The sequence below is a fragment of the Eulemur rufifrons genome, chromosome 3, assembly GCF_041146395.1.
Source record: "Eulemur rufifrons isolate Redbay chromosome 3, OSU_ERuf_1, whole genome shotgun sequence".
Lineage (NCBI taxonomy): Eukaryota > Metazoa > Chordata > Mammalia > Primates > Lemuridae > Eulemur > Eulemur rufifrons.
The window spans coordinates 63,870,650-63,942,738 of NC_090985.1; the positions used below are offsets into that span (position 1 = coordinate 63,870,650).

Sequence of the window (72,089 nt, forward strand, 5' to 3'; positions counted from 1 at the left end):
CCTATATCCCAGGAAGCAGTGTCCTGAGCAGGGAAGGCTAGCATTGCCCAAGCCAAATGGGACTTTAAAAGGAAGAAGGGGAGGACAGTGAAGGTAGACCAGCTGTTTTTCACTGTGTTAGAAAAACTTCCACAAAACCCCACAGAACCTTCTAAATGATGGGACGTGCTGAACATGCCAAAGAGAAGGGTCCTGTTGGGGTGGGATTGGAGGCTCTTTTCCCATTTTACTTGTAATGATTCAAACACTGATGGATGTCATACAAAAACGAGGAGATGGGGGGCCAGGGGGAATCCTGATGGAGCTCATGTATGCAACATATGGAACAAGTTATTGAAGAAAGTGGTTCTAGCAGAGTTTGTAAAAGTTGAGGAGAGGCAGTTATGCTTCTTTTGGAGACAGAGAAGATTGAGGGTGTGGTGAAAAAATAGCAAAATGGGATTAGGATAAACCAAAACAGAGGAGAAATATTGGGCCAGATGAACTTTCACCTTCCCTAAAATGATTTATGTATTTATGAAGAGCTAGACTGGACTTGATTTCAGGGGGTAAAGGTTGCTGGTGAACCTGCACGAATCCAGCATTATTGCAGGAATTCCGGGCAAAGCTACGCTTCTACAGGCAGAGCCAACATTGAACATTCATGGTGATGAGGTTTATCATTTAAATGGGACAAACCATTACAAAGTCTTAGACTTGAGCACCTCACTCTGAGTAGCAAAAAAAAGAAAGATGGAACAGAAAAAAGAAAGAGACTCTGAATGTACAGAAATCTGAGGGAAAAACTGGCTCACTTTTTGTAATGCTCTAGTCTTTTATCTTTGTCCTATAAAAGAATAGTTTCTCTGTTTCACTTACAACTTGTGGGTGTCAGAAGTCACAAGAGACTGAACTATGACGAAGGGCCCTGGAGGACTCAACAAGATCTAACCAGTGGATTTCATAATAGCTTAGGCCAGAGAGGGTTGGACAGAATAAAGATTGTCACTCACTGGTGAGCTAAATGTTAGCGTATCTGTGACTGCCGTAGGGGAAAGCAGGAGCCAGGATCCCCAGGAGATGAAATGTAAGACTGAGAAACTTCACTGGGTTGCAGGTGGTGGATAAGGTAATTGAGGAAATGCAGACTGCTAAGTTCAAGGCCTGAAGAGCCTTTGAAGGTTGACCCCAAAAGCCTTACTAAGGCTTGAGATCCATGGAAGGATCATGGAATCAATGCAGTCGATTTTTCTCCAGAATTTTAAAAATAGGATAGGATAGGGTAGGCTAGGTTATGATAGGGTAGGTTAGGATAAGATATAAAATAGACTATACTAGATCACACTAGAAGAGCATACTGTACTCTGTATTGAAGATAAGTATTGTTTAATGAAACTTTCAATTCAGAGGTGTGTGTGTTTGTGCATGAGAATGTGTGTGTGTGTGTGTGTATGTGTGTACTGGGTCATTATATAAAATACACCTCTTACCATGACTCAAAAAAAATTGAAACTACTGATAGGGGAAACTCCAAGAGAAATAGGAAACGAGGAAAGAAAGTGTTATAAAATTCAAGAAAATTAGAGTTCTTAGCAAATGCTTCAACAGGTCTAATGTCCTCCTTGAAGAACAGAAAGCCAAAGAAATGAAATCACGTGCCCAAGGTTCTAGGTTTCATGACAGTGCAGAAACTGGTATCTTCATGCCAGTGAGTGCCTTTTTCCCCTGAAAATGTAAGAGAAAGCAAAGGAGGAGGAGGAAGAAAGGGAGGTACCACAGACAAACCTCTGTTTTGTGAATTGTCGTGGGTTGGTACTATCTCTAAGGTGGGCAACAGATTTGTAATTGGAATTCTCCAGTCTGCCACCCATCTAACTGTGAGACCTTGGTAGTCATTTAGTTGCCATACCCCCCAGGTTTTTCCTCTGTCAATTAGCACCATATACTTGGAGTGGACCCTGTTGAGTGTTCCCAGCATGTTTCCTCCTGCTTTTTTCCTAATAGAGTCCTGACTGTTCATTCATCCACCAGCTCAATGAGACTCTGGAAAAACTGACTCCATCCCAGCTCCATGAGTGGATCCTGACTGCTCTAGGCCATCATAGGACTGTTACCTTTCCTTGCCAGACTTGGTTCAGGATCCCAGCAGGTCACTATAGGTCACCCCCCTGTGAAATGGACACATTACCTAAACTTACTAATCAGAAGAGGAGAAGGACTTCTCTTCCATGGTTGAGTAAGATAGTTTCCTTCTTGTGAGCTAGATGTAAATGATGACATGGGTAGCCCCAGTTGCTGCTGACAGAGCTCTTACTACCATGAGGGAAAGTAGTCTCCGATGGAGTGATGCCCTAGATGACAGAGTAGAAAGACAGAGAAGATTATCTGATTCCTCACCAAGCTGCTGATTAACAACCCTGAGACTCCTACACCTCTGGATTTTAAAGGTAAGACATGTTATAACTTTCCTTATTGTCTAACGCAGTTTGAGTCAGATTTTCTGTTGCTTGCTACTGATTAAATCACAATGCAGCAAGGCCAGGGTGACGATTAAATTAGATAATCTATGTAAAAATATTTTGTAAACTATAGTTTATACAAATGACACCTTTTTTCAAAATCATAAAGTTTCAACTAACCTAGATAGAACAGATTTTTTAGGAAAAATCCTGAACTGCTGTAAGTCTCATTTTCTCTCTGTTGTGCTATACCTGCGCCTTCTCTTGGCCTCTGAGCAGGGACTGTATTCTGTATAACACCTAGTGTATTATCAACAATTAATAAATGCAAAATAATATTTGTGATAACTAACAAATTGCCGCCAGATGTTCTTAAGGCTTTGGAACCTTCAGGTGAAACAGATCACATAAAATAGTAGTTTAATTATTATATCATCCATTTCAGTAATGATGAGCATCTGTCTTAAGGCTGAAACCTCAAATTAGACTGCTGCTGCAGTGTTTAAGATTAAATGATCCATATGCCATCCCTAAAGGCAGATTCAGGGAAGAGTCAACAATCAGTTTCTTTATACATGGCCATCTCGAATTATTGTGTTCAAAGACAAAGCTCAACATCCAAATCAAGATGTCAAAAAAGAAGATGACATAAAAGAAGTTTCTGACTAAAATGAAGTTTAAGAAGAAGACAAGTACTCCCAGCAGTTGCAGAAGCATTATCCATAAGTGGCTAATGAGAAGATAGGATGACAAGCTGTTTAGAAGAGCTAAAAGGAATCACCTCCTCCTCTAAGGGGCACCAGGAAAGGAACTGGATCCTTGCATCTTCAGAAAATGTCCCACCCCTCCCAAGGGTCGCAACCCCAATGTAGATTGGAATCACCTGGAGAGGATTTGGGTATTTGGGGTTTGTTTTTAGTACCCTCTCTCTGGACCCCACTCCAACCAATTAAATCAGAATTCCTGGGGGAGGAACTTAAACTATAGATCCCAGACTAATAGCATTAACATCACCTAGGAACTTGTCAGAAATGCAGAAATTCAACACCCACCAAATCAAGATTTGCATTTTCACAAGATCCCCAGGTGATTCTCATTCCCACCAAAGTTGGAGAAATGCAAGCTTAGAGGATAAAGAAGCTTATTTTTCCACACATAACAGTTCCAGGGTGAACAGTCCAGGGTAGCAGGGAAGCCCAACTCCACGTAATCATTCTATCAAGAATCCTTCCTTTGTGTTGCTTTGTCATGCCCTAGGACATTGCTAGCATCTCCCTGGTCAAAGCTGAATTACTCTGGGGTTCCACCCAGCAGCAGGGGAGGAGAGCATAAGGAGATCCTTCTATTGTCCTGAGGCCTAAGTCCAAAAGTGTCACACAGTGTTTCTGCTCTGAATGTAGTCACAGGGACACATCTAATGCAAAGGAGGCTGGGAAATGGAGTCCAGTCACATGTCTAGGAAGGAGAACAATTTTGGTAGATGAAAGAGAGCAGTCTCCATGCCAGATACATATTAGAGAAAGTGCTCAATAAGTGATAGCTATTAAATTAGCCAGGATGTATGCTTCAACAGTTTATAGTACTGTAAACCAAAAGTAACATCCTAGCCCTCTGCTAACTGAATGGACCTCTCTGGGCCAAGGGGATCCCAGAAACACCTTAAAAATGAGTTCCCGGGCATGACAGGATGGGAGAGATAAAGCCCAACTACATGCATATGATTTCCATTCATAAATACTCATTACTACTCCTATACCTTGTTGAATATGAATATGTGACCACCCCAATCAGTATAAAATCATGTTCCCTTTTGTCTCTTCTTTGAAGCACAGGTGCCTGGCTTCTGGCCAGGCCCTGCTTCCCAACCTGCTAGAATGGCCACCCAACAGGTTGCTACCCTTTATGAGAAATAAAACTCTCCTTTTTCTAAAGTATAAACCTCGTTAACATTTTTTTAGTTAACAGTACAAATAGTGTTTCATTTGTTTTATTATTCTAGTGGATTGCTTGAGGCCCAAAGACCTTATTAGCAGGAAGGCTGGTATTCCTTCCTTGAGTCCTTTCCCAATACTCCATCCTCACGTGGTCCAACATCCTAGGGCCTTTCTCAGTTCCAAAGGGTCAATTATATTAATACTTTCAAATGCCAGGTGAGTGAAATAACCAGGAAGTTCTATGAACCCACCAGCACCATTGCTTTGGTGGTACCTCATGGCATACAAACACTGGTCCCACCAGCCCAATGACTGATCATCCTTGCTATGGAAATGTCCTTGTTGCTCACAAAGCACAGTTGTGCCTCCATTTATACTTTTCGGTCATTGCATTTGCTCAGTTGTCATCCCTAAGCATGAAACTGTGCCCAGCTGGCACTTTGCCTCAGCCATCTTCTAGGAAGGAACGAACTACCCTTTCCCCATGAGACCCTGACTGAGTCCCAGTGCTGAATCCAGATTACCATGCCAGACATTCCCATGGTGAATTCCATTCTAGGCCACCTAGTGTTCTTTCTTTCCAACAAACTTCAGTCCAGTCCATCTCAATACATCAGTGTCTAATGACATTAGCCCTCTAAAGAGACTAATGACATTAACCTTCTAAAAAGAAGTGTCAAGGACTTTATCTCTTTCTTTCCAGGGGGCTCCTTGCTCACTTGGCAAAATTTCCCAACTCCTATTAAGGACCAGTTCTATATACCAAGGGCAACAGTGAGGGGGCCACCTTTGTCAGAACACAAACAAAAATCCCCTAATAACATTCCCCCAGGGATAAGAGGTATCTGCTGGCCTTACATTTTTACAGCTAAGGGATGCACTGAAGTTATTTTTTTTTTTTTCCTACTATAATGAAAATATGCTCTAAGGCTGCTGCTGGATATTAAAGAGACTGGTACCATTTTTTAAAATCTCATCTCACCAGTTCTCAATAACATCCAATATCTCTTTAAGGCAAGTATCATTATCTCTGTTTACCACTCTAAAATGGAGAGTTTAAGAGACTTCCTAGTCTCCGTGACCACAGAGCCAGGATTCAAAACCTAGTCTTTCTAACTCTAATAAATTATACATATATAATTTCTTCATATATTTTCTATTCACTACATACTTTTTAAAAAACTTTTTAAAACAATTTACATACAGAAAAATATACAAATCACAAGTACATAGCTTGGTGAATTTCCACAAACGGAGCACATCCATGTAGTCAGTACCTACAAGAAACAACATTTCTGGAATGCCCCCAGAAACCTCCCTCATACTATTTTCTAGTCATTCTTCCAACTAAGGTCATCGTCATCTATTTTCTAGTTTTGCCTGGTTTTAAACTTTATATAAATGGAATCATACAGTATTTAATCTTTTGTATCTGGCTTCTTTCATTTTACATTTGTTTGTGAGTTTTATCCATGTTGTTGCATGTACATAACGGTTTGTTCATTTTCATAACAGTATAATATTCTACTACATAAATAAACTGCAATTTATTTATCCGTTCTAGTGCTGATGGGCATTTGGGCAGCTTCCAATTTGGGGATTTTACCAATCTTGCTACAATAAACATTCTGGCACTTTTCTTTTGGCAAACATGTACCATATTTGTTGGGTATATACCTGGGGTGGAAAGTCTGGTCATAGTGGATGTATAGTGGTCCACTGATAGGTACCAACCAGGTACTATTTAAGTGCTTTACATGTATAAACTCATTTGATCCTTGTAATAGTCCTAATAATATAGGTACTATCATTAGCCCCCATTTTTACAGATGAGGAAATAAAGGCACAGAGATATTAAATAGATGAAATAGCATGACCCCTTAATAAATGGGTTGAGTTTTAAACTCAGGAGGTCTAGGTCCAGAGCCTGACCCATAACCATCATCCTGTACTCTTTTTTTTTTTTTTTTTTTGAGACAGAGTCTCACTCTGTTGCCCAGGCTAGAGTGAGTGCCGTGGCATCAGCCCAGCTCACAGCAACCTCAAACTCCTGAGCTCAAGGGATCCTCCTGTCTCAGCCTCCCGAGTAGCTGGGACTACAGGCATGCGCCACCATGCCCGGCTAATTTTTTCTATCTATATTTTTAGCTGTCCATATAATTTCTTTCTATTTTTTAGTAGAGATGGGGTCTCGCTCTTGCTCAGGCTGGTCTCGAACTCCTGAGCTCAAACGATCCGCCCACCTCGGCCTCCCAGAGTGCTAGGATTACAGGCGTGAGCCACCACGCCCGGCCCATCATCCTGTACTCTTAAAGCAGGATTCATTTCACAACTATACCACTGTTATTTTGCTAATTCATTTCCCCCTACAATGTATTGATACAAGAATTAGAGTGCACGTACACGCACACATGCACACACATACACATACAAGATAGTTTTGAAAATGACCATCATTAACAGCACTGGTATCACTGATTAAAAAACCAGCCACAAGCTGGTCACTTACATGAGCAGTTTATGTATATGTCAATAGTTTAGATAAACCAAGGATTATTTTCATTTATTTTATTTATGATAAAATTAAAAATATATGAAAAGAGGATTCTGGGAAGGTGGCTGAGTAGGAAGCACCAGGAATCTTTCTTCCCACCTAGACAAAAATTGCACTGGAAGAATCTGTCTGATGTAACTATTTTGGAACTCTGGCATCTCTTGAAGGCTGGCAACATCCAGGGAGAAGTATGGATGGTAAAGCAGGGTTAATTTTGTTCAATATCAGTTCTTAGCACAGTAGTAGCTACCTATACCCTACCCCTAGATTCATGGCAGGCAACTGTGCACATGTTTCTGGAGCAACCTGCACACAGCTTGCTGGAGCCAGGGTGGGCAAAAAGAATCCTATCTTCCAAATATTGAGGATCTGTGCTCTGATTGCTGACTATTACCTGTGGTCACAGAGATGCAGACAAAGAGGCAAGTAGCCATTGTTGTTGTACCTCCCCGCAATTGTTGCAAGTCCCACCCCCTCCATCAGAGCTGACTTCCAGGGGATTTAAGGAGCTGGTGCTCATTTTTTCCCTCCTTTCATCTTTCTTTTTTCCCTTTTTGGAGCCAGACATTAAAGACTAGGACTTTCAAAAACAACTGCATATACAGAGAAAATTAGAAAGCAACTATGCACGCTTAGGGAAAGGTGAAGGCTCAGAAAAGACTTGAGAAGACTATGTTTACAACTCTGGATGATCCTTGGCACAGAAACAGCCTGCAACAATCAAAAAACAAAAACAAATATAATAAACAAAAACTATTTTTAAAAAACAGAAAACTCTGAAGGAAGGAGAGAATCCAAATTCCAGAGTTACCACATTAGATTCAAATGTCTATCTTTCAACAAAAAACCACATGGCATTCAAAGAAATAGGAAAATGTGGCACATTCAGTAGAAAAAATAATAATAAAAATTGTCCCTGGAAAAGACCTGATGGAAGATCTACTAGACAAAGACTTTAAAACAATTGTCTTAAAGATGATCAAAGAACTAAAAGAAAATGTGGAGAAAGTCAAGAAAATGATGTATGAACAAAATGAAGATATCGGTAAAGAGACAGAAAATCTAAAAAGTAATTCTGGAACTGAAAAGTACAATAACTGAAATACAAAAATATCACTAGACGGATTCAAAGGTAGATTTGAGCAGGCAGAAGAAAGAATCAGAAAACTTAAAGATAGAATAATGGAAATTATTGAGTCTGAAAACAGAAAAAAAAAAGACTGAAGAAAAATGGACAGAGCCCCCCCAAAAACACATGGGATACTATAAAGTGGACTAAAATATTCATTATAGAAGTTTCAGAAGAGAGAGAGAATATTTGAAGAAATAATTGCTGAAAACTTCCCATATTTGATAAAAGACATTGACTTAAACATCCAAGAAGCTCAAAAAATTTCCAGTAAGATGAATTCAAAGGGTCCCCACATTGAGACACATATAATCAAACTTTCAAAAGACAAAGACAAGGAACCTTGAAAGCAGCAAGAGAGAAGTGACATATCACATACATGGGATCCTCAATAAGATTATTAGCAGATTTCTCATCAGAAAAATTTGGAGACAAGAGGGCAGTGGGCTAATATATTCAAAACGCTAAAAGAAAAAAAAGTCAACCAAAAATCCTTTATTTAGTAAAACTATCCTTCACTTCAAAAGTGAGAGGAAAACTAAAGTATTCCCAGATAAACAAAAAGTGAGAGAATTCATTAATTCTAGACCTGCCCTATAAGAAATACTCAAGGGAGTCCTGTAAGGTAAATGAAAGGACACTAGACAGTAACTTGAAGATACATGATGAAATAAAGATCTCAATAAAGATAAATACATGGGAAATTATAAAAGCTAGTATTGTCGTAACTTTGGTTTGTAACTCCACTTTTTGTTTTCAACATAATTTAAGAGACTAATACATTTTTAAATTATTAGTCTAAAAGCTTGTGTTACTGTAAATTGGTTTTAACTCCATTATTTTGTTCTATACATAATTTAAGAAACTAATGTACTTAAGAGAATTATTAGTTTATGTTTTGGGGCACACAGTGTATAAGGATGTAATTTTGTGACATCAACAGCCAAAAGAGGTGGAGATGGAGCAGAAAAGGAGCAGAGTATGTTACTGAGTTAAACTGGTATAAATTCAAATTACAATGCTATAACTTTAAGATGTTAAATGCAATCCTCATGGTAAGCCCAGAGGAAATACCTATAAAATATACACAAAAGGAAATGAGAAAGGGATTTAAACATTTCACTACAAAAAAAAAAAAAAACAACTAAACACAAAAGAAGACAGTAATACAGGAAATAAGGAACAAAAAGGCAATAAGGCATATAGAAAACAAATGGCAAAATGACAAAAGTAAGTCCTTCTTTAGCAGTACTTACTTTAAATGTAAATCCATTAAATTCTTCAAAACAAAAGACAAAGATTAACAGAATGGTTAAAAACTCATGATCTTACTATATGCTGCCTACAAGAAACTCAATTTAGATCCAAAGACACAAATAGCTTAAAAGTGAAAGGATGTTAAAAGATATTTGCCACAAATGGTAACCAAAAAACAGTAGGGGTGGCTATACTAATATTACACAAAATAGACTTTGAATCAAAAAATGATTACAAGAGATAAAGAAGGATATTATATGTTAATAAAAATTTCAATACAGCAAGAACATATAATAATTATAAACATTTACACACCTAACAACAACCATCAAAATATGTTAAGCAAAAACTGACAGAATTAAAGAAAAAAATAGTTCTACAACAATAGTTGGACACTTCAATACCCCAGTTTCAATAATGGATAGAACCAGACAGAAGATAAGCAAGGAAATTGAGGACTTAAACAACACAATAAACCAACTAGATCTAACAGCCATATACAAAACACCCTATCCAACGACAGCATATACATTCTTCTCAAATACGTGTAGGATATTTTCTAGGATCTGCCATATGTTAGGCCACAAATTAAGTCTCAATAGATTTTAAGAGACAGATATCATGCAAAGTATCTTCTCCAACCACAATGATATGAAGTTAGAAATCTATAACAGAAGTAAAACTGAAAATTCACAAATTTTTGGAAATTAAACAACACACTCTTCACCAATGGATCAAAGAAGAAATCACAAGGAAAATTAGAAAATACTTAGATACAGATGCAAGTGAAAACACAGCATACCAAAACATGTTACACAGTAAAAGCAGTGCCAAAGGAGAGATTTATAGCTATAAATGCTTACAGTAAAAAACAAGAAAGATCTCAAATCAACAACCTAAGTTTACAACTCAATGAACTAGAAAAAGAAGAACAAAGTAAACCCAAAGCTAGCAGAAGGAAGGAACAATCAAGATTAGAGCAAAGATAAATTAGAGAATAGAAAATCAATAGGGAAAATGAATAAAACCAAAATTTAGTTTTTTGAAAAGATAGACGAAATTGATAAACCTTTAGCTAGATGGACTAAGAAAAAACAAGACTCAAATTACTAAAATCAGAAAGAAAAGTAGGGACATAAATACAGATTTTACAGAAATCAAAAGGATTATAAGAACACTATGAACAATTACATGCCAACAAATTGGATAACCTAGACAAAATGTAAAAATTTCTAGAAACACAAAACCTACCAAGACTAATACATGAAGAAAGAGAAAATCTGGATAGACCTATAAATCATCACCTGTTCTAACATCAGCAGAGATTTCCCAAGACCCCCTTCTGACTTGCCCACCTACTTCGTCCACTATTAGAAGGTTTAACTGCTATCTTAAACCCCTACCCAAGGCTCAAGCAAGTCTTTGGTGTGTGGGTTTGCTTTAAAATAATGAAACAATTAATAACTCCTCTCTGTTTGGTCCAGTAATCTACCTAATGCAAAGCAGCATCCTGGCTTTGGAGAGAACATGTTAGGCAAGTCCAGAGTTGAGGATGATCTTTTCCTCTTGGGCTTATTTTTAGAGGCCACCCTGGCTCTCTCTTAGTAGCTTCCCAATTCTGTTGCCTCTACCTTAGGCTCCCATTCAGCCCTCAGAACATCCCTGCCAAGTAAGTACTGAATTACTTATCCCTGTTTTTTAACAGATGAAGAACTTCACAGTCAGAGAAGATAAACAATGTATTCCAGTACCCCCACCCTGGGCTACTAAATGGAGGAAATGAGATTGAAATACAGCCCCATGTGACTTCTAAAATCATGTGCATTTCCTTTCATTCAATTATGTTTCCTTTAGATTAAGAAAACAATCTTTTTAAAATTTATTTTAGTTTATTATACCATAGAAAAGCTAAGGCATAGTAAGCACATCAAGTATTTACTAGCCACAATTTGCAGATGAAGAAGACTGAAAAACAAGAAGGTTTAATGTCTCATCAAAATTCATAACACACTAAGAGGGCTAGAACTAAAATCAAGGCTAAGAAGGCCAAAGGACTGAATAGCCTTCGGTGCTAAGAGCTTCAGTCTAACTGTACTTAGAATATGATTATTGTTCTGGATTTCAGTCAGAGGCCAGTGTGTAGGTTCAGAGCATGACTTCTTCCTTGAAATACAGACTTTTAAACTTTTTCTGGCTGACTGAACTTGTTGGTATTTTCCTTCACACTCATGTCTTGTCTTCTCTGTATAAACAGGCCGTTACTGAAGAATGTTAAGAGGGTACAAACAGATTCTACATACAGTGGGGAATTATAATAAATGTAGACTAATGCAGACTGCAAGGGTATTATAAACTTATACACATTCGTAGACCCTGAATTGGAAAGATCCCCCACATATAAGAATCTAAGAATTAAGTTGTCTGGTTGAGTAAATTTGTCTGCTAAGTCCTCATAAGTAACTAGAAAATCAAATAAAGCTGATTGCTACCCTCACCTCAGTTTTGTTATATTATTTTAATGAGGAGAGATGATAATAAGATAAATACTAAAAATATGTAAAATATAGTACAGCATGGTAAAATGCACATGAATTTTACAGTCAAACTCAATCGCAAAACCCAGGTGGGTCTGACCTTGGGCAAATAACTTTACCTCTCTGCCCTTATCTCTTCAGCTATAATGATTAAATAAGTTTTATAAGGAGCTCAGAATATAGTAAGTATACAATAAGTCATATTATAAATATGACAGTACTATACCCAACACAGTCATTGCCCAAAGGCGTGCATAGACCTCAATGCCAGGCTACCAAGAAGATGGAAACCATTCCATGGCTCAGGCTAAGAGAACTGATCTGACTTTGGGCTTATTTGTGGAAATGGAGTCCATCAGTCTAAATCATAGTACTTAACGGCAAGCTTGCATCTAGTCCAGTCTGGCACTTATACCTAAGGGGCTGGAACTGGAGGGCCAGCAAGGCAATAACAATGTGTGAGCTGTGGAGATACTCATAGTGAAGTGGGGAACAATTTGATTCCAGACAGACTCATTGATGTTGAAACATAACTTTAGTCAGGACTAAGAGAGACAAAGGGCTGATCCCCCAGGAAGAGGGGCCAGGAAAGACCAGGAATTAGTCAGGGCCCTCAAGATAGGCTGACAAATGGCCTCCAAAAAGATATCCACATAAATTTCTGAAACCTATCAATGTGACCTTATTTGGAAAAAGAGTGTACATGTGACTAAGTTAACGATCTTAAAAATAGGAACTTATCTGGAATAATCTGGGTAGGCCCTAAATGCAACTACTTGAATCCTTACAAAATAAACACACAGAGGAGAAGGTAATGTGAAGATGGAGGCAGAGATTAGAGTGACATGGCTACAAGCCAAAGAACACCAAGGACTTCTAACAGCCACCAAAAAGAAGCTGGAAGAGGCAAGGAGCAGATTCTTTCTTAAAGTCTTTGGTAGGAGTGTTGTCCTGCTCCCACCTTGATTTCAGACTTCTGGCTTCCAGAACTGAGAGAATAAATTTCTGTGGTTTTAAATGATGATTTGTTATGGCAGCCCTAGGAAACTGCTATAGCCCTGGACAAGGCTTTGGGGTTTAGACAAAGTTTCAGTACAAGTGGAATTCAATCTACAAGTAGAAGGGAAGGCCATCCACAGGGGTTCATGGGAAGACAGAAATGTGGCATTTTGCTCCATGGACACCAGACCTAGCCATCCAGTCCAATTCCAGATCTAACCATGATGGGGAAGAGCAAGGAGTCTACAGCTCAGGGCCAGTGGGGTTCATCCTGCAGGTGGAATATTTCAGTAGCTACTGCCAGGCAGGACAAACAGGAACTGACAGAGCCGTCAGTGATGTTTTCGCAATAAATGATAAATGTCTTCTAGAACCCAGACACATATAGTTGGAGATGTCAGTTTCAGAAGAAAAAAACACAAAAGGTCACAAAATATGTTGCTCCTGCTACGGAAGGAATCTGCCCAAGGACCTGGGAACACTAGTTAGCTTCATTCACAGGCCAGCTCTAGGGTATGGGGCTCACCATCCACTTTGGGCCCCTCTGTAGCCCCCATATCCTCTCTGGAACTAAGACCTCATTGTGTGCTCAGGGACACTCCTTCATCCAAGAGCTTCTGTGACTTGAACAGACATTCTGTGCCCATGTTATTTAATAGTAAGAAAGGAGAATTGGGGAAAGGAAGAACTTACTATTGCTACAGGCTTCTGACTCACAAGTCTTAGACTCAGCCTCATTATTAGAATACAGTGGGGATTTCCTGACCCCCCAAAAATAGTACCATAATGGTATTTCAATTTAGATGGTCTCAAAAGCCCCACTTCTCCCTCCCTTCCTAGGTACTATAGAAGAAACAAATATACAGGAGTCATAGTGTCCCTGTCCTTCAGAAGCTTGTGTCCTGATACATAATATGAAGTCTGGATCACTAATCTACAGAGCTGTGGGTGCATTAGAGTGGCACAGGCCAACAGATTTAAACAAGTTCAGAGGATGAGAGGTATTTTTATTAATAATGGCAGTGCAGGCATGAAAGGATTCCAAAATATAGCAATCTGATATTAAGTTCATATCATCAATTTTACAGCCACTAGACATAGTCTTATCCAGAATAAGCAGCATGGTAATAAGATTCTGCAATGAATGGCTGCAATAAAAATCTCTGAATAATCAAAGAATTTCTAAATTATTTCACCTCTCTGGCTTTGATTGCTTCATCTATAAGATAAAATAGTTTCATACATAATCACTAAGGTCCTTTCCAACCCCCAAACTTCCTTGGACAGTTCATTTCAAGGTAGATACCAATAGGTACCTTTTTAAAGCCATAAAGATTGGTTGACCCGTGGAGAGCAAATCAGTTTGCTTCAAACCCTGGGTTCCTCCCTAACAGGCACTATGGCCAATCAGGGAAAATGGAAGTCTGATGGGCACCAAACCTCAGCCCAGGCCTGTGAGACATTTCCAATCACCTCTGTCAATTTGGTTCTTACTTTGCTTTCATTATAATGCCTGACTGAAATTCCTACTCTGCTCCCATATTTCCCCAGATGATCTTTTTTTTCTTTTCTTTTTCTTGAACCAGACTTAACTTTCTGAAGGTTAAAAATTATAAAGCAAAAAAATGATATGAAATAGAGAAGAGGGAGCTATAGTCACAGAACTGTGGAATTGAAAGGAACGTTTTAATGTGAAGTCTCCAAAAGAGGCTGAACTACAGACTCCTCAGAGGGTTGACTGGTTTGAGCCACATACATTAGCACTTGCCTCCTCTGGGTGATCTGTGTGTTGGTTGCTGTGTGGATGGTGATAAAATATCCATTTGGGTGGGGTCAAAATTATATTACACTCTTAGAGCACATCTGCGAATTCTGGCCTTTTGAACAAATGACCATGGTTCACTGGGCCTCTGTGCTGTCAGAAGCTGCTTCCCAAATGCCAACTTTGAACCTAACCCTACCATATGGACACATGGGGTCAATGAAAAATGGTGTCTGAGGGGCCCCAAAGCACGAGAAGGTCTGGTAAAACAGTGACAGGTTTTATCCAGGCTGCTGAAGAGAAATGTACTGAGACTAGAAAGACTAAGGAGGTGCACGCCTTCAGAACGTGTCTGTGGGTCAAAATACACTCTAACAGATTCTTTTGAGAGCCCCTGGCGGCTGTGTTAACCTTGGCATTGTTAACACTAAGAGGCTATGCTCATTTCTGGCACCTAACACTGGACACATTGACAGCAACGGGTTTGATGGAAGAGGACAGAATCTGTTTTGCAGTTAAAAAAAAAAAAGTTCTCAGATTTCTCAAGTCATTTGAAACCACGCCAGAGAAATGCTTGATTTCAGCATTCTTAAGCTCTCTGCAATGATGCCGCAAGTGGCGTCCCCCACATGTGATGATGTATTTCAGAGCCAGAGTTTTCTCAAGATGTTCCAAGCCTGCAGGCTCCTGATCCTTTTTCAAATTACCGAGATGATAGTATCCCGGTGAGAGTTGTGACTAGTCTAAACTCTCCACAGCTGTGAGAGATGAATGTACAAATTCCAATAAAGATTCTGTGTGTTCTGGACTAAATTTACCTACATGACATCGAGGCCTTACTCAGGAACTACTTAAAAGAACTAAAGCTGCCCCAGTGCTATTCCATTTCTTCCACAGTATCCACTGCTTGCGACTGTTCCCGGAGGATGTCTCCCCTCCCGCCAATGTCACTGTCCAGCAGTGGGTATGTATTTAGAAGGCCTGTGATGTGTGGGGAAGAAAGCAGGGCTGGGAATATTAAACCTAAGTACATGGGAATTCAAAGAAGCCTTGCAATTCATTATGTGACTAGCCAGGAGTATTATAAAACACCTTGTAACTAAAGGGGTTGGCCTGGAGCTGTGTGGGACAACAGAACCAGCTGTATCGCCACCTCTAATTCATTTATAATGGTGCTAGCAAGAATGCAGGCTCAGAGCATTCTTCATTTGCTTGGAAAAACCAACAGGGCTCTGATTTCTTAATATAGACATCTTTTCCCTAAAATACTTTTTGGAATACTAAGTGAATGTAATAATACATAGCATGCCCCTTTGCTATGTTTAACAATTGTATCTTCTGAAGGCACTTGCCTATTCACCTTTATGAAACACCTGACATTCAGCATGCTTTCCATGACTAGGAAAGACTTAGGGGACAAGGATTCACAACATTGTCTACACATACTAAAAATTATAGAGATAAGAGAGAAGATTGGAAAACAAAAAGAAAATGCTAAAGGAATATATAACATTGTTTTAAAAAATTACCTTCTAATATGATTTGCATGAATGTAGACTCTTCTAAAGCCTATCTAACTTCATCTTGTATATCCACAATCCATCATGTAGAGCCCACTGAAAGGTACCCTGGTATCTGGAGATTTTAATAGTGCACTATCATTTCACAGTTACCACAGTCATACACATGTGTCACACTTATATGATATGTGGCATCTCTCCTTGTATACTCTGACCTTTTCTCTCCCAGAAGCAAACCAGAAAGAAAACATAACTAAAGTCAGGAGATCCACTGGAGAGCTGAATGAGTCACAAATGAAATTCTCAAAATACCAAACTCTAGATGATCTATACATAGTATTTTATTAAAATAAGGGTGGCAGTGGGGGGAGGAGGGAACAAGCTCCAATTTTTTTCTAATATTCGCACAAACAAAACATACAAAAACCAGAAACATTTCCTTTTATCTTTTCACTGTCTCTCATTGCAAATCTTATACATGAGATTCAACACTGGTACATATCACCTCAGATTTCATCTTTTCTAGAGAAAAATCAAATCATTAATTTAAGCCCGTCAAACTACATGGCGACTATGCATTACCTCCCCTGGTATCATGTTGTAAGGACAGCTTTTTCAAGTGGCTTTTTCCTGTCTTTCTGCTGGAGGTCAGTTCTAGGTACAATCACCTGGCGAGGCAACTTGGAGAAAAAAAAAATTTTTTTAATTAAAGAGTAGGATACAATATACCAGGATTCTAATGGCTGAAATAAAACTGTAGGGAGAATAACCAGAGTGGCCCTACAGGGAAGGTCAGTGTTGCCTTGCTGAAAATATTCTAAGTTGGTCTGATGGTAGCATTAGTGGTGTGCTAATAAATGTTTCACAACAAGCTCCTAGGGAGAAAAAACCCTGCTTTGTCACATTTGCAATTTCCCTAACGTAAATACACCCACTATGGCTGATTTCAAGCGTCCCAAGTGACATCACTGAATGGGAAGTTAAGAAGAGAAAGTATTTCAGATACAATAGATGTAAATAATCTCAACAGCATAAATAATAATAAAATGTAGTGAAATAACTAAAATGTGGTGAATTTTGAGTATTACCTTTGCTTTCAATATAATTTAATTGCAAGTTTACATAATTTAACTTTTAATAATAGTTCCATTTAACAACTGCCTCCCAAAATCCATGAAAATAGAAGGTGGGCTCTAGTGAGCAGGCACCACTGGCTCCAGCACACCAGTTGCTCTTCAAGGACATTAGAGAGATCTTGAACAAACAACAAACCAAATAAATGAAGCTAATACATCATCTGGATCAAACTGTATCTCCAGAGTTTCCAAGGGAAACTCTTTGCTGACCCACTTTAGCACAGGTTGACGATAATCCCTTACACTTGTAGCACACTTTACACTTTTCCAAGTAGTGCTTTTATGGCCTGGTGGGACTGTCTAGTCCTGCATAGGGAATATTAATTCGTGGGGAACAGCATTCTATTGCCTGGTTGGTGAAAACAAAGTCCTGGGAGCTATTTGTCAAAGAGAAAGGCGGAGGAGTGAAAGTGGTGGCCCTGCAAGGAAGCCAGGAAGCTGGTCGGCCCCCTACGGTTCCTAGTTCCCTCCTGGAAATGGCTCCATCACTGTGCAAGCAGGTAGGTGTGCAGTCGTCGATATTCGTTCATTCTCTCTCTCTCTCTCTCTCTCTCTCATACTTGACTCAGTTTTTTCTGAGAATAGAAAGGGTTGCACGGGATATGTTCTGAGTCCTTCAAACAGCTACAATTATTAGAGCCATAACATTCAAATGTGCTCTCATCAGACAGAACAGCATAGCAATTTTTTTCCTCCAGATCCAAACGTATCTGTTCCTGCAGCAACGCTTGTGCAGAGTCTACATAGATTCTCAATGCCAAAATTAACATCAGCAGTAGTCGTGGCCGAGTGGTTAAGGCGATGGACTAGAAATCCATTGGGGTCTCCCCGCGCAGGTTCGAATCCTGCCGACTACGGGAAAGTCACCATTTTTTTGTTGCAACCATTTACTTTTGTTTTGGCGCATTCTCCCCAAATCTTCCACAGATTTAATAAACTTACGACCGGTAGGAACACGGCAGGGACCTAAACAGAGGAATAAATGAGGGAGTGAAAGAGTGTGCTTGTGGTTACAACTGGGGCCCAGGACGAGGAGAGGAAACAAAACACGCCAGACTAGCTGGACGAAGAAAAGCCAAGCGTCACGAGGTCACACAGTAAGGGATATCTCTCACCTCCGGCCCCGCGAGGACCCCGCGCTGCCCCTGCCTCATGGACCCACCACGTCCTCACGCAAGACCTCGCGGGCATCTCGGATACGACAGCACGGCGCGCGCATGCGCGTGAGCGGCCAGGGAGCGCGCGCGCGCGGCGGGCCCTCGCGTTACCCCGGGCAACCATTCGGCGAGGTGCGACCTAAGCCGGGAAAAGGCTTGACGAGTCAAGATGGCGGAGGACCTGGACGAGCTCTTGGATGAAGTCGAGTCTAAGTTTTGCAGACCCGACGCACTGAGAGTGGGCATGGCTGAGCGGCCCAAAGGCTGTGGCGGCGGCACCCACAGCAGCGACCGGAACCGAGCCAAGGCGAAAGGGACTCTCAGGTTAATGGACGGGAGGGGTGGACTTTTCTGGCTACGCCTTGCTCCAGGCCCTAAAGCCACCTTTCAGCCGCTACACCCGAAAGAAACGTGCCCGCGACCTCCAGCTCCTCCCCGCGGTAGGGTTCAGACACTCAGTTCTCCACCCTCGGGACAGCTCTCCCTCGACTCTGGCCAGGAGGATTCTGGCAGTAGGATTCTGCTGATGCCCCGCCCCGGAGAGCAGCGGCCCTCTCCCAGTCTCTCTGTCTGCCAGAGCCAGGGGGTCCCAGTGGCGTGGGCGATGCAGCTCAGGTGTCCCCCTACTTAGCTCCGAGAGGGCCGCACTGCCCTCGCCAGATTTTGCCTCTGTCTGGCCAAGCGACTCTCATTCCCCAGTGGAGTGCCCTGTCAGAGAACCTCATCTCCCTGGTTAGTGCCCCAAATCTCCGGGCCAATCCTGGGGCCAGTTGTTAGGGAGAAAAATGATTTCGTTCTATTCCATCTTAGCTGAATTTTGTTTTAAGCTGAAGGAGTTAGGATGAGATCAGACTCGTGACAAAAGGGTTAATTATTGTGAACATTAACCCAACTACCTTCCTTCTCCCTTTGCCTCCTCCCCCGGTATCCCTCCAATTAAGGGTCCCAGCAGGTCTCAGCATACGTATGGAAATTTGGGGGCGTTTCTTAAGTCTTTTGGTCTTTAATCCAAAAGACAACCTTTCAAATTTGCCTGTCTTTTTTTCTTCTTATAATCATAAATAATAGAATTCCTTCCTTCACTTTATTTCCCTCCTCAACCCCTAAAAAAACCAAAATATTTGCATCAGAGTGAGTGAGTATTGTCCTTCAAAGTGATGACTTGGGGAGGCTCTGCAGTAGCTCTTGCTAGAATCTTTTAGAATTGCTTCTTGCCTAGAATATTTTGGAAACGCTTGTGAAATTACACAGAGGCAGCTTTGGATCAATCCAAGAATGGCATTTTTGTTAGTTTTATAGCTGTATCTTTGGTTTGGTTTGGTTTTTTTGGGGTATGTGTTTGAATTCCCAGAAATATTACCCAACTCTATCACCCAATTCACCAGGCTTACCTCCAATGACATTTATTTATAAAAATTCATTCTCACAAAATAAAAGCATTGAAAAGATTCTAAAGGAGTTCAGAAACAGAATTTCAAAAAATTAGTTGAATACCAAGCAGCATTTTAAAACATAAATGCAGAGCCAACTAAAATGACTACTTTGTGCTAACACTCATTTGACTGAATGTTTGTATGAATATCACTTTCATTCACTTGTATGTTATTGTGTGCTGGAATTCCTCGTGTACCCACTAGCACATTTACCATCCCTGTCCCACAGCAGCGTTACTTTGCAATTCCTTTGTTCTTTTTATTCCTTTGGGGGATGGAGAAAATCTATCAAAGAGCTTTTCAGAGCCTGTTCATCAAGGAGAATTAGCATGCAGAGGGGTAGAATGTCCTGGAGTAGGCTGCTCAAAATGGAAAGTACTACTTAATGTGGATCCTCTCCAAGCATGGGTTCTTTCGTGCCTGTTATTGCACTATTAGAATCCCTTCATAATGCTTCTAGCACTCCATCCCACCTTAAAACATTACATTTTTCAGTACTAAATAATTTATAAAAGCTGTAGTGAACCAATAGTTTGTCATTTGTGTTAAAACTTTTCATCTGGCAATGTCATTGTAAATTATGCAAAAACCAACAACAAAGGCCATAAACCTAATACCAAATATAGTCTCTACCAGGTATAATGTCATATACTAAAATTTTGTCTGGAGCCAAAATTGATATTTAAAAGCTAGGAAGCAATTTATGTTGTGAATTTATTAACAGGAGACTAACTGCCACTTGTAAGCAATATAATCTGTGTGTCTTAAAAGAGTGAAGATACTTAAATTGCCTCTGAAAATGATAGCTTTGCAAATAATATAGTAGATGACCAGCTATATGTGAATACCAGGCATAAAAACCGCTAATTTAAGTGGTCAATGCATGCAACTTGTTGAAGTGTTAAAAATGATATAGAGAAATATGTGATTAGTTAAAAAAAAAAAAAAAGACTGATGTGGGTTGATTAGAACTGCAATGGGAATAAAGTGGTTCAGGATGATACAGATAGGAATTTTTAAAGATGATGGGCCAGGTGCGGTGGCTCACGCCTGTAATCCTGGCACTCTGGGAGGCCGAGGCGGGTGGATCGTTTGAGCTCAGAATTTGAAACCAGCCTGAGCAAGAGCAAGACCCTATCTCTACTAAAAATAGAAAGAAATTAGCCAAACAACTAAAATATGTACAAAAAATTAGCTGGGCATGATGGCACATGCCTGTAGTCCCTGCTACTTGGGAGGCTGAGGCAGAAGGATCACTTGAGCCCAGGAGTTTGAGGTTGCTGTGAGCTAGGCTGATGCCACAGCACTCTAGCCTGGGGAACAGGGTGAGACTCTGTCTCAAAAAAAAAAAAAAAAAAGATGATATAACCTTCTAGATAATAGCTCTAATAATAATATTAGCCAACATTTATTGAGTCCTTTCTGTATGCTAAGTGTTTTATAAGTGTTATTTCATTTAATCTTCACAACTCCATGAGGTGAATAGTATTATCCCTATTTCACTGTCCAAGGCTTAAAAAAGTTATTTGCCCAAAGTCATTTTGCCAAGTCTACCAGGAAATGGTAGATCTAGATTTAAGCTTTCTACATATACCTCTCATATTTAATTGTAGATTTCAAGTGTTTCTATTTCTTTTACTTAGGATATATATTTTTTTTTTCAGCAGAAACTATTTTTTTTTTTTCTTAGAAACTACTTCTTAAAAAGATTAGAATGTAAGAAGCAGAGTCAGGAGGGAACCAATAAAAGCTTGTTAACATTTGATTAAGATTATAATGTCATCAGAAAACATCATACTGTTTTCTAAAATTATGAGTTCTCAATGAAATATTGGCTTTTTGAAAATTATTATTACTATAGCAAAGCATGGGCAAGTATAAGCATCATGAACTTGTGTGATCTAAGAACAGACCAAAATCTACATCAATTGGCAGTTTGGATCTCTAACAGTATTGATTAGGTTGGTAGAGTTTGAATGCATCTGATTCTTAAAATTGTGAAATTGTATGAGAGAGGAGAACCCAGAGAGTATGTCCTGAAAACCAGAGACAGAGAGAATTCAAGAGGACATCTTAGCAACCTGGTGTCATAAAAGAAATTTAAGAAATTGGTACCCAAGAGTGTCAGATGCTTCTGAAAAATTAAAGAGGATTGGAACTGAGAAAGACCATTGAATGTAGTGATTTGGGAAGTGGTGACCTTTGAGAGAAGAGTTGTGCTATAGTTGAGGGATAGAGAGGCCAGAAATAGAATACTACACATAGAAGCAGTTTTAAATTGTCTAGATACCATTTTTACAGGCAAAATATCTGAGGTTCAGAAAGAGTAAATAATTTAAACTGGTCAGTAGCTCTGGAGCAGTGATGATTTTGCCACCCAAGGGGCATTTGGCAATGTCTGGAAACATTTTTGATTATCACTACTGGGGAAGGGTATGCTAATGGCATCTACTGGGTAGAGACCAGGATGTTGTAAAACATCCTACAATACACAACAGCCCTCCTCTCCCACACATATCCCAAAGAATTATTAGGCTCAAAATGTCAGTAGTTCCAAGGTTGAGAAATCCCCGTCTAGATTTTAGGTCTCAACTGGTGCTAAATCTAATCTACTTGCAAGGAAGTAGGAATAATGGATATAAACTATTCTTCAGTAGTGAATAAGAATGGGTGTCAGCTTCAAGAGAGGAGTTTTTTTGGACTGTTTCTTTGAAAAGGAAAGTCTTGAGAATACTGAGTCAAGGGAAGAAGCCAGTCTAAAAAGTGAAAGACATTAATGATAAAAGTTGGAGACAGAACAACTAACTGAAGGAGCTTAGCCTGGAGATAGATGGAATCAGCCCTTAGGTAGTAGGCAGCACTCTGGATTTTTTATATCAGGTTAAATTGTCTTACTCCAAGTAGTAACAAAGAAAGGCTATATTCCTGATGTTAAGAATGATCAGAGTAAATATGTTTCTAAAATTAGAGAGTTTAACTAAAAAATTTGTCTTCTAAAACAGATAATTTAAGGGTCTAATGACGTTACGAAATGAATGTACAGCATCTGCAACATATAAACGCTGAAGAGTTATTCTCATGTAATGTGAGATGCATGGACTGCCCTAGATTCAATTCTAAGCCATTCCTCCTGCTGTTTATATGACCTTGAGCAAGTTTCTAAATCTCTTAGTGCCTTTTTCTCATCTATAAAATTAGACTAAGGAAGATATCCTCATGTAAAGCCGCAAGACAGTGCAGCCCTGGCATTTAGTAAGTATTCAGTAAAGGTCAGCTATTAAATAGAAAGTTCTGTGCAGTAACAGTTTGTATTAATAATCTAGTGATGGCTTTGCCTGCAGAAGGTAAAGAGGTAGTTGAGATATTATATAACAGATATCACTTGGCGGGGAGCGGTCATTTGATTATGTGACCTTTGGCTCCTTTAGTAAAAAGATATGGTTATTTGACTTACAGTGGAATTCTTAGGGAAAAAATTAGAAAGACTGGTTAAAATTGTCTTTATATACAATATCAAATTCTTCTTATAATTATACATTTTTTGTATTCCCTAAAAAAGGGCCTGATGTAATTTAGAAGAGTACTTGCCCAGCTTTCTCTTGAATGTAATGTATAGCTTTGAATGTCTTATTTAAGTATGTAATCGTAACATGCATATATGAATTTGTACCTGATAAACTGTATCTTTGTCTCAGCAAACTTAGGCTATGTCCATAACAAAAGTAATTAATATCACATTTATCCTTCCATCATCAACTCTAATAACGGACTTTAAACAAAATTCTTCTGCTATTGACTTTATTTGCTCTTAAGCTTCAGGTGGGGGGTTTTTGTGTTTTTTCTTTTCAGATCAACGGAAACATTTAAAGAAGAAGATGATCTTGACAGACTTATTAATGAAATATTTGAAGAGCCCAACTTTGACAAAAAACCCTTTGTAAGTCAAGTTTTATAAACATGCAGTCATTCTTTCATTATTTCAAGATGTGTTTAGAGTAGTCTTATAAATAACTTAAGGCACAACTAGCTATCTGTAATCTTTTGAATTCTGAGAAATACAATTACTTAAAAGAAATTATTCCACTTAAACTGTTGTGGAAGCAGTGAAATACTGCTCAGTATATGTTTCCCTGTTCAATTCTCAGGAAGAATAAGAAATTAAAAAACTGTTAATGTAAAAGTCAGATCAAGTAGGTCACTTACGTTTATTTGTAGTCTTTAAGAACGCTTTTCTAAAAGGTCAAAAACAAACAACTTTCATTATGTGAATGTGCTTAGAATTTCAGATGCAGTGCCATTGCTGTTATGCCATGAACCAATGACTAAATTGTTAGTATTTTAATTTTTTTAATGTTTATGTATTTTAACTTTATAAAAAGTTCATAAAATAATACGACAGCCACCTATATGCTGAATATAACAGCCATCCATACTAAACATATCTTAAAATTTTGCCATATTTGCTTCTCTGGGCTTTTTTTTTAAATAAATACAAACTAGAAATATAGTTTCAGACCTCTCCAAACCCTGCTCTACTGCCTTCCTTCCCAAAAGTAACCACTTATCCTTCCCTTCCATGCTTTTGTACTTTTATTACATATGTATATAATCATAAATAATTTTAACTGCAGTAGTCCATTGGGCAACTCTACCACAGTTTGTCCATTTCCCTGATGCACATTTGGATCATGCCCATTTGTTTATTATTACAAATAATGCTTCATCAGATATTTTTTCATGTCGTCTTTTACCCATGTGTAAGAGTTTCTTTAGGATGTATAAACCTAGAAGAAGAATTCCTAGGTTATAAGATGTGCTCATCTTCAACTTTTTTACCCATTGCCAAACTGTTTTCTAAGGTGACTGTATCATTTATATTTTTCACACCAGCAGTGTTTATCAGTATGGTGCATGTGAAACATATTTGTCAGATTTAAAAGAAAGAGACCAAATAGAAGTCTAATTTGCAAAGCAAAAACTTTAATACCAGAGCTTTTTATAAAAAAAAGTAGGGAAGATTAAAGCAAAACAGTGGACTAAAAATCACTAGGTAATGGTGGTGGCAAGGATATAGATAGGGGCCACTTACATTTTTGTCAGCCAGACTAAAAATCAAATGACTTAGATTTTAAGACCTGAATTTCTCTAAATTTAACATTTTGAATTCATCTGAGGTTAACTAATAAGCTAACAGCCAGTTGATTCATGTCAACACAACAGCAATAATAAATGCAATCATCCATCAGTAGACATGGGGGAATTGGTTGTAGGACCCCCGTACCCCCGTGTATACCAATCTGAGCATAGTCAAGTCTCACATTTGGCCCGCCATGTACACGGGTTTCACATCCCTCAAAAACCATTTTTAATCCTTATTTTGTTGGGAAAAAAATCCACGCACAAGTGACTCACATAGTTCAGACCCATGTTGTTCAGGGTCACCTGTATACTGAAAACAGAATATATAGTAAGTGCTGAATAGTAGTGCTAATTAGTAATGCTAATCAGTAGTAGAAAAAAAAAAAACTACATGATGTTTTTGTTGCTCTTCATTAATCATCTGAGCAATTCATTAAGTACTGTAGTGTGTGTATCTTGTGTAGGAGGCAGTGTCTCTCCCGTTCAAGGTGTTTTAGAAGAAGATAAATACTTACCTAGTTTGGCTTTAAAATACACTAATTTGAAATAAAAGTAGCTCTTACAGACATGACAAAATAAACCTTTACGCACTTCTCTATGTTTGCCTTTTTTAGTTATTTATTATATCCAATTTTCCAGTCTTCAAGGCAGAAAACAGGTCTATGTAAAACATTTATTGGATGAGGAAAAGAAGTGTTTATGAACAGATGCCCACATTGTCCTTAGAAGCTATATTATGCCCTAAAAGTACTGCTCCCCCCTCCACCCACTGCCCTCCCATTCTATTGCATTTCTGAACTACTCTCAGACCCATACAAGAAAGCCCAGGAACCAACAACAGACGTCACAGTATGCCAGCTTAGAGTCATAAACGTGAGTCTGGATGGTATATGAAACATGCTCGCCAAAACAAAAAAAGACTCATACGTATTACTATTTTTCATACATACACCAAAAATTCTTCCAGTTCTGTTTAACATCAAATAAAAGAGTTAAGAGAAATAATAAAATGAAATATTTTTGCCTCTATTAAATTTCCTTACTCACTAGGTAAAGTGAAGGCATGTCTGTGCATAGCTTAAATTGCCTTTTCTCCATCTCACTTCCTCTCCTTGGCGGTGGTCCTAGTATGTGGATGGTTTATGTTGTTTGGTACCACATACCGGTTAACACTTAATAAAAGCTTGCTAATGATCATGATGTTATGTAACCATATAGGAACTACTGTATGATTGTGACTAGGTAGCTCTGCATTTTCCTTGAACATCTGTTGGTTGAAACTGTTGCATTTGATCAAAAGTAATATTTCTGAAGTTACACAGGAGTTTGGTTAGGTTAATTTTAATTCATATGAGTACCATTCATAGCCTTTAAAAATGAGTCTGAGGTTTTTTCCTCCTCAGTTGAATTTTTCTAGAGTGAAGTTTTAAATAGCAGGTCCTTCATATTAAATCATTGAACTCTAGTATTAACCGAAGAGTTATAAAGTGACTCTAAATCTTAGCATGCTAATAATGGCAGTATATCAATTTCCTAGCCTAAAAGTTAGAGTAATTTGCAAATTCCTCAGAGAGTTCTACTTCCCTTTTGCCTTTAAAAGGTTTTGATCATTGTTTTTATTTCAGAAACTTAAAAAGGATGCCACCAAAATTTTTATTTAAGTCATTTAGAAAATATTCTTGTTATAAAATAAAGAATATTAGTTTTCATGTTACAGTTCTCTAAGTTTCCATTGGCCTTTTATTGTTTTGTTTTTTTAACAGAAATTAAAATCTAAATCTTCAGGTAACACATCTGTCAAAGCTTCCATTCAAGGCTTTGGTAAAAGGTAAGTTGAGATTGCTTTGATGGATTATACACACTAGTGAGCAAACACTTTGAGCATAGTCAAGTAGATTTTGTTACCATTTAAACAACAGTGACATTGAACAACAAAGCACTGGTTGGCCTTCAGGAGAAAAACCAATGGCAATTATCTTCAGTGTTCTTATGGTCTGTGACCCCTTAGTGTAAAGGAAATTAAATGGGAGATTATTGCTATTGTAAATAATTTTCTGCCATGTAAAAAAAATAGTGTGAACAGTTTCTCAAAATTAATGTTCTGTTATATTCTTGGGTGTTTACTTTGTCCATTACATTATTTGGCAAACACATTTTTTTTGTGACTCATTTTAACTCCTTGAGTGTTCCTGAATGTACAGGTTATATCCAATAAAGCAGTTATCCTGGAATAAATATCTCTTCTTTGAAATAGTTGGCTTGCTATGGAGAATATATAGTTTGATTACAAGGGCATAGAGTCAACAATGCTAATTTTTTTAACAAGGCCAAATTAACTTCTCATAATTCTTTTTTCTTGTAATTTAATTTTTCTCCATCTGTTGAACACATCTAGTTGCAGTCCAGTGTACCTTGGTGGGAGTGCTATTCAATGTGGGATTGGAACAAACACTTCATGCAGGTAGGATGTCAGAAATATACTGTTTTATTAGGTTTTTCCAAATTAATGCCCTGTTAAAATGTAGTTCTTATCTTCTTGGCATCAATCTGTTTTATAAGGAGAAATATTTTTATTGGCCAATCTAAGAACACTTTGTTGAAATGTTTATTATTCTTGGGAGATAACTACTGAGAGCCGTCATGTTGAGTATGTATTGTTTATTCTGTTGATGCCCTTTTCTAAGCCCCACTTGAAGTACCTGGATCACCCAGTCCCAGCTTGGTTTCCACAGGACACCAGGAGAGGGAACTAACTTCCAGGCAGTGGAAGGCAGTAGATAAGGCAGGCAAAGCAGTGTGGCCATTCAGATATGTGTTGCCTTACCCACACTACCTTGGCCAAACAGTTAGCGTGAGAAGCTGCAGATCTTCATTACCCCAAAAGTTCTCAATCATAGTCAGTTGCTTTTACATAGTTCATATTTCAAAAGTAGAAACTCTCCATTCTTTGTCTCTTCCCTGCCCTTTCCTACATCCATTTTGATCACCAGTACCTCTTTCTAGGCTGTCTGATAGTCATGGGGCCACCTACCCCAAGCCCATGTTCTCCCTATACTCCTAGCACATTCCATTACCAGTTTCATAATATGGGGAAACAGAGTGGCTTCAAGGAAATCTTTCTACTATCCTGCTACTTTTGGTTCTAGTTTTGGCAAAGGCCTACTTACCCAGATTAGATTATTATATTTTTGTCTATTTATTTCTAAAACACTTTTTTTATTTTCTGTTAATTTTTTAAGGAAAAAATCCTGAGTTATATGATTGTATGTTGACTACATTTCTGGAGGGATAAGTGTTATACAGTCATGCATTGCTAAACAATGGGGATATGTTCCAAGAAATACATCATTAGACGATTTTGTCATGCAAAAATTGTAGAGCATACTTTTGCACAAACCTAGGTGGGATAGCCTACTACACACCTAGGCTATATAGCCCATTGCTCCTAGGCTATAAACCTGTACAGCATGTTGCTGTATTGAATACTGTAGGCAATTGCGACACAATGGTAAGTATTTGTATATCTAAACATACCTAAACATAAAAAGGCTACAGTAAAAACATAGTATAAAAGATTTTTTTAAATGGTACACCTGTGTAGGTCACTTAGCATAAATGGAGTTTGCAAGACTGAGAGTTGCCCTGGGCGAGTGAGTGTGAAGGCCTAAAACATTACCGTACACTATTGTAGACTTTATAAACACAGCTCTTAGGCTACATTGCATTTATAAAAATATATTTTTCTCCAATAATAAATTAACCTCAATTTACTGTAACTTTTTTATTTTATAATCGTTTTTTAACTTTTTGGTTCTTTTGTAATGACACTTAGTTTAAAACACACACACATTGTATAGCTATACAAAAATATTTTCTTTATACCTTATTCTGTAAGCCTTTTTCTATTTTTAAAATTTTTAAATTTTTTTACTTTTTAAATTTTTTTGTTAAAAACCAAGACATAAACACACACATTAGCCTAGGCCTACACAGGGTCAGGATCATCAATATCACTGTCTTCCACCTCCATATCTTGTCCTGCTGGAAGGGCTTCAGGGGCAATAAAACACACGGAGCTGTCATCTCTTACGATAACAATGCTGACTTCTGGAATATCTCCTGAAGGACCTGCCTGAGACTATTTTATAGTTAACTTGGTTTTTTTTTTTTTTGTAAGCAGAAGGAGTACATTCTAAAAAACCAGTAAAAAGTACAGTATAGCAAATATGTAAACTAGGAACGTAGTCATTTAATATAAGTCTTATGTACCATACATAACTGTATATGCTATACTTTTATAATACTGGCAGCACAGATTTGTTTACACCAGCATCACGACAAACACGTGTAATACATTGCACTGCAACATTATGACAGCTGTGATGTCACTAGGTGACAGGAATTTTTTAGCTCTGTTATAATTTTATGGGACTACTGTCATATATGCATTCCATTGTTGACTGAAACATCATTATGCAGAGCATAACAGTATTGAATAACAGAAGTAGGAGCTAAAAAGACATTGTTGGAGGGCTGCAATTGTGCTAGCCTCAGCTACCTCAATAGAATCAAAGTCAAATTGGGGGTCTGGGGAAGCTTTATATGGGAACACCAGGCTGCAAACTGGCTCCTATAAATCCACTGGGTTGCTGCCTGCTATAAGTGCTATAAATAAGAATTGACAGCAGTTGAATCATCGTATATTGAGGACTCTCTGTACAAAGAATTAGAGCCACAAACTGTCCTTAGAGAAGAACGTAGTGTTGTTGCTATCAATCTTCAATTGCCTGTGTCAGCTCAGTGGTCATGTCTCAGCCACGCCATCTCTATTCCAGGCTTCAATCAAGTCACCCATGACCTATAGCAACAGTTTCCCAGTTACCATGCTATTCCATCTTTTCTAGTCTTATCCATGTATGGTATTCAAGCTAATACCCCTAAAATATTACTTTGATATTTTGAGTGCCTCTCCCCTGTTTAGAAGGAAAATGAGTTACCATTTATCTCACATTAATTCTAAACTCACTATTTGCTTTACCAAATTGTTATCCATGTTGTTCGTCTTCTCTCTTTAGTTCCTTTACCTCCAGTTAAAGCCTGGGTCAGATACCCTACTTTCACTAGGACACTTCTTGTCAGTTTGTATTTTTCACTTACATTTTTCTGTGTCTGAGTATTTTTATATGTATTCTCTGTGTGGAATGATATTCCTTTCTAATGCATGTCCCCTGGTGTCTTACCTTAATTCACATGCTGTAGACTGATTGTCTCATTCTATTTGAACTATTTTTTTTTCTGAAATTCAGTGAATGCCTGCCATGTCCTAAGCCCTGTGCTAGTTTACAAAAAAAAGGCAAAACACTGACCAGTGGAAGAACAAAGAAGCAAATGATTACACCTGTGGTGTGAAGGGGAAAGGTTCTGATGACAGAATGCCTGAGTTCAAAGCCTAACCCTGCCCCTCACAAGTTCTGAAGCCTTGAGAAGAGATGTTATCTTCTAAGGTATCCTCTCCCTTAAAAACTAAACATACTTCATGAAGATACTGTAACGATTAAATTAACTAATACATGAAGGCTAGGCCTATGGTCCAAAAGGCAGTTAGCTACAGCTATTTCTGGTTTGTAATTAATGGGTGTCTTTCTCATCTATTAGTCCTGCTTACTCATTATGTTATATCTCAGGGGCAAGAATCCTATATTCTGCTGCTACTTTTCCATTTTACCTCAGGAAGTATGCATCAGTGTTTATTTATAGGTGCCTTGTGATTTTTAAAATGGCCTTTAAAAAATCTGACTTCTTAATACTAAATATTTCATTAAAATTTTATTATATGTAGTATATTTTTGTGTGTACTTTGATTTAGTTCTAACGTAAAGGAGTCTTATTCCAGATGGAATTTCAATAGACAAAAGAACAGCCTGTTTTTATAGCCTGAAGGTCCTAGGGTTGATCCATGAGGATGCCACAGTCTATGAAACCCCATTCCTACCTTGTATATAGCTACAAGAGGAGACACCAATTGCATATATATGCAAAGGTAAATGTTTATATTTACAGATCTTTTATCAGTTACCCATTTCATGACACAGAATCTGAACCCATAGAAAGATAAGTATGTATGCATTCATGTGCATATACAGCATTTTATATGTAAAATACTGCATACTGTCCAGAGCACTTTCTATATATACATATTGGTTCACCTGCTCCATAGGAAAAAAACCAAGATGCAGATAGAGCAAGAATTTTTAACTCCATGTGATAAATGAGGAGATTGAGATACTTGTATTAAATTCTTCAAACACATATTAACCACCTGCTAGGTCCTAGAGATTAAGTGAACAAATAATGGACACTTCCTTGCCCTCAGTGAGCATTTGGTCTAGGTGAGGAGATAAGCTTTAAATAGATAATTCTACAAATTATTATTTAATTTCCATTTAGTATGTGATGTGAAGAAAAAGTACAGGATAGTGGGCATCCTAACTGATACGAAGAAGGGTCAAGGAATACTTCCCTAAGCAGATAATATTTAATTAAACCACAATATGAAAAATGAGGAGGAGTTAAGCAAAGAGAGAGGACCGTTGGAGCCAGAATGCACACCACGTTAGAAGGTTCCTGAGAAGGGAAGGAGCTAGGGGTATTGGAGGAACAGAGAGCAGCTGGCTGGGCTAGAGCATAGTGAGTGGTGGGAAAAAATGGCTCTTGATGGGGCTGGAGAGATCATTGAGAGACATTTGATTTAGTATACTGTAGTCCTTTGGAGGATTTTTAGAAAAGTATGTCCTATATGCAATGGGTCAGATTTCAGTTTCTAAAAAAAGTCATTTTGGCTGCTATGTAGAAAATGGCATGGAAGTTGCAGGGGCAAGACAGGAAAAGGGACCCAGGAAGACTAGTCAACAGGCAGTAGTTACGGTAGTCCAGGAAAGAGATGATGGTCGCTATGACCTGAGTGGTGGCAGTGACTATAGAGAAAAGAGAAATTTGAGATATTTAGAATATAGAATTGACAGAATTCAAAGATTAAATGGCTATGGGAGGTAAGAGAGAAAGTTACTAAAAATGACTCCTGGGTAATACTCCTTGCTCAAAGTCATATCAGTTATTACAAAGCAAGGACTCAAATGGGTAGCTCAATTCCTAATCCATTATGCTTTCTAGTGTAATGGCTAGAAAACCATGTGTAATAATATGTGTAAGAGGAAAAATCTTAGCTCCCTTGCTATTATAGGCTGCTATTATTTTCAAATTGTCCAAACATCAAGGCTCCTTAGTCCCAGTGTATAGAGCTGGTAGGATTTAATGGAGAACCACAGTGTCTGGGCAGAAAACTGTGCTGATCTGTTTTAGGGGCTTACCCACCATAAACATCTTTAAAACAGTCAATTCTACTTATTAGCTAGACAAAAGGACAAAGCTACTGGTGACACCTTCATATGTATATTCCCTCTACATTTTAAAGGGAAAGACTTGACAATTTATCTTTCATTGGAGTTATGACTTTATATTAGATATACTTTTATATATATAGTTATGGAAGAAAAATATATTTAAGCCCTGCAAATGAGCACTGATTTACATATCCATGTCATAAAGGAAATTGAGTCTATTTTGCCTATTTGTTTTCTTTGTTTGATTTTTGGATAAAGCTCTGGTTTGGGGGTAATGCTGAATGATTTTACAGTATAAAAATTTGTCTTTTACCCAATTTGTGGAAAGGAGAAAGAATAGTAGTAGAAAGTGTGGTGGCATTAATAAGTGGTGTAGATAAAACCAGGGTATTTTCAAGCCAATCAAATTTTACTCTCGTAATTATTTTTTAAACTACTTGCAAGACTGGATTATTCCATAGACTGGTACTAATTATGATCTAATAGAGTAAATCGTAGCAGTGGAATGATTTCTTAGCTGCAAGTTAGTTTTATGTTTCTCAAAGGACAGTGTTTGTAGGAAAATGTGGTAGTGTGAATAGATTTGAATAAACTACTAAATTTTAAATTAAATTAAAAAGCTGTATTTAACATTATGGTTGAGATTTTACGCATGCAAAATGTCAGGAAATTTAAATTATAGTTCCCACAACAGCAGTAATTCAGCCAAATTGCACATATGTATTAAGGCATTAAAGTTAACACTCTGTGCAATCATGTAATAAACTGCATATGCATAAGAAAGAAAGTTATGGTAGCCTTGGGAACCTTCGTTTTGCATTTCCTGACTTGTACATTCAATATCTGAGTTCAAATAGGTACAAATGTAATTTTGTTGAATTTCCATATGTACAAATACAACTTCATAAATTGCTAGCAGTTTGAAAGAAAGTATGAAATTATTTATGAAAGTTGTATAGGTTTTAAATATTTGGTTATTGTTATGATTAATAATATTTTTAGAAATGTAAAGCATTCGTTCTAAAACTTTCAAGCCAAAAAATATTTGCAATTCTGAGGTTAATTTATCTGAATTTTGAAGGGAAGTAAGTGAAAAAAATCTAATTATAGCTTTGTTTTATCTAATTTTTTATCACAGAAGTATTATATGTTTATTGAAAAAAATAAAAAATTGGAAAACATATAAAGAAAAAGATAGTAATCTCCCTCCCTCCCCTTCATTCCCACCACTCTTGAGGGAATCAGTATTAGCTGCATAGTGTATAAACCTTCTATATTTTGCTCCATGTTCTTATAAATTTATATAGGATTTTTTTTATTGTTGCTTTTACAAAAATAGGATCGTGTTACTGTACACCTTGCTTTGGATATCCCTCTAAGTCAGTAAATAAATCTAATTAATTCTCTTTATCAACTGCCTACTATTCCTTAGTATAAGTGTACTGCATGTTTTTCGGGCTTTTCCCTTTTTGATAGATATTCAGGTGGTGTCTCGTTTTTTGCTACTTCAACAATACTGTAGTAAAAATTCTTGAAATATGTGCTCATACACTGGTGCTTTTATTTATATGTAATAGGTTATGGGGTTGTTAGTACATGGCTAGGTATAATTTTAACTTAAAAATAATGCCAAGATTTTTCCCAAAAGGTTATAGCAATTTACATATCCACTAGAAACGTATAAGTGCTAATTTTTGCTAACTTAATTGATTAAAAAATATCTCATGGTTGCTTTACATTTCAATTCTTTATAAAATATTTTACTTTTTTAACACATACTATGTGCCAGTATTATGTCCTCATAATAATTCTGTGACATGTGTAAGTACTTTTATTATCTCCATTTTACAGATAGGAAACTGAGTCACAAAAACATCTTATTTGTTTTTTTATTTCAATAGATTTCATGGGTACAATGATTTTGTTTTGTTTGTTTTGTTTTTTTATATAGATGAATCGTATAGTGGCGAAGTCAGGGCTTTTAGTGTACCCATCACCAGAATAGTATATATTGTACCCGATAGGTAACTTTTGATCCCTCACCCCTCCTCCCAACTTCACCCTTTCTGAGTCTCCAAAGTCCATTTTACCACTCTGTATGACCATGTATACCCATCATTTAGCTCCCATTTATAAGTGAGTACATGTAGTATTTGTTATTCCTTTCTGAGATACTTCACTTAAGATAATAACTTCCAGTTCCATCCACGTTGCTGCAAAAGACATTATTTCATTCTTCCTTATGGCTCAGTTGTATTCCATGGGGGGGCGGGTGGTGTATGCGTTTGTGTGTGTGTATATGTGTATATATATGCACACATACCACATTTTCTTTATCAACTCATCAGGTGATCAGCAGTTAGGTTGATTCCCTATCTTTACAATTGTGAATTATGCTGTGGTAAACATATAAGTGCATGTGTCTTTTTGATATAATGACTTCTTTTCCTTTGGATAGATATCTAGTAGTGAGATTGCCAGATCAAATGGTAGGTCTGCTTTTAGTTCTTTCAGAAGTCTTGGCTGGTCCAAAGGTAGTTATGTCACTTGATTGTTCACAGTCAGTTACAGATTGAGCTCCTTGTTCTAGTCTTTCCCCTCTTCTCACTACTGCACTAGACTAGTCTAAAAAAAGTAAAAAGAAGTCTCCATACTGTTTTCCATAGAGGTACTAATTTACATTCCCACCAACAGTGTATAAGCGTTCCCTTTTCACCACATCTATGCCAATAGCTATTGTTTTTTGACTTTTTAATAATGGTCATTCTAACAGGGGTAAGGTGGTATCTCAATGTGATTTTAATTTGTATTTCCCTGATGATTAGTGATGTTGAACATTTTTTCATATGTTAGCCATTTGTATACCTTTTAAAAAAATGTCTGTTCATATCTTTTGCCCACTTTTTAATGGAGTTATTTGGGTGTTTTTTGTTTTTGTTTTTGTTTTTGCTTATTTTTTTTAGTTCCATGTATAGCTTCTGAAAATGTTTGTCCTTCATTGGATATATAGTTCGTGAATATTTTCTCCCATTCTGTAGATTGCTGTGTACTCTGTTGATTATTTCTTTTGCTGTGTGGAAACTTTTTAGTTTACTAAGTCCCATTTATTTGTTTTTGTTTTTGTTGTATTTGCTTTTGGAGTCTTAGTCATAAATTCTTTGCCTGGGCCAATGTCCAGAAGAGTTTTTCCTAAGTTTTCTTCTAGAATTTTTATGGTGTCAGGTCTTACATTTTAAATCTTTAATTCATCTTAAGTTAATTTTTGCATATAGTGAGAGATAGGGATCCAAATTTCATTCTTCTTCATGTGGCTCTCAAATTTTGCCAGCACCATTTATTGACTAGGTCATCCTTTCCTCATTGTATGTTTTTATCTGCTTTGTTGAAGATAAGTTGGTTGTAGGTATATGGTTTTATTTTGGGGTTCTCTATTCTGTTCCATTGATCTATATGTCTACTTTTATACCAGTACAATGCTGTTTTGGTTACTATAGCCTTACAGTATAATTTGAAGTCGGGTAGTATGATGCCTCCAGATTTGTTCTTTTTGCTTAGAATTGCTTTGACTATTCTGGCTCTTTTTTTTATTTCTATGAAATTTAGGATTGTTTTTTTCTAATTCTGTGAAAAATGACATTATCAGTATTTTGATGGGAATTGCATTGAATCTATAAATCACTTTGGGCAGTATGAACATTTTAACAATATTGATTCTTCCAATTTGTAGCATGGGATGTTTTTCCATTTGTTTGTGTCTTCTACAGTTTCTTTCATCAGTCTTTTGTAGTTCCCCATGTAGAGATCTTTGAACTCCTTGGTTAAGTATATTCCTAGGTATTTTATATTTTTTTTTGCAACTGTTATAAATGGTATTGAGTTTTTGATTTGATTCTCGGCTTGGCTGTTACAGAAATGCCACTGATTTGTATACATTAATTTTGTAACTTGAAACTTTACTGAATTTATTTATCAATTCTAGGAGTCTCTTGGAGGTATCTTTAGGGTGTTCTATAAGATCAGATCATCAGCAAACAGGGATAGTTTGACCTCCTCTTTTCCAATTTGAGTGCCCTTTATTTCTTTCTCCTGCCTGATTGCTTTTTTAGGACTTCCTGTACTGTGTTGAGTAGAAGTGGTAAAAGTGGGCATCCTTGCTTTGTTCAACTTCACCCCATTCAGGATGGTGTTGGCTGTGGGGTTCTCATATATGTCTTTTATTATTTTGAGGTATGTTCCTTCTATGCCTAGTTTGTTAAGGGTTGTTATCATGAAGGAATGTGGGATTTTTTTTTTTTTTTTTTTTTTTTTGAGACAAAGTCTCGCTTTGTTCCCCGGGCTAGAGTGAGTGCCATGGCGTCAGCCTAGCTCACAGCAACCTCAAACTCCTGGGCTTAAGCGATCCTACTGCCTCAGCCTCCTGAGTAGCTGGGACGACAGGCATGCGCCACCATGCCCAGCTAATTTTTTCTATATATATTTTAGTTGGCCGGAATGTTGGATTTTATCAGATGCTTTTTCTGCATCTATTGAGATGATCATATGGTTTTTGTTTTTCATTCTGTTTATATACTGAATCACATTTATTGATTTGCATACCTTGTATCATCCTTTCATCCCTGGAATGAAACCCACTTGATCATGGTGAATTATTTTTTGGATTCAGTTTGCTAGTATTTTGTTGAGAATTTTTGCATCTATGTTCATGAGGATATTGGTCTGTAGTTTTCTTTTTTGTTGTGTTATTTCCTGGCTACTAAAAAATATTAGGATGATACTGGCTTCATAAGGTCACCCTGCAAATCCTTCAAAGGAGGATCCCCTCCTTTGCGATGTTATAGAACAGTCACAAAGAAGTTAAGTTATGTGGCAGCAGTTACACAGCTAGTCCATAGTGGAATCAGCATTTGAACCTAGGCAGTCTGTGTCCAGAGTCCATGCTCCTTGCTGTTATTCTTTGCTGCCTATGTTAGTGAGACTGAATATTATTTTTATGTTTTGTTTTTTCTTTGTCATTAGTAAGCACTTTTTGTACAGTGTAAGTATTTGTGTTTTGAAAATGTTTTCTTCCGCTCTGTTGCTGATCTTTGCACTTTTTTTGGTACCTTAAAAACTCTTATTTCCTTTTAATTTTTAGAAAATCAAATGTATATGTTGATTCTTATTTGTAAACACTTCAAACAGTAGAGGAAGTTTCTTTCTTTAATCAGAATTATTATACAAACCAAATTGTTTGCAGGAGCAACTCATAATTCTTTTTAAACTTGCTGTATCATTTTACTCCTAAAGTTGCTATTTAGTATATACATAATTGTGTTTTAAGAATTGCTTGTAATTTCAATCTCTCAGATGGTCATTGAATACCTATTGTATGCTAAGTATCATTCTGGCAGTTCTGCCCACTCTCTCCAGCATTATCAGAGTTCTGCTCTTCACTGCATCTTTGCCATCAATACACAAGCATGCTCTTTTTCCTCCCTTCTTAAAAATCACCTTCTCTTAACCCCACTTCCTTTTCCAGCTACCACTCCATTTAAAGAAACTACTCTGATATACCTTCTCAGTGAAACCTATACAGACCACCCTATTTAAAATTGGAACCCATCCCATCCCAGTACTCACAGTTTTCTTTACCCTACTTATCATTTCATTCAAAGCACTTTTAACCTCTTACATACTGTATAATTTAGTTATTGTGAGTATGTTTATTTCTTTTCTCACTAGAATCCAAGCTCCATGAAGAAGGAATCTCCCTAGCATATAGTAGGATCTCAGTAAATATTTTTTAAGTGAGTGAATGAATGCATTATGCCAAGTATTGAGGAAACAGAAACAAATAAGATCTTGTCCCAGCAATTAAGCAGTTTACAGGAGAAACAGATTGATTTCAATGTAATGTGGCACATTCTTTGATAGAGGTTTCCCTAAACATTTTGGTAGGAAAGGAAACATTTTAAAAAGTTAGCTTGGCTGGGCACTGTGGCTCACACCTGTAATCCTAGCACTCTGGGAGGCTGAGGCAGAAGGATTCTTGAGGTCAGGAGTTCAAGACCAGCCTCAGCAAGAGCGAGAGCCCATCTCTACTAAAAACAGAAAAATTACCGAGGTGTGGTGGTGCACACCTATAGTCCCAGCTGCTCTGGAGACTGAGGCAGGAAGATGGCTTGAGCCCAGAAGTTTGAGGTTGCAGTGAGCTATGATGATACCACTGCAGTCTAGCCAGGGCAACAGAGAGAGAGAGACTTTGTCTCAAAAAATAAAATAAAATAAAATAAAATCTTAAATTAAGATCTCCCTGGGCCATAATTTGAAAACCATTCTAAAAGATCTACCAATCCATTTTATTTTATATCAGTATAGTATACATATATGTATACATGTATCACTATACAAGATTGTTGTAAAATAGGTAGTTTGTGCAAAAATTTAACCTGAAAGTTTAGATATGTAAACAATACTTTAGTGTAAATAAACATTTATAATCAGCCAGGGTGGCCTTGGGCCCACATGTGGCCTGGATCCTTGAGTGTGGCCTTTTGACTGAATCCAAATTTTACAGACCAAATCCTTTTAATAAAGGGATTTGTTCTGTGAAGTTTGGATTTGATCGAGGGCCTGCACTTGGGGATCTGGAGGGCTACATGTGGCCTTGAGGCCACAGGTTCCCTACCCCATGTGGTGTATACTATGGATAAATCAACATATCTTCATATTTAAACATGCCAATAATTTTTAATATACAATTCTTTTTCTCTGAACAGAGCGTGTGACCATCTGCGTTGTGTAGCCTGTGATTTCTGGGTAGTAAGCTACAATGACTATATGTGGGACAAATCATGCGATTATCTGTTTTTCAGGTATGTTGCTAAATAACTTTACTCTGTGAAAAATGTACCATGTACTTTACATTTCTTATTTTGCTATATCGCCTCTTGGTGGACTTGGCCAGATCATGTGGTCTCCACCTCTCTAACACAGTCATACGCCACATAATGACGTTTCAGTCAACAGACCGCATATGACAGTGGTCCTGTAAGATTATAATGGAGCTGAAAAATTCCTGTTACCTGGTGATGTCGTAGCCATTGTAATGTTGGAGTGCAACACATTACTCATGTGTCCGTGGTGATGCTGGCATAAACAGTTACATGCTATACAGGTTTGTAGCCTGGGATCAATAGACTACACCATATGGCCTGGGTATGTAGTAGGCTATACCTACCATCCAGGTTTATATAAGTATACTCTATGATATTCACACAACAACTAAATTGCCTAAAACATGGTTCTCAGAAAGTATGGTGTTGTTAAGTGACGTATGACTGTATTTCTGTCATCCATTTTCTCTTTTCTGTCTGCCATCAGTCTGGATAAGGACGTGTTACTTGTGGATGAGAATAGAGAAGTAGCCTCCTCACTGATTTTTCTGCCTACAATCTCTTTCAGACCATCTTTCCCGTGCTCAGAATTAAAGCATAGCTCTGAGTATACCATTCTCCTCCTGCCTAGCACCCTTCTGTTTACAGAATAATGTCCACATCCCTTAGCATGGCATTCAGGACCACTCCCCATGATCCAGCTGCCATCCATCTATCATCCAGCTTTGTCTTCCCGCAATGTATGTTGCACTTTTGCAAGATTTTAGCTATGTCAGAGTACTCAGTGCTCCCGTTCCCTCTAACTTTTTGCAAGCCTCTCCACTCCTGGGACGACGTCCCACCATTTATCTACCTAAACCTTACCTGTCCTTCAGAGTACAGTTTATCACACATCCTCCGTGATTCTCTCACCACTCTTTCACCTTGAGAGTAATCTCTTCCTTTCCTGTGTGTACATAGCACTTCATACCTGTTACATAATGTAATATAAAATTAAAGATCTTAGGTTGATGTATGGCTAGTGTCTAACTCATATATTTATAATTTGTACATTCTTAGACACTTACAGAATACCTAATATTTTTAAGCTGTTACAAGTTATAAAAATGCATTTAAACTATACATTCGTATTTTCAAATAAACATAAGATCTAAAAATTAATAAAGTGCATATACCATGCATTTTTGACCCCCCAAACCTGTGCCTAAAAACTATTTTCAGATACAAGTAATCAAAATACATTGTAGCACATTTCAATAGCATAAAGAAAAGGGGGAGAGACTTATTTCCACACCTCCTCTGGCAGACATTCTCAGGGAAATCCATAGGAATCTCCCCTAAATTAATAGCTTTTAAACTTGTTCACATCAAGAACTACTTTGAAAATTTTACGAAAACTTTGAATCCTCTTCACACACATAAACATACAATTTAAATATATAAATACGTGGGAAAATTACAATTTGAGAGGTTTCACAGTTCCCAACCCAAATAAAACTTAGTGTATTCCCAAAATTCTAGGTCAGGAACCCTTACTCTTATTTAGCTCACTTTTTACTACTCTAGTTGGGAAACTTAGCTTTTAGTTTCAGGTTCATTTTGCCTTTTCTGACTTTTCTAAACCCTCTGCTATTTACTATCTACTAGTTAATCTAATAAGTGATTAATAATCCCCATATATCACCAAGATGAACTATGAATTTTTATAAAACTAGCATAGGATAATAAAATGCATGTAACATCAAAACAGTGGTGACCACTGCCATAAATTAAACTTATGGGTGACTTGGTTGATAATTGAGGAACTTGCAGTGTCTCAGAGTCATCAAAAACATCAGTTAGCTTACTCTAGATCTATGGCAGCCTGGTTTTAAAAAAATACATACTTTTATTTAAACCGTGACAACTAGAAAATTTATTATACTATTAAATAAAAACAAGTAGTCATTGTTTAAATCAGTAGGAAATACTATCTCAGTCCTCAAGATGCTTTGGAATATGTTTGGGAGATAAGAGAATGGAACAACTAAAGAGTAAGACTTGCCTGCACCATGAGGATATAAACCACTGATATGATATTTATTTTGTATGACTTGTTAGTATTTCCTTATCCAACAGACATTATTCAGTACCTAGTCTGTGACACTCCTAAAGATGACAGTGCCCAGTTTTGAGAGGGAGGGACATCATGAAATAACATCATGTAGTAAACATGATAGTAGAGCTAGGTTAAAAGAAAGAGAGGCATCACAGGGCAAGGTGGATATACTGTACCCTGAGACAGCAGGGGAGGCCTCTCAGAGTCTTTAGAATAATCAGGAGTTTGCCTAGCAAACAGGATGGACACTGGTATTCTTTTAGGAGGTATTTTTAAAGACACAGAGGGATGAAACCATGTGACATATTTGGAGACTCACAGGTAGTTTGAATTGTGTAAAGCGTTGGATATAAGCGTGAGAGACAGTTGGTGAAGTAGTAGAGATAAAAAGAGCCATGGAAGCAATACTGAGGAATTTGTATTTAATTCTGTACACAGTAAAGAACACTTGCAGGTTTTTAATCAGGAGAGAGATATGAATAGATCATTTATCACTATATAGGACCCAGGCCAGTTGAGAATCATGGGGATTAATGAAGGGATGTTGCTAATACAGTGGGAAAGAAATGGAGATCTGAATTATGGCACTGAGGAGGGTAGGGAGAGTAGATGTATTTGAGAGATATTTGAGAGGCAGTCCTGGCTGTGGGAGGTGAGAGACAAATATCATCTAGGATACATCCTAGGTTTCTGTCTTGGTTTACATAGGTGGACAGTGATACTGTCCATTGATGAGAGAATGTAAGAACCAATTTGAAGGAAGAGGCTATATGTTCATTTATGGGAGCTGTTGAAACTGTGGGTCTGGAGCTGAGGTAGGAAATGTAATATATAAAGTGGTAGTTGAAGCCATGAGATTGGATGGTATTACCGAGGAAGGCAGCTTGGATGACTGTCAGTGAATGTACAGTTAAGGGATCATTTTGTCAACATAGGAGACACTTTGTTGTTTTTACATATATATAATGTGTAACCTTCTACATTTTGTTCCATGTTCTTACAAACTTATAACCGCGTATACAGGAATTTTTTCTTCAGTTGCAGAGAGGTCCTCAACCTCCTATCCAAGCCTCACTTCCCATCAGCGCTTCAGGCCCCATTGCCTTCAGGACCTACTCACATAACCTGTCCTCTCCCACGTCTACCACCCCCCTTGATAAACGGCATTTACTGATAAAGAGAAGTAAATTAGATTTATCCACTGACCTAGAGGGATAGCCAAAGCAAAATGCACAGTAGCATATATAGCATAATCCTATTTTTGTAAAACAAATTTAAAAAATTCCTGTATAGGTAGTTATAAGTTTATAAGAACATGGAACAAAATGCAGGTGGTTATATATTATACTATATACTATATATAAAAACATCAAAGCATGTCCTATCTTGACAAAATGATCCTTTAACTCTGCATTCACAGACAGTCTTCCAAGTTGCCTGCCTGACACTTAGGGAGAGCTAGCTAGGAAATGGAAGACTTTTCACATCTGATGGCCTAATGTTGGGAATGAGGATGTGATCTGCTGAAAGTAAGGAAGTGGAAGGTAGATGGAACACTTGAGGAGGATGGGAAATAATCACTGAAGTAAGCCAGAAGTGGGCAGTGACCAAAGCCAAGTTAAAAGGTTTGCAGAGTACCATTGAATGTCCTGAAGAACATAGGGAGCTGTTTATTTTTAGCAGTGTCGATCTGCACACTCGTTATACAGTGAAACGCTGTGCAGGTTGTTTTATTGTGAGATGAGAGTCACAAGTGTATCCTAGCTTTGACAAGTTTTAGAACTTTCTAAAAGAAATGTAAATTTATTGACCACCCTTCCACATTTAATTTTCTGTTAAATCGTGTGCTTTGTTTAAGGGAAAATAATGAAATGATTTTTTTTTCCTAAGCTTTTAAGATATGTGCTGCTTTAAAAAGCATTTGAAATGTAGTAATTATATCCCTGGATTTTCATAATTTCTATTCCTAAAATCTCTAATTAAGGATTTAGTCAAGTATCAAATGGTAAGTTCTTAAAACTTATTGCAGATTGAATAAAAGGACATTTTCCTTCAACAACTTAGTTTTGGTGATTTTTTTCCTATTAAAACTTAGACTTTTCAGTTCTTCCCCTACCTAAGTCATTTAGCTAGTCAGAGACTCAGTTTCTGAAATCAGACAGTTGGCCTGGAAAATCTCTCAGATTTTGTTAGGTACTAACCTTGTAAATTATACTTGAATTTTGTATTATACAATACACTACTGAATGTGGTGCCCATTGACCACTAGGGGGCACTTTGGAGCCTGCCTTCTATTGCAGTGATATCAACAAGAAGTGGTTAGCACTGTATCTCTTTTTTTAGTAGTTATACTGTATTTCATCATTTCCCTTTGTATTTTTTATCATTTCATTTTTAATTTTTTCATTTTTTTGTCACTGAATGTTTATATAAACACAGTACATGGATTATCATGAAAATCATAATTGATTTTATTAATTAAACTTAAGTTAACTTCTGGAGTCTTTTCATTAACAGTTATTTCAGGATATTTATTTTGTTGCTGATAATGTAACTAAGCAGATCATTGAAACAAATGAAAGATACAAGCTAAGTTCAACATATAGAAATAACAGGTACTTTGTTAATGAAAATTTTCTGTAGTTAATTAATCAGAAGCCTGTTATGTTTATGCCTCTTATATTCTTTCCACTTGCATTATTGCAGGCTTTTAAAATATGGTGTAGGTGAGTATCTGAAGTAAGAGATGAACCATCATCCTTTCCACCCTGTTCTCATATTATGTCATCTCTGACAGGACAAATCAAAAACTCTTCAGCCCTTTAGTTTATTATGTTCTATGACCATTTTAATAAACAAGCCTATAGAAGTAACATGAAAAGTACTTATTATCAAAGAAATACCATCAGAAAGAGAACACTGAAGCATATCTTCTGTTGTTAGTATGAGGGATCAAAGATTGTTGAGAGTTCATGTATTGTAAAGATAAGAAAGCAATTAGACTTTTTTAGGGAGGGTCATTGAGCATTGAACAAATCTATTATGCTATAAAACCTTCCTCTTTTACCAATAGGAACAACATGCCAGAATTCCACAAATTAAAAGCAAAGTTGGTAAAAAAGAAAGGAACCCGGGCATATGCCTGCCAGTGTAGCTGGAGAACTATTGAAGAACTGACTGACCTTCAGACAGATCATCAGCTTCGTTGGGTTTGTGGTAAACATTAAGAATACAGATTTCACATTCGGACAAATGCACGCATGAGAGCAGTCTCCATTAATACCATGGTTAAGTAAAGATTACCTAGCAATATCATGCCCTTTGGAAAAAAGACAGCGAATTTTATTTAATATAACTACACAAATTTTTGAAGACCAAATGGACTTGGGAAGATAATGTGTTATGATACTTTGTAATTATTCGTTTTTGATACATAGACATTTCACTTAGTAAGTAAGGTGAAAAGTATCCACATTCTTTGCTAGTGTATGTCCTGTTAAATGGAAGCTTAATTATAGAGTTTTATAAAAATATATAGCCTTTCATTAGTATTGACTGCAAATACACTTAGCAAAACATTCCTTATTTACAGTAATTAAAGCAGATAAAGTCAATCAGTGCAGAGAAGTCATTTAGGGATGTCTACAACACCTCCTCTAGTCATATCTAGTGTTGCCAAAGATCATAAATTAGACATGGCAGAAACCAGGTGATCATTGGCTAACTTAAGAGTTACCAGTAATACAGGTATGTTGTAAAACACTGCCTTATATCTGATCTTACCTCACCAATTCAAAGCAATGTTATGCACAATAATAAGTGTATATTACCAGTTTTAGATTATTTCTCCTCTTTTTGTTCATTTACATACCAGAAATTTGGTTTGTTTTAGTAAATATCCATTTATATATTAAAAAATTTGTGATGTACCTAAAATCACAAAAATCCTAATCAGACAGGTCATTGTTTGGTTGTCCAAGTACTTCTTAGCCTTTAATGCTCCATCAAGTGAAGTGAACACCAAGTAAGATAATTTTTCAGGTAGGCTGTGGACTTTTCTGATAGGATCAGATAGACATATTATTTACTAGATGAGTACATAAAAAGAGAAATAAACCATAACTGAACAATTAGTTTACCTGTTAGGCTCCTCCTTGACACCACTGAGACTTCAGGATGCTTGAGACTTGAGGTGCTACAAAAGCAGCACCTTCAGGAAATCAGGTACCTCAAAATTCCAGCTCCCAGCCCCACTGAGAAATTCTGGGAACTCTCCAATCTGCCAAAAACTCTTTGCCACATATGTCCACTATATAGTTCAAATGTGTGACACAACGCACACTGAAAAGGAATAATTGAAACAAAGTTATGATCTGCTTAGTCTTATGCTGAATTCATTCCAGCCATCCTACTATCTGATCATTAAAATCCCTTTCCTAGCCATGACATATTTGCATACTTGTAAAACTTACTCTAGTAAGTCTAACATTGCAACAGAACAAATCTCATAGTGGCTCACACTTTTGTATTAGGGATATGTTTACAGATTTTATCTTTAAATAAAAGTTTTTTACTTCCTAAAATTATATCTCTGTGTAATTGTGTCAGAAATGTAGGGGAATTTGGGTTGAAGTCAGCTATTCAAAAAAATAAAGCAACAAGATCCACACTTTCAGAACCTAATAGAATTTGGCACATTAGTTATAAGGGTGAAATTTTCTTTTTATTCCAATGAGCAAATTTACTAAATCCTTAATCTGAAAATTTTTTTTAACCTACTTTACTTTGCCTCTACTTTGGAGAGAGAAAATTGTCCTATTTCATTTTTTTTCTCTTTTATTATTTCATTATAACTATCCTAAAACTTGGTTATATTGCCCATGTTTGGCATTCCATAACATAATTCCCCCATGTCAGAAATGTATATATGAGTTCCCATTTTTATTGGCAATTTAGTTATAAGCTTTTTAATATTGCACTATTGTAATCTAAAATGTAGAAAGAGTATTATGTGTCTGTATACAAATGGATAAATTATTACCTGTTTTAATTTAAGCCAAAATGCAACTATTCTAGTATCAATATGAAAGAAAAGCATAGTTTCTAATCAACTATAATTTTTAAATGCAAAGTCTATAAAACTTTGAAGATGTTTTATCTATTCTCAATATTCATAATAATTTTCTACCTTTAGCAAATACTTATTGTCAAGCCAAGTAAATATTTGAACTATATTATATTCTCAGACCCTTACACTACCTAGAAATGAGTAAGTAATAATAGTTTTACTCTCTGTTCAGGTACTTCTTTTATTTTATAGTAAAATATTTATATGGGCATTAATTAAAATAATTTTGATAATTTCTTTTAAAATGTCAACAGAAAAGTTTCCAACCATCCAGTTGAACAAAGAATTTGTTTACATTGGGGAGGAGAAGCATGCCATAAGTTTGAGAGAGAGAGCGTGTGTGTGTTTGTGAGTGTGCATGTATACATGCATGTATAAAAGAAGGTGGATATTCAAAGGACAGGGCCCAGTTCAGGAAGAACAGACCATGTTGACATGGTGGTATATATCTAGATCCTGTTTATTGACATCAGTAAACTTAGCACCCTTCTTTTCTTGGGCCAAAGAAGATGACATCGGACTATGAATCTGAATCGCTTTCTCTCTTTTGCTTACTGACCTGATATTTTAAAATATGAAAAAAAAAATTGTATCCAATAGTAGTGTGATGAAGCTTAGCAGTAAATTTCAAATGCTGATATTTCTCAGCTGTTATATTTTAGCAAAATCTCTGTCAGCTAACATCTTGCTCCAAGTAATCAGGTATATCGTGTAAAATAGTTCCAAAGCAGAGAAAAAATTCAAAATAAGCAATCTCTTTTGAGGTTTCACATCTTATCGTATTGTTTGTGTTTGTGATACCATTTCATGCCTAGTTTTAAAAGATTGCAGAGGATATATAGCTGTACACATGGATGATAATTAAATTTGACTTTCCCTAAATGCCTTGAGATGATGACAAAATGAAGTGTTAACTGAATCAGAGTTGAGAGTTGTGTCCTTTAGAAAGTTAATTGACTTTTTTGGGCTTCATTTGCTGTATTTATATGAATGGTGCTATCTCTTGTAAGCTTGTAGTAAGGATTAAATCATATAACATATGAAAAGTGACTAGCATAGTGTTTGGTTCAGAATAAGTGCTTAATAAATGTTCTCATTCTTTTTCCTTTTAAAACGAATACAGTGTAAATTAAAGTAATAGTGCAGCATGTTTCTTACAGCAAGTCATTTGACCACATTTGTTGTATTCATTCCTTATGAGACAAGCAACAATGCTATCATTTCTATTTTATAACTAGTGAATGTAAACATGACCACCTTTATTTTATATAAGTTGAAGCCCCTACTTTCCTTTTAAAAAAAAAAAAAAAAAAACAGCGTTCTCCCTAGCCTGCTTCTTCCTGTCTTAAATTTAAGTGGGTCATGATGAAAGCATTCCGGACGTTTTGCAGGTCTTTTCAGTTTCATCTGCCTCTGCTTTATTCCTCCTCCAACCACACTGCCTACCTACTGTTCCTCAGATATACCTCACATTTTACTCCCCTCACTCATCTTACCCTATCAAAATCCCACTCAGTTTTCAAAGCCATCACACCACCAGTTCTCCAAGTGAGATCCACTCTCTAGGGTCTTTCAGGGGGTCCATAAGGTCAAATCTATTTTCAGAATACTAGGATGGTAATTTCCTTTTTCACTGTGTCGACATTTGTATTGATGGTGTAAATGGTAGGTAAAACTGCTGGCACCTTAGCACTGTTTGAAGCAGTGGTGCCATGCACTTGCCATAAAAAAAAAAAAGAAAGGAAAAATAAAAACCAATTTCACTTAAGAATCTCCTTGATAAAGGCAGTAAAAATTATTAATTTTATTAATCTCAGCCTTCAAAAACATATTTCTTAATATTCTATGTGATTAATTGGGAAATACACATAAAGCACTTGTATAACTATCTGAGTTTTGAGCTAAATAAACTGGTTTTTTCATGGAACTTATTTTTGCTTGAAAGAAGAACTGAGAGGCCAGGCATGGTGGCTCACGCCTGTAATCCTAGCACTCTGGGAGGCCGAGGCGGGTGGATCGCTCGAGGTCAGGAGTTCGAGACCAGCCTGAGCAAGAGTGAGACCCCGTCTCTACTAAAAATAGAAAGAAATTATCTGGCCAACTAAAATATATATAGAAAAAATTAGCCGGGCGTAGTGGCACATGCCTGTAGTCCCAGCTACTTGGGAGGCTGAGGCGGAAGGATTGCTTAAGCCCAGAAGTTTGAGGTTGCTGTGAGCTAGGCTGACACCACGGCACTCACTCTAGCCCGGGCAACACAGCGAGACTCTGTCTCAAAAAAAAAAAAGAAAGAAAAAGAAAGGAGAACTGACAAACTGAGTATTCAGAAAATTAGTAAGATGAATCCCCTGCAGGAAAGTAACTGACAGTATTCTAAGCAAAAATTAGAATTTTGGAAAACTTGGATCCACCACTATGAGCATGACAGCTTCCCAATACTTAAATTCTTTCCAGATGAGACTAGTAGTGATACTAACAAGTGATTTTTTTGATACCATATAATGAAATGTGACAATATTTGGAAGATCTGTATAATTCAACAAACCAATATTGCCAAATAACCTATCCATGATATAACAAAAGTGTGCATTTAAAGTGCAAAAAAGGCCAATGGATTTTAACATAATAGAGTACTGAAAGTTCATTTGATACGATTTCATTTTCCACATTGCAACAAACTTTTGAAACTAGTACTTGTCAAGGTTTGATATAGTATTGAAGAATAGCCACGATTATCTAAAAAAACTATTAAAATACTCTCCTTTTTTCCAACTGCATTTTTGCATGAGGCTGAATTTTCTTCCCAGGCTTCAACCAAAACAACCTATCTCGAGAGAGTAAATGCAGCAGTGGGTATGAGAATCAAGCTGTCTTCTGTCAAGCCAAAGATTAAAGAGATTGGCAGAAACGTAACACGAATGCCACTCTTCTCACTACGTTTGTTTTGGAAATAGTTATTTTCATAAAAATTGGATAATTGTATTGGGTTTATTATTTTAAGTATGTATAGTATTATATATTTTTATGTTAATTTTAATTTCTAGTACAGTAATATCAATAGATAGAACCACCAAAAAAGCAAGCTCTTTGGGGTTCACAGTCATGTGTACGAGTGTAAAAAGGTCCTGAGACCAAAAAGGTTGGGAACTATTGTACACAGTCCTGATTACCCTCCCTACCCACACCCAACCCAAGCCTACAGGTGAAATTTCTCCCCCTTCCTTCTGCTTTCGGCCTTTCATTTCTCATATAATACCTTGCATTATAATTATTTGTGTGCTTATTGTATTCATCTTGGAGATGAGATTTCAAGCTCTTTGAAGTCTCTTAGTTGTATGGGGGATACAGTACCAGAGTGGGTCACTGGGTTTCAGGTTGTCACCCAGTGCTCATGGACAGCTTCCAGGAAAAGGATGAGAAGGCAGCCAGGTTAGGCACAGCAGGAAAGAGTCCCATAATCCACTAGTCAAGTCTGCCATGGGCTCTGGGGTGGGGAATGAGAAACTGCCTTGGATTTAATAACTCTGGGACAGGGTTGGGGCCTGGGTTCTTGTCTACATTAGTGGTTCTCCATCCTGGCTTCAGATTGAGTCAGCTGGAAAGCTTTCAAAAGTGCCAGTGGCCGGGTCCCAGCCTCAGAAAGTCTGATGAATCTGTCGGCAGTGAGGCCCAAGCATCAGTACTTTTTACAAACTCCCCCAGTTATTCTAGTGTGCAGCCAAGGTTGAAATCCACTAACAGCAATAAGACCTTTAGTATGTTCAACTATAAAAATATTTTTTTTTCCTGAGAACTCTTAATGTCCCTTCTAGTATTAAACTTTCATCTCTTTTCATCATACGATCATTCTAAAATGATTATTTCACTTAGGGTTCAGTGTGCATTGTTGTCAGTGTTTCTCTTGGTCCCGTAGAACAGTGTGGTATCAATGCCAAGTTCAAGGTTTGAGTCCTATAATGACCCCATTCACCTTATACAGAAAAAAGTAGCAACCTCCAAATGTGGGCATTTCCCCACTATGAAAACCATCTCAGATCATGTGGACTTCTAGAAAGTGAGTCATTGGCACCATCTTCCATTGCAAAGAGCAGCACTTACTAGCAGTTTTAGATAGAAAGCAGGACTCTAGAAAGTGGATGAAAAATAATTTTAAGTCAATAGAGAAACTTTAACTTAAAAGCCAATGTAAATTCTTATATTCTAAGATATTTTCAAATTGACACAAAGTATGTAAGGAAAATTGTAAAGATTTGCTCTCAAAGAATATAATGCTTTATTTTTATATTTTTCTTGAGGGGTGAGGGTGATTAAATAAAATTTTTCTCAGCGGAGTGAGGCATATCCTACCATAAATACCTTCAGCCTCAGAATCTGGTGCTGGAAGCACCCAGCAAATGCCTTACAAGTCCCTTTCCTCTAGCTTGGTTTCTCTCCACAGCTGACTATGCACTAAAGACCACTTGGACTTCTTCACACTCAGCTTTTTGGAAAGAGCTTTAGGTAGTTAATTTGTACCAGGACATATTTATTCTGAAGTATCCCAGGTCCAGTGATAATAAATCAAGAGAGTGAGAAGGAATGGATTCATGTGACCCAGGACCCCACCAGTAAAGGCATAGACAATGTGTCCAGTCAGGATGCTCAGCACCTTGTCCTCAGCAAAGGAGCTCCAGGCCACTTCTTTTTTTTTTTTTTTTTTTTTTTTTTTTTTTTTTGAGACAGAGTCTCACTTTGTTGCCCAGGCTAGAGTGAGTGCCGTGGCGTCAGCCTAGCTCACAGCAACCTCAAACTCCTGGGCTCAAGCAATCCTCCTGTCCAGGCCACTTCTTGCCTCTGTTACTGAGCAGAGTCTCACCCTAAATAAGCTGCTGCATTGGGTGAGGTTAGGAGCACAGGGCTGGAGTGAGACTGCCTGGATTTGAATCCTGGCTCTGCAACATCCAGGGCATGTGATGTTCTACAGGCCACTTATCCTCCTTGAGCCTCTTCTCCCCAATCTGTGCAATAGGATAATCAGAATGCTCACTTCACAGAGAGCAGTGCTGGGAGGAAGTAGATGGCATAATCCAGGTAAAGCATTTAGCAAGGCCTTGGCACATAGTAGTTGCTTAGTAAGTATGCATTATTTGCTGAGATCTCTGTACAATGTAAAAATGCATACCTTAATGATGACTTTCTGCCATGTTTCTAGGTAGGTTTTTTCCTCCAGTGTTCTTCCTATTTTGCTTTAACACATTAACTGCCATCTGAGTTGTATTTAACTCACACTAGTTTTGAGCCCTGGGCCTCAGGAAGCATATGTAACTCATACGTCTCTACCTCGGGAACTGTGAGAACTGTTTTTCAAGTTGCATATAACTCACACACAGAAAACAATAAAAAATAACAAATTTTTCATTAAATTAGAAAGGATCGTTTTGTCTTCAAAGTTTTTATTCTATTTTTGTAATAAAACACCATGGCCCCAAGAGAACATTTTTTTTCTAGTGTGGCAGTCAGTGTGTTAAACATGTTTTAGCCCCAGTAAGCTTCATCTTAGAGCAGGATACGCAAAGTGACCCATTTAAAGAGAGCCTTCAAAGAATAGGAGCATTTCACCTGAATGCTTGCCTGCACTGTGCCAGGTGTGTGGCAACAGGGCCCAGAGATTCTAGTCACCAGACAGGAGTAGGGCTTGGTACAACATGGGTCATTTCCTAAGGAATTGTAATAATTGGTCTTTTATCTTTGACTCTGGTCAATACTAGACATCAGCATCTACAGGCGGAGTTCGTGCATCTAGGCTATTTCACAGCCTAGTGAAATTCAACACTGGACACCCCCTTGTAGCTCATCAGTTATTATAATGTGACCACAGTGGAAACTGCTAGCCTGTGTGTCAGTGCTTGTGCTATTATAGAAACATACAGTGCTCTCAGATAGGGAAGAAGGAAAGCACTTCACTTAAACTTCCCCTTTTATGGTCTAAAATTCTTACTGTAATTTTGGGTGAGCTGTTGAGTCATCAAGTCACATTCTGAGCCCATCTCTGGTCATTCCTGAGTCCTAAGGGACCCAGCAAAGGAGAGAGGTCCTGAAGCAGCCTTTACAGAGGTAGAGCTAGTTACAGTGAAGAAGAAAGGGACAAATTTGCCTCCAAGGACTCAGGGATTTAAAAAGACCCACCATTCTGAGCCCTACAGATTTAGTCAAACTAATAAATTGAGAATCTAGCCCATAGGGGGCAGACTTGCACTGAGGACTGATCTCATTTCTTTGTTGGGCTTTGGTCTTTAGGAAGAGCACCGAGAACACTTTTTTAAAACATCCATTCTATTTTTCATCAAAATCTGTCTGCTGTTGTTAACAATACCCCGTAATGGTGGAGTTATATGTTTTTTTCTCTGGCTGAAAATAGAAATTCTTCCTGGTGTAAACCACCTGTCTTTGTTTTTAGGAGAAAAGGATAGGCTCCAAATACTTGAATCTTTCCAGGGAAGTTTAGCAACACTTTCTACACAGAAGCACTTGTCATCTTGAGCTTGGGGCCCCACCTTGGGAAGAAAATTGGAACATTTTAACTGATGCACTTGAAAAATCAATTCCTTAGCCACTTCAAGGAATCTAAGTAGATCTAAAGTTAAAGAGGAGCAATGCAATGATTTCTTGCCTACAACAAAAGGATGGAAGTCAAGGTGATGTCCTTGGCAGTGCTAAGAGGAAATTTCAAGGGCAAGAGGATTCATGCTGACAGGCTTTTTGAGACCGGGAAACCATATCTTCATGACCTTTGAACATGATTGTTCAGCACAAATATTCCCAGAAGTACAGTGATTTGGGGGTTTTTTTTAAGAGTTGTTTTTTTTAATGTACAGAAAAACAAAAAAAATTATTTCATACTTTTTTCTGCATTGAAATATAATATATAAAAAAGCAGAAATTCCTCTACTATCCCAAGAGATAAACACTGCTCATTTGGTGTCCATATCCTTCTGGATTTTTGGATGTATAGATGATAGAGATATTTACCGAAATTTATTTCTTAATAAAAGTAGGTCCTGCCAGTATGCATATATTTATTTTATTTCTTATAATGACTTCAGGGCATTCATGGTATAGATGTTCCATGATTTCTTTAACCATTCTTCTGTTCATGGAGATTTCTGTTTCAGCATTTTCCTGTTACAAACAATGCTTCAGGGAATTTCTTTGTATGTATGTCTGTACACATACTTGCTAATATTTCCTAGAAACGGATTTATTAAAAGTGGTATTTTTGGCCAGAGATTCTGTATTTCTTTCTCTTTTTTGTGCAGATTTATGGCACATGTGAAATTTTGTTATATGCATATAATGTATAGTAGTAATCAAGTCAGGGTATTTAGGGTGTCCATCACCCTAGTACAATACATTTTCTTAAGCACTCTGCTATCAAACATTGAGTTTATTCTATCTTCTGCATGTTTGTACCCTTTAACCCACTTCTCTTCATCCTCCCTCCTACCCTCACTCATCTTTCCCAATCTCTGTTATCTATCTTTCTTTCCACTCTCTACTCTCCATGTGATCAAGTTTTTTAGCTCCCACATGTAAGTGAGGACATGTGATATTATTTGTCTTTTTGTGCCTGGCTCATTTCACTTAAGATAATGATCTCCAGTTCCATCCATGGGGCTGCAAATGACAATATTTCATTCTTTTTGAGGGCTAAGTAGTCCATTGTGTATACACTACATTTTCTTTATCCATTCACCCATTGATGGATACTTAGGTTGATTTCATATCTTTGCTATTGTAAATAGTGCTGCAATAAAGATGTAAGTGCAGGTATCCCTTAGATGTATTGATTTCTTTTCCTTTGAGTAGATACCTAGTAGTGGGATTACTGGACCAAATGGTAATTCTATTTTAAGATTTTTGAGAAATGTCCATACTGTTTTCTATAATGGCTACATTAGTTTATATTCCCACCAACATCGTATGAGTTCCCTTTTCTCCACATGCTTGCCACAGTTCGTTATTTTTATCTTTTTAATGATGGCCATTCTGACTAGGGTAAGATGATATCTCATTGTGATTTTGATGTATTATCTTTTTGATGTGCTGTTGAATTCTGATGATTAGTGATGTTGAGCATTTTTTCATATACTTTTTGGCCGTTTGTATGTCTTTTTTGAGAAATGTCTATTAATGTTCTTTGCCCACTTTTTAATGGGATTATTTGTTTTTCTCCTCTTGAATTGAGGTCCTTGTATATTCTGGATATCAGTCCCCTGTCAGATGAATAGTTTACAAATATTTTCTCCCTTCAATAGGTTGTCTATTCACTCTGTTATTTCTTTTGCTGTGCAGGAGCTTTTTAGTTTAAGTGTGCTCTCCCAGTCCTCCTCAATGAGGCCCATACCCTCTGTGCTGCCACTTGACCACTGGCTGACGACCGTAGCAACTGTCACCTCTGCATTCCTAAGTGAGGGAGGGCCTTCCTTCCCTGGGAGAATCTGAGGTCATGGCAGCAGCCTTTCTAGGGTTATGGCCACCAGCACAGGTTTTCAACTCTGCTGAAGTCCCTTGGCCAGTGAGGGAGTGTACTCTGTCAGGAGGCGGCAGAGGGCCTGCAGGGGAGCCCCAGAGAGTGCGGGTGAGCAGGGCAGGAAGTATGTCAGCTGCATGCTGGGCTAGTTCATCACCCTGCTCTTCTACTGAACCTCAATGAGCAATATTTTTTTTTTTTTTTTTTTTTTTTTTTGAGACAGAGTGTCGCTTTGTTGCCCTGGCTAGAATGAGTGCCGTGGCGTCAGCCTAGCTCACAGCAACCTCAAACTCCTGGGCTTAAGCAATCCTACTGCCTCAGCCTCCCGAGTAGCTGGGACTACAGGCATGAGCCACCATGCCCGGCTAATTTTTTCTATATAGATTTTTAGTTGGCCGTATAATTTCTTTCTATTTTTAGTAGAGACGGGGTCTCGCTCTTGCTCAGGCTGGTCTTGAACTCCTGACCTCAAGCGATCCACCCGCCTCGGCCTCCCAGAGTGCTAGGATTACAGGCGTGAGCCACCACGCCCGGCCTCAATGAGCAATATTTAAACGCAGGAAGGAACTGTGCATACCCTCAATAGATGCTTTGACTCTGAAACTCTCTTCAGTGTTTAAGCGTGGCATGTCAGGAAGGTACATGTGTGTTCACTGATTATAACTTGTATCTTTTCTGAACAGGGGTGAGGCTTTAGGACAGGGGGTTGGGAAGAAGATGGCATCTTTGGCGTCTTTGAATGAGAGCACCACACCTGGAAGGCACAGTAGACTAGATCACTATTCTAGCCCCTTTGTTTTACAGATGAGTCAAGAGCACATGAGCACTGATGGGACATGCCTGCAGACACAGTTAGTACAAGGAACTTTTTTAAGATAAGAAGAGTCTTGAAAGTTATCAAGTCCAGCCAGGGCCAGGTAGGCCCCTGAGAAAGTATCTCTGATGCCCTACCCCTATTTTTGGCCTGCCTAATTCTCCCTCTCACCTTGTCAGGTGTGACCTGCCCAGTGCAGACCTCTCTAGATGTCCCCTAGGTTCTGCATCCCTTTTTCCACCTCTCCTTCCCCGATGAAGACAAACTACTCCTGTCAAGTCTCTCAGGACCTCCCCCACTGACACCCGCTGCCCAGCTAAAAGGCAAGCTGATAAAAAGAGATGTCCTCCCCCCAGCTGGGAAGAGCTGATAATGGCTCCCAGTGGTTCTGCACTCTCATGGATTATTTTAATTTTTGAAAAGACAATACATTCATATGACTCAAAATTCAAACAATATAAAAATTCTCATTTCTGGCCTGCCCACCTGCCCTCCCTTGGGCAAGTTCCCATCCCAACTCTCTGCAGGTAACCATTTGTATTAGTTTCTTTTGTATCTTTTCAGAGTTTCTTTGTACTCATATAAGCAAATACAGGTATATATTTACAGAAAATTCTTAAGAGTTCTCAGAGCCATAAGTCAAAGGAATCTTACTAACAGTAGAACTTCAGGCACTCTGAAAGTTTCATTGAGCAACAATCCCTTCCCAGGGCCCCTTTTGTCACGACCTATAAGTGGCTGCCTTCTTGCAGTTGAAGTTCCTTGCTCTAAAGAAAATTGTTTCGGGGGAGAGAAAATATAAATAAATAAATAAATAAAAAGAAAATTGTTTCCAATGAGGCTCTGTAACAAGATCGTCACCCAGAAAGAACCAAACCTGCTGCCTCATTTCCACGTCTGCAGGGAGAAGTGGCAGGGTGGGAGAAGCTCTGATGCCCCTCTCTTCATTTGTTCATTCATTTATTGAACATTCCTATACACCAGGTACTGAGCCTGGCGCTGGGAACACAAGTATAGTCCCTGCACTCATGGCAGAAGGAAGACAACATAGGCCAGGGAGATTATTCAATTTTTGACAGCAAATCCAGTCCAAGAAGGTCTGTGTTTAAAAAGGGAGTTGATTGGCTCCTGTAGCTGAAATGTGCAGAATAGTTTCTGCTTTAGGAACAGCTTGATTTAGAGCTTAATTGATGTCACTAGGAGCCATCTCATGGCTCTGCACCCTCTGGGCTGGTTCAATCCTCAGGCTACTCATGGTGGCCCAAACAGCTTCAGGCTCACGTCATCACCACGTTAGACCAGTGGAAGTGAGTCAGTGATCCCAAAAACTCAAACAAAAATCCAGGGATTGAGTGTCCTTAGCCCTGATTGGCTTACTTAGGTCACCGGCCCATTTCTCAACCAATCTCTGAAGCCAAGGGGGATGGGCTGTACTGATTGGCCTCGCCTAGGTCATGTGCTTCACTCTTGGAGCCCAGGGCTTGAGTCCACTTTACCCAAAGCACATAGGTTCAGAGTAGCTGAAGGATGGGACCCCAAAACCAAACCAGGGTACTTTAGGAACACACAAAATAGAGAAGTTGCTAGACCACAAAAGTAGAGACCGTCCACCCCACCCATGTAATTACAAATGAGATGAATGTTTCAAAAGGGGAACTGCAAGGTGCCAGTGGAGGCATTGGAAGTGTTCCCCTAAGGAAAGAGCAGACATCTTCCAGGTGAGGGTTGTCAGTGTATACTCGTGAAGGTAAGGACTTCCACCTGTCCTGAGGAGACCAGAGCCAGGAGAGAAGCACATTGCAGAAGCTACAATGTGACTGGAGCTTACTACAGTCACAGAGAGCAGGCACTGTGGAGTGATGGACACCAGGGGGAGCGACAAGTGAGGTGGACAGCCTGGGTGGGCATGGGGCCCACAAGATAGACCTGCCGCCTTTAGCCCAAGCCAGATTCCACTACTGAGCTTCACATGGAATGGCGTTCCTGGTGGGCTTAGTGTTCAGGCCTGTCCCCCGGCACTGTAGCTGAGGGCCCAGTGCCATGTGAAGGTGAGGGTGAAATCTCACCAGGTCATGTCCCCACTTAAAACACTCACAAATGGAGTCCCACATTCTCAGCATGGCCTTCTAGGCCCTGTCCACGCCCCAGCCTCCTGTCTCTCTTGCTTGTCTTCTCCCTGCTCTGCTCACTACTCAAGCCACAGTTACTAAGGCGGTCCCCAGGGGAGAGGGGCTGGAGGAGAGCAGGGTGCATGTTTCCTCTTCTTAACAGAGCAGTGAGGAAGGCAACAGGGGACATGCACCAGGTGTGGGCACCAGCTGTGGGCCTCTCTCTTCTCAGGGCATGGTCTCAGGCGCAGCATCCAGCCTCTTGGCCTATCGCACTGCACTCACAGAGGCCACCTCACCTCTGGACACCCACCCTGAGAGCTGAGGTCAGGACGAGGGCTTTCATGGGGCCTGGGGTAAAGAACAAACATGTGGAGTAAGTGGTGACAACCTTCCCGGGCAAGGAGAGAGCAACAGAGCAGGACCAAGGACCGAAGAAGGCCTGTGCTCTGTCCCTGGGCTCAGAAAGCTGCCGAATGCTGATCCAGACTCAAGCTTTGAACTCCTGGGAAAATTTTTTCTAATTCCTTTGAGGGGAGCCATGGGAAATGCAACTTCGGCAGGGTCACATATATAGGAAGTTGGGGTCAGAAGCAGTGGCTCACTTCTGTATCCTAGCAGTCTGGGAGGCTGAGGCGGGAGGATTGCCTGAGCTCAGGAGTTCGAGACCAGCCTAAACAAAAGGGAGACCTCATCTCTACTAAAAAAAAAGAAAATGGAAAATTAACCAGGCACAGTGGCGTGTGCCTGTAGTCCCAGCTACTCAGGAGGCTGAGGCAAGAGGATCACTTGGGCCCAGGAGTTTGAGGTTGCAGTGAGCTGTGATGATGCCACTGCACCTACCCAGGGCAACAGAGCGAGACTCTGTCTCAAAAAAAAAAAAAAAAGGAAGTTGGAAGAAGTAAGCCAAGAGAGGGTCAGAATTACAATTATTGCCCAGTATCTCTTAGCTTGGTTCTGGGCAGAACTTTCTCCCCACATCCTCTCTATTTTCTGATCTCTTTCTGACTTATATTTAAGCTGTCTGGTTTATGAATGTGTTTTTGACTAAAGGTTGCCTCTATTACTTTCTGGAAGAAGAGTAATAAATGAAAAAAGAAGATCATGAAAGTGTTATTTTTTTAATTCCACAAAGCCACCAGAGTTGTAAAATAATTTGTTGTAGATCAACTCTGGATCCTCGAATGTTTTAAAGCATTTCCTTTGTCTTAGGTCTATTCTGTCAAAGTGGAATCACAGCCACCAACCTGTGAACAGTCAGCTTCCTCTATTTAATCAGTTGCTCATGAATGCACAATATACAGTTTTCTCCCGACGGCCTGACAAGTGTAACTACAGCTGCAAGCGCACATCTGTGTTTAGCTAACAAGCCAGCCAGGCTCATGCCAATCATCTCTTTTATGCAAAACCAAAAAAGTGGATAAAGCCTCCCAGGGCCCCATTGTCCTCTTGAATGTAGTTTATGTGCAGCAACTGTCATCTGCATTTTTTCATTCGTCAGCTAGAAAATTACACTCCTCCAGATCTGCTCTTAGAATCTGACCTTAGAGAGCAACCACTCCAACCCCTGGTGGCACAATCTCCAGCCACAACTTGGAAGTCTCTCAGTGCACAGCTCCTGCTTTGTTTTTGCACAATTTAGTAAATTTCAATTTTATATTTCTTCACATTAGAACTATGCAAATCCAGCACTGTGCTTCATGCCCACTGAAGCTATGACTAGCAGAAAACTGTGGGGATGGCATCCCAAGCCGAAGGCAAGGCCCATGTGGGATCCAGACGCCAGCAATGCTGGGAGCCACTGGAATGGGACATCACCCCTACTCCCCAGCATCCATCTGCCCGTTTTCTTCTTTTCTCCAGAGTATCTCGAGGCACAGATGGAGATGGCTGCAAGCTCTATAAAGCAAGACTTAATCTGTCTAAATGTCCACGTGACCATTGTTTCTGGAAGGCTCAACTGGCCCCACCTTCTTACCTCCCACCCCCACAGGAGCTGAGCAGGGATGGAGCTATGGGGTGGGACAGGGGTGGGTCTGGGCCCTGCATCTCAGCCACCCGCCCAGCTTCTCACTGACAATCCGAGGCACCTGCTAAGCCCTTTCTTTCTTTTTTTTTTTTTTTTTTTTTTTTTGAGACAGAGTCTCACTCTGTTGCCCAGGCTAGAGTGCCATGGCATCAGCCTAGCTCACAGCAACCTCAAACTCCTGGGCTTAAGCAATCCTACTGCCTCAGCCTCCAAGTAGCTGGGACTACAGGCACGCACCACCATGCGCGGCTAATTTTTTCTATATAGTTGTCCAGATAATTTCTTTCTATTTTTTTAGTAGAGACCGGGGGGTGGGGGGGGTGGGGGGGTGGTCTCGCACTCCTGACCTCGAGCGATCCACCCGCCTCAGCCTCCCAGAGTACTAGGATTACAGGCGTGAGCCACCGCGCCCAGCCGCTGCTAAGCCCTTTCTCAGGAGAGAAACTGAATCACAGCAACCGTCCACCATACAGAGGTCATGTCTGAAACAGCTACCATTCTTGCTAAGCCTTTAAAGTCTCCTTAAAACAAGCCCTGGTGCCTCATCTCCCACACCTCAAGCAGCCTCTGAGGTGTTTCACTAGATAAAAGGCCATCCCCTCCTGAGAGAATTACATTCTCCTCCCCTCGCCATCCAACCACCCCCACCCCCCGCCCCCAGCAGAAGCAGCCACTCCCGCAATCCTGTGCACATCAGCCATGTTCTCCTGCACTTCAGGAGGGATCACCTGGTGACAGTGAGTGGCATGTGTGGAGATGAGGAGGGCTGGGGGCAGCCAGGCCAGTGAGGAGAGCATTGCTTGGGCCCTGATGGAGGTGGGAGGGGCTCACAGGCTGGAGTGGGGCAGAGGGGGGACCCACCCATGTGTCCTGGCAGAGCTCAGACATGCAGGCTCTCAGGTGCCACCCAGGCCTACTGGGTCAGAGTCTGCATCTTACAGATCCCTACGTGATTTGGATGTGAAAGTTTGAGAAGCACCAAATCTTTGATTACTCAATCAGAGGAGTCTCCAGGCCATTTCTTTCAGCCTCCCACACAACTACTGTGGGTAACAAATGCCAAGTACAAAGACCTTCACAGTGCAAGGAAAGCACGTGTTCTCTCATTTCGTTCTGGCTTCAACCCTGGGAGGGGGGCCTTCTTACCCCCATTGACAGATGAAGGAACTAGGCTTGAAGAGGTCAGAGCCCTTGCCCAAGGTCAAAAACAAAAGGAGCTGGGATTTCATCCCAGGGGCTTGCTTGGCCTCTAAACCTACCACTGTGAGGCAAGAATCACAGCTTCTTTGCTTTGGGGCCAAACACATCCCCTGTAAACCCAAGCTGGAACTCACTTTAGGAATCTGGGATCCCGGCTCAGTGCGGTGGCTCACGCCTGTAATCCTAGAACTCTGGGAGGCTGAGGCTGGAGGACTGTTTGAGCTCAGGAGTTTGAGACCCCGCCCCTACTAACAAAAGAAAAAATTAGCTGGGCATGGTGGCACATGCTTGTAGTCCCAGCTACCTGGGAGGCTGAGGCAGGTGAATGGCTTGAGCCCAGGAGTTGGAGGTTGCTATGAGCAATGATGATGCCACCGTACTCTAGCCCGGGCAACAGAGCAAGACTCTTCTCAAAAAAAAGGAATCTGGGCTGAGGCTCCTCTCTGCAAGGATGGAGGACGGGAGGACAGGGAGGGACAGGCAGGGCTCCAAGCTGCTCCATGAAAGAGCTGGGCACCAAGTCCCGGCAGCAGAGGTCCTGTCCAGGCTTGTCCTTCAGCCGAAAGCTCCCTCTAGACAAAACAGAGCCCTTTGGGTCTTGGCGTGACATGGCAGCTTCTGGGACAGGGACACATTATCACAGACCTCATTGCTGTGGACACCCCTCTGGAAGCTGCCTCACCTGCAGCTTCCCCAAGGTACAGCCCCCATGCCCAGCCCCAGGGAAGCTTGTCTCCAAGACCTCTCTCTAGAAATTTCTAGCTGCTTTGTCTGAATCCAGTGCCAATGTCACACCTCTGTGATGTCTACCCAATGGGCCCCCAGACAAATTGAAAGGCTGCAGGCTCTGTGCTTCCAGAAAATGAGTCACATTCAATTCTGCAAACATTACTTGGGCATATTTCATGTGCCCGGTCACCATGCAGGATGCATTTAAATACTTTATCTCCTCAAATCTTTAACCTACAAGACAGGTACTATTATTCCCACTTCACAGCTATGAAATGGAGGTGAGACTGGAATTGAAACCTGGGGCCCTAACTCCAGATCCAGTAATTCTTACCCACACAAGGGCAGCATCCTTCATGGATTTGGCATAGGACTTATCTTATCACTTGATAATTACTGGATTGAAAGTGTGCCTTTTCCACTATGCTGTACACACCCAGGGCTCCCCATCATATCTTATTCACTCTCATGTCCCAATGCACAGTACCCAGAACATAATATATGATGAATAAATGATGTTGAACTGAATTATTCAGCAGACATTTGCCAAAACACTGTGTGCCAGACCTTGTGCAAGGCACAAGGACCACAAAGATGAAAAGGTTGCCTCCCGTACCAAAAAACAGCCCTGATTAGACATACAGACATTGTGGCGAATTTGGGTACTTATAGCAAGGGAAGGATACACGGAGTGTGACGGGAGCCTGGGAAGGAGCACTGGCAAAAGGGGCAGGCAGCGGAGGGGCCACTGCAGCAGATGCACGAGAGAGAAATCTGCCCTGTGGACAAGGACAGGACGTTTCAGGGAGGGAAGAGCCGAGGCCGAAACAGAGGTTTGAAAGAGCCTGGTTTGCTCGGGTTTTAGAGGAATAATAGATAGCACTCTGGAGGGAGCACATTTCCTAATGGGTGGGCCATAAATTGAACTCTTTCTCCCCAAAACGGGCCCCCCCCTTTCAAAGCAGAGCCTACTCTAATACATGAATGTTGGAAAACAGATCTGAATGCAAGAAGAGGACGATGCCCAGCTAGGCACCAAAGAAATCACATAGAAGGAGTGACTCCTCTCAGGTCACCAAAGAGCCACCCCCATCCCCAGGAGAACAGAGAAGCCTATGAAAATCTCCATTTCTTCTATACAGTCCCCTCTGGGAGTCTGAAATTCCCTCCAGTCTACAGAAATGGCAGACTCTGGGAATATGTCACCGCCCCCACCCCGGTCCCAGCAGGGTTCAGGAACCACCGGCAGTTCAGAACTGCTGCCACATGAAGCGCTGCAGGGAGTGGCCAAAGGCTGGCCAGGGAGCCTGGGCCACACTGACAAGGGCCTTGTCTGCTGTCCGTCACCTCCCAAAGGTGATGGGGGCCATTGAAGAATGGTGAGCAGGAGGGTGACAGCACCTTGGGCCGGGGATGGGGTAAGAAGGGGAGAGGAGGACACGATGGAAGCAACCTCCTGTAAGGAGGTTCCCCTGTCAGGTGTCACCCCAGAACCCTGGCCAGGACAGTGAGGATGGAAAGAGGGAGCCAGGAGATGGTCAGGAGCTGGCACATAGGGCATGTGGGGGAGGAGTCAAGTTTGAGCCAGGGCTCCAGCTAGGCCGCTGGCTGGCTAGTGGTGTCACTCTAAAGACTGCAAACAGGAGGGAGAGAAGGTTTGCAGAGGAGAAGAATCACTTTGGGTTTGAGGTCTGGGATATCTAAGTCAAGGTGCCTAGCAGGTGTGGCTATCAGGGGAGAAAGCTAGTCTGGAGAGAGACTGGGAGTCAGCCACCTATAACAAGAGACATTTCCCAGGAAACAGGAGGCTGGAGTCAAAAATAGCATGACAATGAGTCACCTAGGACAGTCTTTCTCTGCCTCTGCCTCCTCCCACTCTCGGGGAAAGCCAGCCCCTCTTGACACATTCCCAGGAGCCCTGGGGAAACTTGGTCTATGTATACGTGGGGTGGAAGGGGGTGCAGACTTCTGCTGCCATGTGGTATCTATGGCTCCCCCTTTCCTGCTCCTGCTCACTGTGGTGAGGTCTTGGACCACCCAAGACTCAGAGCCATGCCTGGGTCCTGACTCTGGGTCCTGGTCATTCCAAGAGCTACCAGTGTTGCCCTGACCCACTGGGACCAGTGCCCACTGTCATGGGCATTGCTATCTGCATTGAAAAGGAACAAATTCATAACAAGCAAATGAAATGTGACCACCATTGGAAGTAGCTTCTCTGAAAACCAGCAGGACCAGCCCCACCCTAGTCCCTCACCAGTCAAGCCTGCCTAGGTCCTGGTCTGCCTTCAGGTCAGAGCTAACTCACTCAGCCTCAACCCCACTGCCCACACCACCACCAACACCAACACCACCAACACCACCACCAACACCACCAATACCAACAACAATACCACATGACCAGGAATGTCCCTAGCATCTCTCTACCATGTCCCGCTGACACCCTGACCCTGCTCCAAGCCTACCTTTCTTCCTTCCCCAGAATTAGCATCTTTCCACAATGAGTGACATTGGGAACATCAATTTGCTCCAGGGGAAAAATCTCTAACCCCACCCATACTGTGAAATCTGAAGGCATAGCCCAAGTACACAATAATCCCCAGAGTCTGGATTATTTGGTCTTGAACAGCATCACCTGTAGATCCACTGTTAGAAAATTCTGTTGGCACTCTTCTTAGAAAGGTAGCAGATTCTAACCTCTTCTCATCTCCTCCATCATCCCCAGCCCAGACACAGCCACCATTATCTCTTGCCCAAATTATTGTAATATGTCTACCTGTTTTTGCCCTCCAGCCTATTCTTAACACAGTAGCCTGAGTGAGACTTTTTTATTATTTCAAAATATTAAGGAGGCACAAGTGTGTTTGATTACATGGATCACTTTTGTAATGCATGAGTCAGGCTACAGATGTGCCCATCACCCAAATAGTGTTCATTGCACCCATTAGGTAGGGTTTTGCCCCTCCCCCCTGCTTAATTTCCACTGAGTTTTACTTCCATCTGTGCACATGAGTGCTGATCAGTTAGTTCCAATTTAATAGTGAGCACATGTGGTGTTTGTTTTTCCATTCTTGAGATACTTCACTTAGGAGAATTGAGTGATCCTTTGAAAACATCAATTAGACTGTGTCACTCCTCTACGCAAAATGCCTTCCAGTCTTCCCACCACAGAGTAAAACCCAAGTCCTTACAAAGCCCTGGGCCATCATCCCTAACACCCCTACACGCCCCCAAACACTTTCACCACTGTTGCTCTTCTCTTTGGGCCCCTCCTGATTCACTCTGCCTCCTTCAGTCCTCGAGCAAAAGATCTTTGCTGTCCTCTCCAGGCTGTTAAAAAACAAATTGTAACAAATTTACTTTAAAGATCTAACTGGCTTTTATTAGCGATTCATGAATTGGGCGGCATCCCATCTAAAGGTTTAGAAAAGGAGCTCTGCCGAGCTGAGCAGAAAGGACGGGCATTATAGGCAGAAAATGGCTAAAGAGGAAGAAACAGGGAACAAGCAAGTCAAGTTTTCAAAGTTACTTTCCTTACGGGATTAAAACAGAAGGGACTTCCTCATCATGCCAGCTCAGATAGGCAGGGCCCTTTCTCATTGGTTGCTATGAACCTTCCGTTTTTTGGAAAACTGTCCCATTTTAAGGTTTAGTTTGATGACATGGCCACCTAGCACAGGCAGCTCCGTTCTGCCGTGGTCTGGCTGGACCCAGTGCAGGAGCTCAGTCCAAAGCAACTGCCTCCTGTAAACTTTGTTAACTTGTCCCTCAACCTGGAGTACTTTCCCCACACATAGTCACACACCACCCCTCCAGTCTTTGCTCAAATGTCACCATCTCGGAGATTGCCCTATCTCGAATGTCACCACCCTCACTCTCACACACACACACACACACACACACACGCAAGTGCACTTCCCACCCCTTCACCCTGCTTTATTTTTCTCCTCAGCACCTCTCCCATGTTATCATCCTTACTTGTCTTGCTTATGTCTGTCTCCATGAAGACCAGGATTTTGTCTGTTTTGTTCCCTGCCTGACCCCCAGTTTCTAGAAGAGTGCTTCCTAACATGCACTGAATTGCATATGTTGATTGATTGTAACGGTGGAGGCCTGGTTCTTTCTGGGGAGACTCCTAGTCCCCTCGCACATGGACCTGGGCGAGTCCCTTGGCTGGGCCCCTGACACACCCACACATGCCTGAGGACTGACAAGCTCAGCATCAGTCACAGCAGGAGGCCCTGCTGGGATGCAGGTAGCAGCTGACATCCTGGCTAGGAAAGATCACTGCGGAGAGGAACACGGGCCCTGAGGATGGAAGAGCCGTGTGCCTGTGGGGAACGCCGGGAGGATGCGACATTCCCAAGACACCCGGAGGAAAGGAGCGGGAACGGGAGACAGAGGAGGGTGACTGGAGAAGGAGTAGTGCCAGGAAAAATAGGGGACGGAGAACTTCCAAGGGGCAGGAGGTGGCTGGCTGTGTCTGCTGCCCCAGGGGAGTCCCTAAGGAGAGGCCTGAAAGGCCCGAGTAAGGAGGAACCTTGGTCCAGTTTCCAGCAAATAATGAGAACTGGAGCCAGACAGGAAAGGGTGGAAGCCCAAATTGGGTGAAGAAGCGGATAAAGAGAGTGTAGACAATTTTCTGCACAAACTTGGCTATGACAGGACCTATATAGGCCAATAGTTACAGTGGGATACGGGGAGGACTTTTTAAATTTGGAAGAGATCTTCGTATTCAAATCCAGGCAGGAAGAAGCCAATGAAGAAGAGGTCGAAGGTACAGGAGATTGGGGGGAAACTCAAAGGAGAACAGTGCAGAGGAGGCGGGAAGATGAGAAGCATCACCGCCTGCAAACAGTTCAGTCTCCGCTCAGGAAGGAGATCGCTCTTCCTCAGAAGAGGGGACAGAGGAGAAAGGGCGGGGCGGGAGCTGCAGGTGGGAGGGCGGGAAGCGGAAGCAGCGGTGACTGGGAGGCAGGGAGGGCTCACGGAAAGCGTTAGGGTTTGAAACCGCCGCGAGGGGAACTAGGAGCAGGAGCTGACAAAGTCCATACAGGAGCCTTGGGAGCAGCGAGTGGCTGTGGCTGCTCCACAGAAGCACATGGAGGATGGGCTCTGTCACCTGATACGCAGGGAGGAGGCCGGGACCTCGTGATCCTCATGAGATCCCAGCACAGGTCCAGTGGGAGGGGGAGAGGGCAGGAAGGGTCGGAGGCTGCGGTGAGCCAGGTCCCCTAGAGATGCAATGGCAGCGCTCTGCTGTGGCCCTGAGGAGGGGCTGGATGGAGGGAAAGGTTGTTGGCACTGAGAGGTCGTCGACGCCATGCTGAGGTCTCCCAACATGATGGTACGATTCCAGAGAAACAGGCACCAAAGTCCCCAGAGATTGTGAGGGAAGACCCACGATGTCGGTGGACACTGGCAGTAAGGAGGGCAGAGAACTGCATGGCAGAGACTCAGAGCTGCCTCCCAGTACCCGTCGGCCCCTTCTTCCTTAGCAATAAGGTGTTCGATTTTTATCCAGAACCATCGCCACTTGAGTTTTTAAAAATTACTTTGCCCAGCCTAGCCAGTCATTTGGAGAAGCATGTGACTGCTCTGCAGAACTCTGGAAGCCCTTCTTGTTTTCTTCCCTCTGAGGCCGACCTGGAGCTCTGATGGGATGGCTGGAGCATGGGCTGTATCTTGGGCCATGAGGATGAGGGTCCGACCTTAAAAATGGCAGCACAGTGAGTGGGAAGAAGCTTGGGTCCCTGCAGACTTTGTGAAACCAACTTACCTGCTCTGAACAGTCTACCTCTGAGAATTCGTTAACTGAAAAATAAAACCTCGCATGTTTGAGACACTGTTATTTTGGGTTTTCTGTCAGCGGAAGAACTAATTCTACACATTACAGATGGTCAGGGAGGATGGCACGGTCTCCAGGGAGGAGCGTTTTCTAGAGAAAGGTGACACATACACACCCATAAACACGACAGTGCAGCACTGTAGCGGGAAGAAGAGTTGGGAGCTGTCGAGGCAGAGCACTGTTGGCTGAGCACAAGAGCGGTGCATCTTCAGGACACGGTGAAAAATGAGAGCCCAGGGTCTCACCAGACCCAAAATTTCCAGTGGAGTTTAGCCATTTTTCTACTACAACGGTCAGGTTGGGGCAGAGGAGGAGGGCGGGACGCCAGTCCAGAGTCGGAAGGGCAAGGGAGACAGGCTGTCCCCTCCTGCAGCCAGCCAGCTCGCTGGGCAGCGGGAAGGAAAGTGGCCCATCGCTGAGAGCTCTCGAGGTCGGGATGGCCACATCCTTTCCATGGGTTGTAATCTTAGTCTCAGGTTTCCCATTTTCTTCCCTTGGGTATTTGAATCTTGTTTTTCTAACCTCATTTTCACATTAACTTCAGAGGACTCCATTGTATATCTCTATTTGGAAGAGTAGATCCTGGGCAAGTGTGTGGGCCTCTAAGAGGGACGTTTCATAGGAAGCAGCGTGCCAGGAGGACGCCAGTGCACACCTGGCCAGAGGGAGACCTGCCCATGTGGGAACAGTGGTGGGAAAAGAATTTAGGACTGTAAAATATGAAGGGACAGCTGCAGCCATCAAAGGCTGAAGATAAGACGAGATTCTTCCCTTCCTAAGTGAAATACAGGGGCCACATGAGAAGGGTGCAGGGCTCCCCATACAGATCTCAGCCCAGAAGGGCTGGGCAGACCTGCAGTTACCTTCACCAGGGTCACAGCGCAGACCCAGGACAAAGTCTAAAACCTGGTTATAGAAACGAAGTGCAGGCTCAGGTGGATAAACAACCAGTAAATCTTGCTGTTGACTTTATACTCTTGAGCTATAGCTACCCCGATTCCCCCAACCCAGGGTGAGAACTGGGCAGAGGGCTTGGGGTGAGGCTGGGCGGGGTGAGGCAAGGTGGGGCTGGGCGTGGGGCTGAGATCACGGTTTGCAGCTGTGGGGAGGGGCGTGCCAGACAGGGCCTCATACACTGTGCGGAAGCCTGCAGCCACAGCCACCGTCCCCAGGCTTGCATTCCTCTTCCCTCTATTAACCCCAAATGGAGAAATTTAACCATGCTGCCAGTGATAACTGCACAAGTCACAGGCGTGGCACCAGGCAAGAAATAAATAGCCTCTTTAATACAGAATGCTGGACTCTCATTAGAATCTCCTGATGTGCTATAAACACAACGGAAACCAACAACCTGTGCTCAGGCCACACCCCAAATTAATAAAATCAGAATCTCGTGGCGGGGGGAGGAAGAGGAACAAGGGACCAGTGGTTTTTAAAGCCCTCCAGATGTTTCCAGTGTGCAGCCAAGGTTAGAACCTGAGCTTGAACTCTGGCTGGGCCATTTACCGGCTGTGTGGCCTTGGTCAGTCCACTCACACTGTGCTGCAGCTTCCTGCTGTGTGACGTGCAGGGACTTTTGGTCCCACCTCCTGGGGCTCTTGTGAGGGTTGAATACACTTAGTGCCTGGCTGGAAGAACTCTTCAAGAAGAGCCAGCTGCTGTCACTCATAGTCGTGAGGATTCCGTCTGCAAACCCACACCTGAAAGTGATGGTTCCCCTCTTTGGCTCTTTGGGGATTTGTCAAATCTCACCTTCTTCAAAAGTCAAGTAACTTGCGGAGGTGGGGACCAGTCAGGTTCTGCGGTGTTGATGGATGGTCACACTCTGTTCTTCTAAACAGGACAAGGTAGGAGGAAAACCAGGTCCCACACAGCCTGATAATTATATCTGAAAATGAGAAACTACCTTTCCAGGAAATCATCTACTTTTCAGCATTTAATTACTTTTTGTAACAGTTGTATTGAGATATAATTCACATACTATACAATCCACTCATCTAAAGGATGTGATTAAATGGTTTTTAGTATCTTCACAGAGTCACATGTTTTGTTGTTGTTTTTCATAAATCATCTTCCAAGGGCAAGTTAAATTTCTGCGACATCTGGTGTCCCTGGTCCAGTCCTAGAAGAATGCTGTTACTCTATCACTGATCCATTCCAAACATCAACATGCCTGGTAGAGACATTTCCTCGAAATGTGAAATGTGACTGAACATGACACTGCCAAAGTGGTAGTGTCGAGTCCTGCTGCAGAAGTCATGCAGAAAGCTAAGCACCAGTGGCACAGGGCTTGGCAAGCACACAGAGAAGTTTCTAGAATCATCCTTAGAAAGAGATAGGAAGGGCCAGGGGCAAGAGCCTGTCTCGCCAGGGTTGGCTAAGCAGAGTTCCTCTGCCCCAGGAGCAGCAGGGCAGGTTCCAGCACTTTCCTAGGCTTGGCGCACACAAGGGGGTCATCCCTCCCGAAAGCCCAGGTGGCAGCTGTCTGTGCAGCTGCACCACCTCAGAAGGCGACCGCCGCAAGTGGGGACCGTTGGGTCTAGTCTGAATTGAGTCCCAAGTTCTCTCCATCTGTCCACGGGGAGATCTCATCCCTTTCTTTTTACTTAGTATCACAGATAAGTTTCCTCTGAGCATTGTCTTGGCCCCCAACCTCTGTGATTTTAGCCAATTCTTTTTCCTACCATCCTCTCAGGTGGTCATCAGAAGTGTGAGTGTGTGCACACCCACGTAAACACGTACATATACTCAGACTTCATGCTTTGTAATCTCCAAACACAACTCTCAGGTCCGGAGACCTGGCTGGAGGCGGCGTCCTCACAAAGAATTAGGGGCAGGAGATGAGGTGTCTCTGGCTAGTCCAGGTGGTGCCAAAACTCTACCACAGAAGGGTAAACTCCATTAAAACCAGAGCTTTCCTAACTTCTGGTAAATTAAGAAGCACCTGATTACAAATCCAAATTCCAAGAATCCATTCCAATCCCCTACAGCAGAATTTGCAGGAGAGGTGGAAAGACGCCTCCCGGTGCCCCAGGTGATTCACATAATGGGAAAGCTTTTTAAAAAAAGTGCAGACCCCTCCCAACCAGAGATTTCCCTGGTTTATTAGGTGGAGGAGAGGGGAGGGGGAGGGCAAAGCATGGCAGAGGGGGGCCCTAGAAAGAAATGGGAGTTTTTTCAACACTCCCTAGGAGGGTCTAAGGTGCAGGAGAGTTTCAACTGGGCTTTGTTAATGATTTCAATTAAGTTTTCTCTCTTCTGGATAAGACAACTTCATTTTCTTCATCATTATAATTTTTTTAAAGCTCAGCATTATTGCACACTGTGATGCACCAGATGAGGCATTTGATGCACAGGCAGCATTTCGTCCTCTCAACAGCCCTTCACATTGGGTCTGTTGGTATCCCCACTTTCCAGACAAGAAAACTGAAATACTTTAAATAGCTGCTTAAAGCCGCTGAGCTAATAAGCAGCAAAGCCATTCTCACCAGATCCAAGGCTAGCCACTGAGTGCTACACTGCCGTGCTCGAAGCCTGCCCACCGGGGCCCACGGGGACAGGGTGGTTCTGAGGGCCACAGAGCTCTTATACCCCAGATCGGTTTCCCAAGGAGGAAGTGGGGCTCCTCCCAAACGCACACACCTGCTTTGTACCAGTCCGGCAACGGTGGGCTAGGCTGGAAGGATCTTCGGCTCAATAATTCCTAGTTGATGGCCCATCAGAATCATCTAGAGAGCTTATGAAAAATGCAGACTTCTAGGTCCTATCCACAGAGATTCTAGCTCAGTATGTCTAGGATGCAGTCCAGGAATCTGCATTTGTGTAAGTACAGCCAGTGATTCTGATGCAAGCAATTGGAGGACCGTGCTGAAAAGAAGAAAGAGGGGGAGAGAGAAAGAAATGAAAGAAAGAAGGAAAAGAAAGAAAAGGGAAAAAAGGAGAGAGAAAAAGAGAGGGAAAGGGAAAGAAAAGAGAAAAAGAGAGACAGAAAAAAAGAAAAAGAAAGAAAAGCGAGAAAGAAAGAAAAGAGAAAGAAATAAAAGAGAGAGAAGAGAACGGAAAGTGCCCCGAGTGAGGACTCCACCCTGGCAAGCGGGACAGGCGGCCCCTCCGTGGGGGTGGGGTGCTGCATCCTGGGTGATTTCTTGTCCTTTCTCCGTGTCCAGATACCTCCTAGTTCTCCTTTAAGTCCCAGCTCCCGGGTCACCCCTCCCTGTGCTGTCTCTCCCCACAGCTCCAGAAAGAATTAGGCAGCCTCCTCGGGAATTTCATAGCCCTTGAGATCCAGGCACTATGGATTTTCTTTATCCTGTTGGCTCAAGTGATGGTTTTCACTGCCTAGATCTCTGTGGGTGATTTATT

At 40.4% G+C, this 72,089-nt stretch overlaps 1 protein-coding gene and 1 non-coding gene across 3 annotated transcripts; both read left to right on the forward strand.

Moving 5' to 3' along the window:
• Positions 1-18,038: 18,038 nt before the first annotated feature.
• On the forward strand, positions 18,039-18,120 carry TRNAS-AGA (transfer RNA serine (anticodon AGA)). Its single transcript has one exon. It is a non-coding gene; the product is annotated as a tRNA-Ser (tRNA).
• A 440-nt stretch (positions 18,121-18,560) lies between these two features.
• Positions 18,561-44,780, forward strand: CFAP418 (cilia and flagella associated protein 418). Of its 2 annotated transcripts, XM_069466199.1 has the most exons (6): positions 18,561-18,744; positions 23,703-23,790; positions 26,756-26,820; positions 27,388-27,453; positions 39,151-39,246; positions 44,439-44,780. In XM_069466199.1, exons 1-6 carry the CDS (start codon positions 18,590-18,592, stop codon positions 44,590-44,592), a joined length of 624 nt encoding a protein of 207 aa, XP_069322300.1. In that variant the 5' UTR covers positions 18,561-18,589; the 3' UTR covers positions 44,593-44,780. The 2 variants fall into 2 exon arrangements, with proteins under 2 accessions (XP_069322300.1, XP_069322301.1); XM_069466200.1 differs by lacking the exon at positions 39,151-39,246.
• The last annotated feature ends 27,309 nt before the right edge of the window (positions 44,781-72,089 follow it).

Coding starts and splice junctions, on each gene's coding strand:
- CFAP418 (XM_069466199.1), top strand. CDS start 18,590: ATGGCGGAGGACCTGGACGAGCTCTTGGATGAAGTCGAGTCTAAGTTT. Junction 26,821..27,387: donor ATTCAAGGCTTTGGTAAAAG/GTAAGTTGAGAT, acceptor GAACACATCTAG/TTGCAGTCCAGTGTACCTTG. Junction 27,454..39,150: donor GGAACAAACACTTCATGCAG/GTAGGATGTCAG, acceptor TTCTCTGAACAG/AGCGTGTGACCATCTGCGTT.